This window comes from Triticum urartu, chromosome 7A, assembly GCF_056163025.1.
Source record: "Triticum urartu cultivar PI428250 chromosome 7A, HENAU_Tu73, whole genome shotgun sequence".
NCBI classification, from domain to species: Eukaryota; Viridiplantae; Streptophyta; class Magnoliopsida; order Poales; family Poaceae; genus Triticum; species Triticum urartu.
In genome coordinates this window covers 181,460,649-181,519,273 of record NC_141879.1, presented here as the reverse complement: position 1 = coordinate 181,519,273, position 58,625 = coordinate 181,460,649, and the positions used below count along the sequence as shown (strand labels likewise).

Below are 58,625 nucleotides of genomic sequence, written 5' to 3'. Positions count from 1 at the left end.
ATAGTTTAAAAACAACAAAAATAAAGAGGGGAACCCAAAAATTTTTCTAAAAGAAAAGTGAAAGTGAGAGAGACGAGCATTGTGAAAGTGGGGGACGTCCTTGAACTTTGTTCATGCCCATGGGAACTTTGTGAATCTTAATTACATAAACCTTTCAACAAAAATAATTATCCCCTTGTACAATTCCATTGTATTATAAAAATAATGTGCCAAGGTTTGCCTTTAGGATGTTTACATTTGCTTGATGATCTGTATGGTGCAGGACAGAAACTTTGGCTGTAGTGCGCGATTTTTCATTTTTAGCTGGAACGTCAAATGGTTCTGATTCTTTTTGCAATGTCTTCCTATACAAATTTTTTATTTTTCATAATTTTTGTATAATTTTTCAAGTATCAGAAGTATGGTGAATGTTCAAATTATTACAGACTGTTCTGTTTTAGACAGATTCTGTTTTTGATGCATAGTTTGCTTGTTTTGATGAAACTATCGATTCATATTAGTGGATTAAGCCATGAAAAAGTTATATTACAGTATACAAAATGCAAAAACAAAATATGAATTGGTTTGCAATAGTACTTAGAGTAGTGATTTGCTTTATTATACTAACGGATCTTACCGAGTTTTCTGTTGAAGTTTTGTGTTGATGAAGTGTTCGGTGATTGAGAAGGTTTCGATGTGAGAAGAAGGAAGAGAGGAAAGAGCTCAAGCTTGGGGATGCCTGAGGCACCCCAAGTAAATATTCAAGGAAACTCAAGCGTCTAAGCTTGGGGATGCTGAGAAGGCATCCCCTCTTTCTTCAACAAATATCGGTATGTTTTCGGATTCGTTTCATTCATGCGATATGTGCAATCTTGGAGCGTCTTTTGCTTTATTTTTCACTTTTCTTTTATGCACCATGCTGGTATGAGATAGTCCTTGGTTGATTTATAGAATGATCTATGCACTTCACTTATATTCTTTGAGTATGGCTTTATAGAATGCTTCATGTGCTTCACTTATATCATTTGAAGTTTGGATTGCATGTTTCTCTTTACATAGACAACCGCCATTTGTAGAATGCTCTTTTGCTTCACTTATATTTGTTAGAGCGTGGGCATATCTTTTATAGAAAGAATTAAACTCTCTTGCTTCACTTATATCTATTTAGAGAGATGACAGGAACTGGTCATTCACATGGTTAGTCATAAAATCCTACATAAACTTATAGATCACTGAATATGATATGTTTAATTCCTTGCAATAGTTTTGCGATATAAAGATGGTGATATTAGAGTCATGCTAGTGGGTAGTTGTGGATTGTAAAAATACTTGTGTTGAAGTTTGTGATTCCCGTAGCATGCACGTATGGTGAACCGTTATGTGATGAAGTCGGAGCATGATTTATTTATTGATTGTCTTCCTTATGAGTGGCAGTCGGGGACGAGCGATGGTCTTTTCCTACCAATCTATCCCCCTAGGAGCATGCGCTTAGTACTTTGTTTCGATAACTAATAGATTTTTGCAATAAGTATGTGAGTTCTTTATGACTAATGTTGAGTCCATGGATTATACGCACTCTCACCCTTCCACCATTGCTAGCCTCTCTAGTACCATGCAACTTTCGCCGGTACCATAAACCCACCATATACCTTCCTCAAAACAGCCACCATACCTACCTATCATGGCATTTCCATAGCCATTCCGAGATATATTGCCATGCAACTTCCATCATCATCATATACATGACTTGAGCATTCATTGTCATATTGCTTTGCATGACCATAAGATAGCTAGCATGATGTTTTCATGGCTTGTCCGTTTTTTGATGTCATTGCTACGCTAGATCATTGCACATCCCGGTACACCGCCGGAGGCATTCATATAGAGTCATATCTTTGTTCTAGTATCGAGTTGTAATATTGAGTTGTAAGTAAATAAAAGTGTGATGATCATCATTATTAGAGCATTGCCCTAGTGAGGAAGGATGATGGAGACTATGATTCCCCCACAAGTCGGGATAAGACTCCGGACTTTAAAAATAAATAAAAGAGGCCAAAGAAGCCCAAATAAAAAAAGGCCAAAGAAGCTCACCAAAAAAACAAAAAAATGAGAGAAAAAGAGAGAAGGGGCAATGTTACTATCCTTTTACCACACTTGTGCTTCAAAGTAGCACCATGTTCTTCATATAGAAAGTCTCTTGAGTTATCACTTTCATATACTAGTGGGAATTTTTATTATAGAACTTGGCTTGTATATTCCGATGATGGGCTTCCTCAAATGCCCAAGGTCTTCATGAGCAAGCAAGTTGGATGCACACCCACTTAGTTTCAGTTTGAGCTTTCATACACTTATATCTCTAGTGAATTCGTTGCATGGCAATCCCTACTCACTCACATTGATATCTATTGATGGGCATCTCCATAGCCCGTTGATACGCCTAGTTGATGTGAGACTATCTTCTCCTTTTGTCTTCTCCACAACCACCATTCTATTCCACCTATAGTGCTATGTCCATGGCTCACGCTCATGTATTGCGTGAAAGTTGAAAAGGTTTGAGAACGTCAAAAGTATGAAACAATTGCTTGGCTTGTCATCGGGGTTGTGCATGATGTGAGTATTTTGTGTGGTGAAGATGGAGCATAGCCAGACTATATGATTTTGTAGGGATAACTTTCTTTGGCCTTGTTATTTTGAAAAGACATGATTGCTTTATTAGTGGGCTTGAAGTATTATTGTTTTTATGTCAAATGATAGACTATTGCTTTGAATCACTCGTGTCTTAATATTCATACCATGATTAGATATGTGATCAAGATTATGCTACGTAGCATTCCACATAAAAAAAATATCTTTTTTATCATTTACCTGCTCGAGGACGAGCAGGAATTAAGCTTGGGGATGCTGATACATCTCCATCGTATCTATAATTTTTGATTGTTCCATGCCAATATTATTCAACTTTAATATACTTTTGGCAACTTTTTATACTATTTTTGGGACTAACATATTGATTCAGTGCCCAGTGCCAGTTCCTGTTTGTTGCATGTTTTTTGTTTCGCAGAATATCCATATCAAATGGAGTCCAAACGGAATAAAAACTGATGGAGATTTTTTTGGAATATATATGATTTTTGGGAAGAAGAATCCACGCGAGACGATGCTCGAGGGGCCCACGAGGTAGGGGGGCACGCCCTGGGGAGGCAGGCGCGCCCCTGACCCTCGTGGCCACCCCGTAAGGCGGTTGATGCCCTTCTTTCGCCGCAAGAAAGCTAATTTCCGGATAGAGACTGTGTCAAAATTTCAGCCCAATCGGAGTTACGGATCTCCGGGAATATAAGAAACGGTGAAAGGGAAGAATCTGAGAACGCAGAAACAGAGAGAGACAGAGAGACAGATCCAATCTCGGAGGGGATCTCACCCCTCCCATGCCATGGAGGCCAAGGACCAGAGGGGAAACCCTTCTCCCATCTAGGGAGGAGGTCAAGGAAGAAGAAGAAGAAGGTGGGGGGGCTCTCCCCCTTGCTTCCGGTGGCGCCGGAGTGCCACCGGGGGCCATCATCATCACCGTCAGCTTCACCAACAACTTCATCGCCTTCACCACCAACTCTTCCCCCCTCTATGCAGCGGTGTAACCTCTCTCTTACCCATTGTAATCTCTACTTAAACATGGTGCTCAACGGTATATATTATTTCCCTATGATGTATGGCTATCCTAGGATGTTTGAGTAGATCCGTTTTGTCCTAGTGGCTATTTGATGATCAAGATTGGTTTGAGTTGCATGTTTTATTATTGGTGTTGTCCTATGATGGTTTCCGTGTCGCGCAAGCATGAGGGATCCCCGATGTAGGGTGTTGCAATACGTTCATGATTCACTTATAGTGGGTTGCGTGAGTGACTGAAACACAAACCCGAGTAAGTAGGTTGTTTGCGTATGGGATAAAGGGGACTTGATGCTTTAATGCTATGGTTGGGTTTTACCTTAATGAATCTTTAGTAGTTGCGGATGCTTGCTAGAGTTCCAATCATAAGTGCATATGATCCAAGTAGAGAAAGTATGTTAGCTTATGCCTCTCCCTTAAATAAAATTGCAATAGTGATTACCGGTCTGGTTATCGATTGCCTAGGGACAAATAACTTTCTCGTAATAACAAACTCTCTACTAAACCTAACTTAATTGTGTCTTTATCTAAACAGCCCCTACTTTTTATTTACTTGCTCTTTATTATCTTGCATACCTATCCAACAACACCTATAAAGTACTTCTAGTTTCATACTTATTCTAGGTAAAGCGAATATCAAGTGTGTGTAGAGTTGTATCGGTGGTCGATAAAACTTGAGGGAATATTTGTTCTACCTTTAGCTCCTCGTTGGGTTCGACACTCTTACTTATCGAAAGAGGCTACAATTGATCCCCTATACTTGTAGGTTATCACTCATCTGTTACACGGGCACTTCAATGTTTTTTAAACTTATTTGAAATCCCGACTTCTTTTGCGTTCAGTACGCAGCACTCAAAGCGGCGTCATCAATTTCCAACACGTTCTAACATCATTTGTTGTTTTTCAGTCATTTACCGAATTGTTTAGAGAGCTAAATGACTGTGAAATTTAAAATCACTACAAAATGAACTATGAAAATGTTAAAACTTGCCATGATATCATCATTTCACCCTCATAGCATGTGCGAAAGAGTAGAGAGGGTCACGGCAAAAACTGGACGCATTTCGTGTACAAACTGGACAATGTCTTTCGGAGTATCAGGGTTTCGGACGAGAACTCATCTGTTACACGGGCACTTCAGTGTCTTTTAAACTTATTTGAAATCCCGACTTCTTTTGCGTTCAGTATGCAGCATTCAAAGCGGCATCATCAATTTCCAACACGTTCTGACATCATTTGCTGTTTTTCAGTCATTTACCGAATTGTTTAGAGAGCTAAATGACCGTAAAATTGAAAATCACTACAAAATGAACTCTGTAAATGTTGAAACTTGCCATGGTATCATCATTTCACCCGCATAGCATGTGCGAGAGAGTGGAGAGGGTCATGGCAAAAACTGGACGCACTTCGTGTACAAACTGGACAATGTTTTTCGGAGTATCAGGGTTTCTGACAAGAACTCATCCGTTACACGGGCACTTCAATGTTGTTTATACTTATTTGAAATCCTGATTTCTTTTGCGTTCAGTATGCAGCATTCAAAGCGGCGTCATCAATTTCCAACATGTTCTGACATCATTTGTTGTTTTTCAGTCATTTACCGAATTGTTTAGAGAGCTAAATGATCGTGAAGTTGAAAATCACTACAAAATGAACTATGAAAATGTTGAAACTTGCCATGGTATCATCATTTCACCCGCATAGCATGTGCGAAAGAGTAGAGAGGGTCACGGCAAAAATTGGACGCACTTCGTGTACAAACGGGACAATGTCTTTCGGAGTATCAGGGTTTCAGACGAGAACTAATCTGTTACACGGACACTTCAATGTTGTTTATACTTATTTGAAATCCCGACTTCTTTTGCGTTTACTACGCAGCATTCAAAGCGGTGTCATCAATTTCCAACACGCTCTGACATCATTTGCTGTTTTTCAGTCATTTACCGATTTGTTTAGAGAGCTAAATGACCATGAAATTGAAAATCACTACAAAATTGAACTCTGAAAATGTTAAAACTTGGCATGGTATCATCATTTCAGCCGCATAGCATGTGCAAAAGAGTAGAGAGGGTCACGGCAAAAACTGGACGCACTTCGTGTACAAACTGGACAATGTCTTTCGGAGTATTAGGGTTTCGGACGAGAACTCATCTGTTACATGGGCACTTCAATGTTTTTTAAACTTATTTGAAATCCCGACTTCTTTTGCGTTCAGTACGCAGCATTCAAAGCGGCGTCATCAATTTCCAACACGTTCTGACATCATTTGCTGTTTTTCAGTCATTTACCGATTTGTTTAGAGAGCTAAATGACCGTGAAATTGAAAATCACTACAAAATTAACTCTGAAAATGTTGAAACTCGCCATGGTATCATCATTTCACCCGCATAGCATGTGCGAAAGAGTAGAGAGGGTCACAAAGAAACTAAATACAGAAAAAACTTACTCAGAAATAAATAGAATAAAATAAATAAAGCAGAAAAGAAAAAAACTATATAAAAATTACACAAAAAATAGAAGAAAATAAATAATGCAGAAAAGAAAAAAAACTATATAAAAAATTACTCAAAAATAAATAGAAAAAAATAAATAATGCAGAAAAGAAAAAAACTATAAAAAAATTGTTGGGGCGCTGCCCAATGGGCCTGCCAGACCTAGGGTGTGCAAATTCAAGCCTAGAAGGTCCGGCAGACTCACAGGGCAGCGCGCCATAGTTAGGCCTAGAAGCCTGCTATATAGAGGAGTTCGAAGGAGCAGCCACGGCTGGGTTTATAAACCAGTGTGGCTGCCCTTTGCTCGGCGAGGTGGGACTAAACATTGTGCACCGCGGGTGGCAGCGCAACGCCTTTAGTACCGGTTCATGGCTCCAACCGGTACTAATGGGGGGGCTTTAGTACCGGTTGGAGCCACAAACCGGTACTAAAGACGCCCGCTTCCCGCCTCTTGACCTGGCCAAAATTGGCTTTTAGTACCGGTTGGAGCCACCAACCGGTACTAAAGGTCCCTCCTATATATATGGCACTTACGAAAAATCCAGTTTTCATCCGTGCGCCGCCCGTCTTCTATCCAACTAGCTTCATTGCCCGATATCGTCGTCGCCACCGCCGCCGCGCCGCCGCCCATCGCGCCCGCCCTCGCCGCCCGTCGTCGTCATCCCCGCCGCGCGCCATACGTCATCGTCGCCACCCCCGCCGCCCGTCGTCGTCGTCTCGCGCCGTCCCCGCCGCACGCCATACGTCGTCGTCGCCCTCGCCACCCGTCGTCGCCGTCTCGCGCCGCCCCCGTTGTTGTCGTATCGCCCCCGCCGCCCGTACGCCGCCGCCATCGATCGTACACACACACACACACAACACAAGCACGTACACGCACACACGCGCGCGCACACACACACACACATTTTTTTACTTATTTTTTGTTTTTGTTTTTTAGATTAATGCATGTCAAATTGTTAATTAGATGATCGAATTAGATGAATTATCTAGATAAGAATGTTAGAATGTTAATGTTAGATGAATTAGATAGAGAAGTTAAATATTAATGTCAATTGTTAGATGAATTAGCTAGATATTAATTAATTAGGTATATGAGATTATTTGAACTAGTTGAATTAATATAACTAGTTTATTTTTAGTAAATGCTTAGTTGAACTAGCTAGTTGAATTAGTACTAGTTTTTTTAGTAAGAAATTTTAGGTATATGAGATTTGATGATCTAATTAAAATATTACTATATATAGCTACTTTATATATTTTAGTAAGAAAATTAATAGACTAGTTTATTTTTAGTAAATTCTTAGTTGAATTAGTTGAATTAATAGAACTAGTTATTTTTAGTAAGAAAATTTAGGTATATGAGATTTGATGATCTAATCAAAATATTACTATATAGAACTACCTACTTTATTTTAGTAAGAAATGATAAAACTAGTTTATTTTTAGTAAATGCTTAGTTGAATTAATAGAACTAGTTTATTTAGTTGAATTAATAGAACTAGTAAGTGTTTAATGTTTCATCTATATATGAACATATGTTAGATATTAATGTCAAATGTTAGATGAATTAGATATAAATTATATGTTAGATATATATTTAATTTAGTTATATGAGATTTGATTACCTAATTAACATTTTACTATATAGAACTAGCTACCTTATTTTTAGTAAGAAAATTAATAGAACTAATTTAGTTGAATTAATTAGTTGAACTAGTTAGTTGAATTAGTTGAGCTACTTTATTTAGGTATATTTTTTGTAAGTGCTTAGTTGAATTAGTTGAATTAATTAGTTGAACTAGTTGAATTAACAGAACAAGTTGAATTAGTTGAATTAATAGAACTAATAAGTGTTTAATGTTTCACCTATGAACATAGGAATGTCGTCTGACGACGAACACGATTTCATTATGTTCGAATACTGCGAAGACCGACGCGGCCTGTGCGGCAGAAATTTTCTAATTGATGATAGGCGCTTCAGTATCAAGCTGGATGAGAACTTCGAAGTGGATACAGTAAGAATGACAAGTCTTTTTTCATAATTAAGCATGACTTATGCTTCATTTGCTTCAACTTTTAATTTTAATTTTTTCACTAATCTACTAGCGTATCCCCTGGCATGCAAGAATTTTTATCTTGGATAAGATAGGTTTCAGTCCTAACAAAACTATGGAGGTAACAAAAGTTTACTTGAAGACCGAGCATGGTTAAGCTTCAACGTCAAATTATACAATGCAGCCACATACACCTATTTTGAATGCAAAACTTGGCAAGCACTATGCAAGGCTTATGCATTTGAGCCTGATATGGTTATCACCTTTGATATTCGTCCGGAAGATGATATTGAAGGTAATAGAGACATCTGGGTCGATGTGCAGACGCCTCCAGTTCTATCATTATGTGAGTTTCTCAACCATGTTTATGTCTTCGATGTTGTTTATTCAAAAAGAGTTGACAAGTAATTTATATTGACAGCTTATTTCCAATCAAGCAAACATGTCCGACGCTTGGTAGACAGGACCGTCCACTGTCCCGAGGCTGAACTAAACTGCGAGGAGACAAGTCATTATGTTTCATGGCTTGAGGATCTTGATGCTGTCAAGACAATTTTTTTTCCTGCACTTAGAAATGTTAGTACTCAAAACGTGCAACCAATAGTGTTCGTAGTGAACTACGGTCACATATATTTAGGAAAGATGGTAAGATTTCTACTATTTCTCCTCAGTGCATCTTTTTCATACATTATTTTTTAAGCTAAACTTCATTGCTAAATATGTTACTATACGATGTTCTTCAACAGGGACTCCCGATGAATGTTGTGCCTGATTGGATCGAGACTAAAGGTACCATGAATATTGTTAGCTTACGGCCAAGATATCCTACAATGCACTTTAGTGCATTCAGGATTTCTAATAGCGAGGAATGCTTAATAGTAAAAGACTGGAGCAAAATTGTGAACGATCGCAGAGAAGTACTAGGGGGCAGCAATCAGAAGCGCAAACCCACGATTAGGAGACATGTTCATCTGCATGCTCCAATATGATGAATCAGGAAAGCTATACATGTTCTATGCTATTTTACCTGAGAGAGAGCAGCGGGAGTGATTAGCTAGTTCATGCTCTTAGTACTTGTCCTCTCATGTCCGTGTTCTTCGTCCTGAACTTAATCTCAAAGAGTGATTTGTTTTTGTGGTGTTATGAACACTTATAATATCATTACCATGTTGAACTCGATGATATCTTTGCTTCTGGTACAAGTGAATGTTTCTTCTTTAAGTTAGTGTTGGTGGTGATTAGATAGCGGTAATGACTATATGATGATTAAGTAGTGGTAATGAGACGACTATTATATGATGATTTTTAGCTAGCTATGAAAACTGTTGTTGGTGATGATATATATGATGCAAAAGTTTTTATATTAATATGATGATGATGATGAGTTATTATATCATTTATGAAAGAAACCGCAGATTAGTTTTAACTGGATGAATTCTAGCTAAGTGATCAAGTATATGCCAATATGGCATATACTTGATCACTTAGCTAGGATCCACATGCATCCAGTCAAACTAATCTGCAGTACTTTCACCTAATGATTTAACAACTCATTATAATGTAAAACAATCACTAAATTAAATTGAAAACACAAAATTAAAGTAAAAATAAAAAATAAAATCAAAACACACCCAAACATTAGGTACTAATGTCCTACGCGCCCCCGGAGCTGACTCGTGCCACGTGGTTGCCCTTTAACATCGGTTCGTGCTGAACCGGTACTAAAGGGGGGGGGGCTTTACTGCCCACACTTTAGTGCCGGTTACCGAACCGGCACTAAAGGGCCTTACGAACCGATGCTATTGCCCAGTTCTGCACTAGTGAATTGCTTTTGGCTACTATGCTAATCTACTATTATCGATGTTTGGCATAGCCTCACACACCTATGTGCCCTTAACCTATCTTTGCTTGATCTTGGGTACATTGGGTACCTACAAACCCTATGATCGAGGTTGTGACAAAACATAACCGTTGTGGAACACGTAAAAATGTTATCATCAAAGTATACCAACAACCCCTTAACGCGCATACATGGGGCTGTGAGGCTATGCATCAGCCCTTAGCCCATGGGGACTAACCGCACATCACGATAAATCACAGGCAATAGATAGTTTAGTTATTGATACTTGAAGATGAATGATTATAACTTATAAGTCTTACAATGCCGCTAATCGTGCCGACCGCCAATTCTAGGCCGCAAGCACCAAAATGGTGACACCAATGCAAGCTCAACATCAAGAGCTCCTCGATATATGTCGATGCTGGTTGTTGCTTGCGCCGCCACAGCCTCACAACCGCCCTTGGCCCTGACGACCGGCAATCAGGAGCACTGGCATTGGCCAAGGCGGCGAACAAGTCGGAGGCACCAAGGAAGAAGACCCAGGCCCACGGCCTCGCGCAACACTGACGCTTTCCACTCATCATAAGGCAAACCGTGGTTTATACAATAAAAAGGCAGAAAAATGCATCACACATTTTGATAAATCTTGTCTTAAAAAGAAAATGTGTCAACAACGTTCTTATACTATGGGATGGAGGGAGTAGTTTTGTGTTTGACACATGCATTCCTATGTTTTTCGTGTTTCCTCTTGGGGTCCTGCAAACCAAAGAGCCCTAAAGCCGCGAAAAAAGGGAATCGGCGATAATATCAGCGATTCGGACTGATCCATGCGACAAGACATCCGATGTTCACAGAAACTGGCCAGCCGGCGGCGCGGGGGCTCGATCGGTCGAGCTCATCACTCACTGGCATTCGGAGATGTGTTCATGCCGTGCAAATGGGGAGGTGGCTGGGGCCCAATCGGAGGGTGGGGGAGGAGGAAGAGGAGGCGGAGAAGGAGTACCAGGTGGACGTGCTGCCCGACCGGCTGAAGTCGTCGCGGAGCAGCCGCGCTCCCCCGCCCCGCTCCCTCAGCCGCCTCGCCGACGACGGAGAGGGCGGGTTCCTCCGCAGCCACATCGTCCACCCCAACAACGAGTACGTACCACTTCCCTGCCACGCCACCGATCCTCCGCCCGTCCCTTCCTCTTCCGCAAATTTCACCGCCATGGCTCTTTCTCTTCAGTCCATGTGTGGTTCGCACTGGAGTATTTGGAAAACAAATTATGTGGCTGCAAATCAGAACATTAAAAGTTGAATGTTGCAGGCTTCAAGCCTTGGAGAATCTTGGTTCACATTTCTCTCATGCATGTTTAAACCAGTTCTAGAAAAGGACGAACAACTCAAATTGTTTCAGTTTAAGCTGTATATATCGACGGGAATGCAGCTAATTTACTGGTTCGTGGTTTTGTTTTGGGTGGCGTCTCTGCAGGTGGTATCGGATATGGACAAGGTTCATAGTGTTTTGGGCAGCATTTAGTTCCTTCCTTACACCCTTGGAATTTGGGTTCTTCAGGGGGCTGCCTTGGAACCTCTTCCTCTTGGACATGGTTGGCCAGATTGCCTTCCTTATTGATATTGTTCTGAGGTTTCTTGTGGCCTACCGTGACTCAGACACATTCTGCATCATATACAATCCGACCTCTATCGCCATCCGGTAACATTCCTGTCTTACATGTTCGAATAATACCTATAATAATTGGAACTTGAACTGCAGCACTGCATTATTGCCTAATATTCGCACCCTACGTTCCTAGTACTGCAGATATTTGCTTCTCGTCCTTAGATGAACACCACTCACTAAAACGAATGGAAAACACCAGTCATTAAAACAGATGGATTCTAAAAGAAATGTGTTGTGGCTCTCAGTTATTTTAATGTTGCTCCATGAAAACTCTTTCCCAGAGGGGCATTTGCAAGCTGTATTTTCAGAATTTATCCTTGCAATGATACGAGAGTTTTTCATTCGCACAAAAAATATATATATGAGAGTTTCATCTAACACACAATGACGCACATTTAGATAATTGTTCGAGAGAGGAAAAATGTAAGAGGGTCTCTGCTCAGGCATCTGTGTTGGCTTTTTGCTCAAGCACATGAATACAAAGACGAGAACAATATTCCTCCAATTTTGCAGTGCTTAACCCATGCTCTTCCTTTTCTCCTTATTATTTGAAGACCATGCAACCTTTGTTTATGCATATGCACAGCTCATGAACTGTTTTATTATTATCCAACTCAGACATATAGGAACATGTACTTGTATATGATTCAGACTCGGTGATTTTCTAGCTCAAACCCAATATGCTCAAGAACTCTTTCTCAGACTATACACCACAAGCTACTCAGACACAACACAAGCAAGAAAAAACTCTCTACTACAGGATTACATCCAACAGTTTGTACTTTACGATATATGTTCTCTGACTACACATGTAACCATGATTTCTCTGCTTTATGAATCCAGATATTGCAAATCAAGCTTCATCTTCGATTTACTTGGTTGCTTCCCTTGGGATGTTATCTATAAGGTCATTCTTTTGCTCCCGGGTTATTTTCACTGATTTCACATACAGTGTGGAGCTTATGATATACTCCCTCCGTAAACTAATATAAGAGCGTTTAGATCACCACTTTAGTTATCTAAACACTCTTATATTAGTTTACAGAGGAAGTAGTTATATTTACCTTATCTGATCTCGTTTTCATATAATGAACTCTGACAGGCTTGTGGACGTAAAGAAGAAGTACGATACTTATTGTGGATTCGCATGACAAGAACTCAGAAAGTTACACAGTTTTTTAGGGATTTGGAAAAGGACATTCGTGTTAATTACCTGTTCACAAGAATAGTGAAACTCATAGTTGTGGAGCTCTATTTTACACACACGGCAGCTTGCATCTTCTATTACCTGGCAACAACACTTCCTGAATCAATGGAAGGATATACATGGATAGGGAGTTTGCAGTTAGGAGACTATAGCTATTCTCATTTCAGGGATATTGATCTAACCACACGTTATATTACATCAATGTACTTTGCCATCGTCACCATGACAACTGTTGGTAAGTTTTGGTCTCATGCTTAAACAAATAATTTCCACTTTCTGCAACTATCTTTGTAGAAACATAGTCTGGTATTTTAAATTTATATGATATTCTTTTTCCTTTGCAGGCTATGGTGACATTCATGCTGTAAATCTAAGGGAAATGATATTTGTCATGATATATGTTTCCTTTGGTATGGTTCTTGGAGCTTATCTCATCGGTAACATGACTGCAATTGTTGTGAAAGGCTCGGCAACCGAGCGATTCAGGGATAAAATGAAAGAAGCTATCATGTATATGAACAGACATAAACTTGGAAAGGACATCAGAGAACAGATCAAGGGTCATTTGAGGTTGCAGTATGAAAGCAGCCGCACTGAAGCCTCTGTTCTTCGGGATATCCCAATTTCTATTCGTGCAAAGGTGATGATTTATATTTTAGATATCTTGCCATTATTCCAAATACAGTTTGAAAACTTCTTCTATTGTGAGTCTTTGAAGATGTATCATACATTGTGTTGCGTTTGCAGATTTCACAAACACTGTACATGCCATATATTGAAAGGACACCACTGTTCAAAGGATGTTCAGCAGAATTCCTTCAACAGATTGTGAGTATTCTTTTTGTTTGAACAAATTATACATGTTGATCTATTTTATAATTGTATGAACTTTTCCAATAATTCTCTCTTGTGCTCTTTACTCCTTGCAGGTTGCCAGGCTGCAAGAAGAGTTCTACTTACCAGAAGAAGTTGTTTTGGAGCAAGGAAGTGTAGTTGATCAGTTATACTTTGTCTGTCAGGGTGCACTAGTGAGTTTGAGATTCACATATTTCCATCGGATTCACTGTAACACATCCCCAGTTTACACACTAAATAGTAAAGCATAATCTACAGTGACCCATTGCCTGGAATTTGGTCAGTGGGTCCTGGATTCAACTATCGCTTAATCATCAAGTCAATTTCAATGCTTAATATGCATAGGGATAAATTAGTACAAGCGAAGTATGCATCGGTTCATCAGAGAGAGTACATAGTGTAGAAACATAAAGTATGTGAATGTCAGAGCAAGAACTCATGGAGAATAGTAGTGGGATATATCTAAGGAGCGTAGGAAATCCACACATATATGATTACCCACAAAATTGCATGGTCATATGTGTCTTGAGAAATAAAGCGCAAAAAAAGGATACCAGCTTGTTATATATCACATGTATTTGGCACCACCATACGAAGATCTTCGTATTTCAATACACTGTTGATTTTTACTACAGTATCTTGTGTAACATTGTGTCATACTGACTACGCACTACAGCTACATTAATTTGGACTTCTTCTTTTTGTTGGTACATTTCTAGTGCCAGAGAATGGTTTCCAAGTTAATGGGTGCAGGTGTACCCACTTGCCTGAAACATGGTCTTATGCTCTTGTTGTTCAGGAAGGAGTTGGCATTGGCAAAGATGGTCAAGAGGAGGCCAGTTTAATGTTTGAGCAAGGGAACTCTTTTGGAGAAATTGCTATTCTTTGCAACGTTCCACAGCCCTACAATATTCGTGTTTGTGAACTTTGCAGGCTCTTACGGTTGGATAAAGAGTCATTGACATACATATTGGGGATTTATTTCGCTGATGGAAGAAAACTTTTGAGCAATCTTACTGAGGTAAACAGTACAAATAACCACCATGTCAGTAATTATTTTATTTAATTCCAGTATTCATGGATAGTGCATTCTTTTCTTGATGATGTCGGACTGCAGAGCAATGAATACGGCCTACGAGTCAAACAAATAGGACCAGATATCAAATTCCATATAGGGAAACAAGAGGAAGAGCTGACCTTAAGAGTGAACACAGCCGCTTTCCACGGTGAGCTTAATCAGCTGACAGACTTAATCCGAGCTGGAGTCGATCCAAAGAACACTGATTATGATGGGCGGTCTCCTTTGGTATGAATTGCTAAGGATTTGCTATCTGGTTAAACCCTAAATAATAAAATATTGCATGCCTGATATAACCATAACCATCATCATCGTCACAGCATCTTGCAGCTTCCAAAGGTTATGAAGAAGTTGCGCAGTTCCTTATCCATGAGGGCGTTGATATCAACTGTACCGGTATGCTCACTCAGTGAAATGCATCCCTGTGGCCATTTCCAAATTCTTGCATATACACTTGTATAGTTAGTTATATGATAACACATTTTTATGCACTCGATCTTTGCTGAATAACAGATAATTTTGGGAACACACCCTTACTAGAGGCAGTGAAGCGGGGGCATGATAGAGTGGCCTCATTGCTCTTTTCCAAAGGAGCCAAGCTGAACCTCGAGAATGCTGGTATCCATCTCTGCATGGCTGTATCAAAGAGAGAGACTGATTTCATTCGGGGGGCTCTAGCTTATGGTGCCGACCCAAACTCGAAAGACTACGACCACCGGCATCCTCTCCACATAGCCGCTGCAGAGGGCTTGTATATAATGGCGAAGTTGTTGGTAGACGCTGGTGCAAGTGTGCTTGTAACAGACAGGTACCACCAAACAATACTTCATCCTTTATCTATGCTATCAAGCTTCAAACCACCAAGAGTATAATAATTTCATTGAACGGCCATGTATGCAGACGCGGTACTACTCCGCTGGACGAAGGGCGCAAGTCTGGGAGTAAGCCTCTTATAGTGCTTCTGGAAGAGGCAAAAACCGAGGAGCTCTCCAAGTTCCCCACACGAGGCGAAAAAGTGAGAGGCAAGTTGAGAAGCCTTGAAACCTCTGTGAAATCACCTGCGCATTGTTCGTTTATGACAAAATAAATCTTTTGCTGGCAGATAAAATACATCAACGACTGTGCTCCGTGTTCCCTTGCCATCCGTTGAATACTGATGCCAAGCGAAAAGAGGGGGTGATGCTGTGGATTCCTCACACTATGAATGAACTCATCAGGTCAGCCCAGGAGAAGCTGGGTTTGTCCGGCTCACGCCTGCGCTTGCTCTGTGAGGATGGCGCAGCGGTTCAGGAAGTGGACATGGTAATTGATGGGCAGAAGCTCTATCTTGTTGGAGACGAGGACATGTGAGAGCGAGTAGAAGGCCAAGTGAAATAAGAAGAAGAAAGTTGTAACTTTTCTGTCAGGTAATCATGAAGACTAGTAACCTGTTTTTCACCGACTTTCTGCTATACTGGTGTTGTGGCAATGTACATAGATACATAAGCAAGAAAACGACCGAACTATAATTATCGACGTTGTACATATTATAGTTCAATGGAAATAAGATGCGGCGCTGAAATGGAATGTGAACGAAGTTGTCCACAAATTGATTCCACTCTGAAGTTGAGCTAGTGTTTTGATCCCTCTTGGACCACGCTTTGCAGGAGAGGCTTGGAACAACATCATGCTATTGCCATGGATGCAAAGCGTGGCACCGGCAGGCCGTGTAGCAAAGAGGAGGTCCATCAGTTACAATGGAGCGTCTGCTCAGACATCCCGGTTTGCTACAGCACACTGCACACAGATGGTAACTGTCTTGGTTAGGCGCGAGTGCGCATCTGGTTGTGGCTTGTTCTTCAGGCTGCAGAGGTCGACATGGTTGGATGATAGTCTTGGGCCTAGGCATCCTTGTATTCGGCTCGTATGATTTCTTGAGTGCTAGTTGTGCGGTCTTTGCCACCTTAATTAACTGTGCCTTGTATGGTTTCATCATTAAATCTGTCTCGACGAGATCTTCAAAACTAAATCCCATATTGATTTGACGACTTTGTTTTGGACAAAAAGTTGCCATGATGTTTACACTAAAGTTGCCATAGCGTTTACACTAATGTTGCCATGACATGTTTCGTCTAGTTTTTTCTTCTAGATTTAAAGCTACCATTATATTTCAACTACTTTTTATGGCAATTTTTATTAATTGACCATGGAAATTTTTAGTAATTAACCACGGAAAATTTAATTCATGGATCATGGCAATTTTTAGTAATTCATCATGGCAATTTAGTTTATAGATCATCAATTTTTGTTTGTAGATCATGGCAATTTTAATATTTTGACCATGGCAAATCTAGTTTTTGTCAGTGAACATTATTTTTTATATAGACCATGGCAAATTTTAGTGCATATATCATGATAAATTTAAGCAATTCACCATGCCAAACTTATTTTATGGTTCATGGCAAATTTGAGTCATTGATTAGGCATTTTTAAAGTAATTGATGACATATTTCTTTTTAATTATGAACCATGTCAAAATTATTTCATGGATCATGACAAATTTTAATAATTCATCATGCCAAGTTTTGTTTCTTAATTTTTTGTTCTATAATATGTCAAAATTTACTTTAAACATAAAAGAAAAGATAGTTGAAACATATTATGACAACTTCAGCGTAAACACCATGATAATTTATGTGTAATAGACATGACAACTTTTAATAAAAAAATTGTCATCAAAACATACCGATATGAGATCTAGTTTCGAAGATCTTGTCGCGACGGATTTAATGGTGAAAACAGATTTTCATTTGCATTTTTCATTTAAAAGATAGAACATTTTAAACACTGAAAACTCAAAAAGATTCCCGCATACATACACGCGGTGATGTGGTAATCTTTTACTATAGGGACGTTCGGTCCCCCTCCTTTCTTGCCACACATGTGGCAGATATCAGCGTCCATGATTTTTTGTCCGATTTTTCTAGTTGACATTTTTAAGTATATATGTTTCCCCTAATTAACTGGAGCAACTATCTTTTTCTTAATGCATTGCAGGAGCCCACCACCCTCTGACGAGGTAGAAAAAAAACTGTCCAACCGAGGTGTCCTTGTTCAGGGAGCAACTAGTTAACGAGCGCTTCTTTGGGAGCCTCGCAATGATCAGCGTCACTTGGCGCGCTCTCAGCCATTCGTCACGTGTCGCGCTTTGGACGTTCTCTCTGGATTTTTTTTTTATTTTTCCGCACGCATTTTCGGCTTTTTAAACGGTTTTTTCCGGATTTTTTCGACGTTTTGGTTTTCCCCTAGTCTTCCTTAGCTTTTCGATTAGAAAAAAATTCAAAAAAAAATTTGCGCGAAAAAAAACGCATTTTCTTTTTTCTTTCTTCGCGAAAGTCACGGTTTTTTCCCACGCGAGGCACGGTTGTGCTTTAGCGAGAGTGACGACCGTGCCTTTCAGAAACGAAAAAAACGTGTTTTCTGTTTTTTTTCTTTCGCGAGAGTTACGGCCGTGCCTCTCGAAAAGGGAAAAACAAAACGCGTTTTCTGTTTTTTTCCCTTTCGCAAGAGTCACAGTTTTGCTTCCGCGAGAAGCACGGTTGTGCTTTCGTAAGAGTCACGGTCGTGCCACTCAGAAAGGGAAAAAATACGCGTTTTCTGGCTTCTTTCTTTCGCGAGAGTCACGATTTTGCTTCCGTGAGAGGTACGGGTGTGCTTTCGCGAGAGTCACGGACGTGCCTCTCAGAAACGGAAGAAAAAACACGTTTTCTGTTTTTTTTTCTTCCACGAGAGTCACGGTTTTGCTTTCAGGAGAGGCACGGGCGTGATTTCGCGAGAGGCACGGACGTGCCTCTTTCGAAAAGGGAAAAACCGTGCTCCCGGTTTCGGTTTTTTCACCCGGTTTTTTTCATGAAAAAAAGTTCGTCAAAACCTATCAATATGTGATCTAGTTTTGAAGATCTCGACGTGAGGAATCCAATAGTGAATACAGTTCGAGATTTGGACGCACGGTTTAAAAGATAAAACGTTTTGAATAAACGGATCTACGAAAAAAAGGAAAACTCCCAGGTTGCGACAAGTGGCGCGCTGCATGTGCGCCATTTGTCGTGACCTGGAAAAATGAAGTGTTCTTTGCAACAAGTACTCCTTAATTAGTGATTTTGCCTTGTTCAATTCAGTATAGCTTTCCCCTTCTTTGGTGGAGATGTTTTCCTTGGTTGGGGAGAGGAGGCATGCCATAGGGAGACTTGTAAGGCGTGGAGAACAGGTAGGGGATCTCCGGTCGAATAGCGGCCGGCGGGGAAGAACAGGTCTTTTTTTCTTTGAGCAAATTGTTTTTTTGAGCAAATGGGGAAGAAGAGGTCGATTCTCTCTGGAGATTGGAGATTGGAAGGAAATGAGGTACCGGGCTTGATCCATTTTGGGCCGGATTGCATGAAAGCCTTTCGCCTTATCTAAATAGCCCAACAGTCCAGCCCATTCTGAGTAACCATCGCCGCCGGTCGACACGTCGTCCCTTTCCCTTCTCCACCCCCGGGCGAGCTCACCGGCAGTTCACCGCCCCGCCGCCTCCTCCCCTTCCGTCCCGGCGCTTCCGCCTCCAACAATGTGCGCAGCCAGGCGTCTCGCGGCGGCGCTCCCTCGTCCGCGAGCACAGCACCGCCTCTCCTCCTCCGCCGCCTTCCCACCCGCTCCCACCCCGACCGCCGCCTCCGTCCTCGACGATCTCCTCTCCGCGCCCACCCCTTCCGCCTCCGCCCTCTCCCTCCTCCGCGACACGCCCTCCCTCTCCGCCGAGCTCTACTCCACCCTCGCCGCGCCCTCCCACGCCCTCACGCCCGCCTCATTCGCGCTCCTCCTCTCCCTCCCCTCATGCCACCGCCTCCCGCCCCCCTCCGCGCCCGTCCTCTCCGCCCTCTTATCCAAGATCCTCGCGCGTCGTCCCTCCTCTCCCGTCCAAGCCGCCGGCTTCCTCTGTGCCTCCCTGGCCGCTGGCGCCCCGCCGCCAGACACTTCTGTTTTCAACAAACTCTTGGCCCCGCTCGCTCGAGCCCGAGACCTGCCGAGAATGACCCAGCTCTTCTACTCCATGCGGGCCGCCGCTGTCAGGCCTGACGCCGTCACCTACGGCATACTTGTCAATGGCCTCTGCAAATCTGGCCGCGTGGAGGACGCCCTCAGGATGCTCGATGGAATGTCTGGTTCAGACTCGGACGTGCGCCCGGATGTCGTCACTGTGAACACGGTGGTGAACGGGTTGTGCAAGAGTGGGAGGGTCCAAGAGGCCGTGACATTTGTGGAGGAGCGGATGAGGAGTGTGCATGGACATGCACCCGACACATTTACTTACAATTGCTTGGCCGATGCATTTTGCCGTGCGGGGAATGTTGCCATGGCGTGCGAGGTGGTTGGGAGGATGGAGAGGGAGGGCCTGTCACCGGATGTCTTCACTCTGAACATGATTGTGGCCGCCTTGTGCCGGGCAGGGAGGGTTTGGGCTGCGCTGGAGTTCTTCAGGGAGAAAAGAACAATTTGGCCTGAAGCCAGGGGCAATGCGGTGACCTACAGCACTCTGGTTCAGGCTTTGCTCCGCACTAAAAATGTGGACGTAGCCATGAAGTTGTTCCATGAGATGACAGAAGAAGGGCAACCACCAAAGAAAACCATGTATTTCATCATGATATTGGGATTGGCACAAGCAGGGCGGTTGCAGGATGCTTGCTCAATGGCGTCGTCGATGAAGAAGGCAGGCTTTCAGCTGGATGCAAAAGCATACAATATTTTGATTGGTGGGTTTTGTAAGGAGGACAGACTGTGTGAGGCTCATGAGTGGCTTGGGAAGATGAAGGAAGCTGGTCTCCGGCCAGATGTGTACACCTACACTACCTTGTTGTCTGGTTCGTGCAAAGCAGGAGATTTCTTGGCTGTGGATGAATTGATGGGGAAAATGATCGATGATGGTTGCCGGCCTTCTGTGGTCACCTTTGGTACACTTATACATGGATATTGCAAAGCTGGTAAAATAGATGAGGCGTTGCAGATTTTCTGGTCTATGGATGAATCTGGTGTTCAGCCCAACACTGTGATATACAATATTCTGATCGACTTTCTCTGCAAGAGCAGAAATGCTAGTTTAGCAATTAAACTGTTTGATTGGATGAGCGAGAAGCATGTGCCCGCAGACGTAACAACCTTCAATGCATTGCTGAAGGGACTTCGCGTTAAGAATATGCCCGAGAAGGCCTTTGAACTGATGGACAGGATGAGGGAAGAGAGGTGCACTCCTGATTCCTTGACCATTGAAGTTCTCCTTGAATGGCTGCCTGGCATTGGTGAAACAAATAGATTAAATAATTTTATGCAGCAAGTGGGGTGTACGGCACCGAAAAGGACAACTACATAAGAATATGCTAGTTGGCACAATGAATTAGTCTTTCTCAAATTATGTAGGCATGAATTTTGCTTCAGCTTAATCAGCAGTTACAATACCTAGGTGGAATTTGTGATGGGAAGGTCAGAGCTGATGAGAATTGTCTGCACTCTGCAATCTCAGTCGTGGCTTACGGTGACAACTGGTTATGTTTTTCAGTCATTACTAGTCATGACACTGTTGGTTGGGTACTCATCAGTTCCTTTTTCTGGTGTTTGCATCCATGAGCGCCATTATTGAGGAGTGCAGAAAGCAGTTATATCAGTGCTCAGCTGGTCAGTAGATAGTTGTGTAACAGGCAGCAACACATTCTTGACATGAAGCCATCTACATCAAATGAGTCTCTTATTCTCATCAGATAATTATTGTTGAAGAGACTTCGTGATATAGAATATGCCTGAAAAGGCCTTTGAATCGATGGATCGTATGATGGAAGAGAGGTGGACTCCAGATTACGTGGCCATTGATATTCTTATGGAATGGCTGACCCGTCATTGCTGAAACAGAAAGATGAAAGGATTTTATGCAGCAATGGGACAATGTGGCACCCAAGAGGATAAATTGATAAGAATATGCTTAGTCGACACCAAGGGTTTTGCTCAAAGGAGGGAGCCATGAGTTTTGCTTCAGATTAATCAAGAATAGCAATACCAAGGTGTAATTTGTGATGGGAAGAGCTGCATTGGCTAGAAAACCAGCTCCTGAAGTCTGGCTGACCTAATATAACGGTTGCCCCTGTGATCAGAATTGTTTGCACCCTGCAATCATAGACAGCCAGCAGTACATTCAGTTATAAGCCATACTGAATTCTGTAGGGTCTCATTCATCACATATGTGATTTGTGACAGCTGCCCAAGTTTTTCTGTGGTAATCAGGGCACTGTTTGGTCAGGGGCTCATCAGTTCCTTTCTCTGGTGTTTGCCGGCACCTGCGTTACAACTGAAGAACGCAGAAGTCGATACATTGCACATTTACAACCTAATCACTTCAGCACTCAACTGCTTAATAGATAGTAGGGGGCATACAGCAGCACATGGTTGTCATGCAACCATCTGTATGTATATATATCAAGTAATCACCTTCTTCTTCAGCAGATAAAGGTGATCGTTGCACTTGGGAAAGATAAAAAACGTGAGCGTGTAAGGGTGAGATTCTGTAAAGAAGAAAGCCTCTTTGCATTGGCTATATTACCATCTTATATTTATTATGAGTGAAGAGATTATCTGCAACATGACTTATTCTACGTTTGCACTATCATTGAGTTCTAATGGTAAAAACATGTATGCGCAGATTTCTTGACAACTGTATAAATCTTGATTTGAAGAATCTAAGTGCGTTTGAAATTATTCGGAATTGCATATTCACCATTTTACAGCACAACTTATCTTGGAACACTGCAATTAATCAGCGTAATTTTATATGTGATGGTACTCTAGTGAATTCTGACAGATTATCAAACCCATGACAGTTAGTTTACCTCATTTTCACTGTGGTAGAAATTGTATGTGTATTAAATCTGCCTGATGGTGGAGGAGGGACTGTCTACTTGTTACAGCAACATATGTATGGTCATGTGGTAAGACAATCCATATTTAACATCCTCATCTTTCCAGAAATAATATGCCTGTTAGTTCACTGATTGTGGCTTTGCATTTGAAATCTTAGATATTCGATCAAGCTCTAAATTTTCGGTTTGTTGCCATTATGTTCATGTAATAGATAGCATCAGCGAGGTTGCGTCTTGCGTCTGATGCATATGGCTAACAATTACTACATGGCCGAGACAAAAAGAAATGCTGCCAGTTCAAAAATGGTACTAGTTGAAAACATCTTAACTTTGATGCCTTGCAGGGTTCAGTTGGAAAAACTTGCTGCTCTTTTCACCATACCTCATCCCTGTACCATCCTTGCTTGTCAATTTCGTATGTTCTTGGGACTTGCAATGAATCTTTGCTGAAAACAGAGGGAGGACATCATAGATGGATACAGCTGCGATGCTGATGGATCGACAATCACTAAATTGCACCCCCCAGGAGGTGCACTGCGCTGTGCTGCATCATCATGATAAAGAGGTAACTGAATTCATGTCCACCTGGTCAGTTCTGATTTTGCTGGCAAATGCACGTAGCAGAGATAGACTTGTTTAACATGATGGTTCATACTTGAGTTCCTAATCATACTACCAAACCTGATATGCAACTGCTACCCAGAGCTTGTGAACATCATTATTACAGTACGATTTGAGCTCCTACTGATGCTAGGCTTACTTTTAAGACATTTGTAGTAGCAAGTGCCGTACAAACATGAAACTGAAGGAGGCTAGCAAGAGAAGTGATCCATTGGTGTTAATTTTTTAAACCTCGAAGCATGACTTTTTCCAGAGCTGTGTTACTTATGGTACAAGTTAACAGACTTCTGCAGCCTTAACAAAGACCCACGTGGACATCTCACTTAAACAATATATTACTGATCTCAACGTCTTAATAACCTTATGCATAATTGCCTCGAGCAAAATGTGAATATCTGCCGATAACACTAGCTTTATAATTACATAGCTATGCTGTCTGCGGTGATAAGTTACTTGCACCTTATGTTCAGATGTTGGAAATTCATGCTAGTGAAGTGCGGTAGATCGCGTAAAAAATGGGGAGAGTTTGTTAACTCCACTGGAAGTAGTAGCAGACGGCGTGCATTCAGACAGGAAGAGAGGTTCAGGTGTAGATTGAAGAGAAGCAGAGGCTGCCGGTGGCACACTCTCTGTCAGTTGATGACAGCCATGTATGCTGACTTGCTCGTGTCTTATTGTTTCCTCTATCTATTACTGGAAGTCATGGGGAAGTCAATAGAAGCCATGTTCTTCAAACCGGCCAGCAGAAACAGAGTTGGCAAGTCCATGTCTAGCCTGATTGGGAACAACTACAATAGAAAACAGGATTCTGGTAGAAAAATAGAAAAAAGCGTCCTGGAGCGTCGGATCGAACATGGACGGCCCATATTCTACGGGAAGATCTGTGCGCTGTTCTTTGCAAAATAGCCCCTCATTTCTAGTTATTTTGCTTTCTATCTCCTCGCCTTTTCTGGAGCGGTCATCCCCTTCTACTTCCTTCCAATGCGAGCAGCGGCGGCTGAGGCTCAAAAAATCTCCAACCCTAGTGGCCCTAATGGCGAGCCCGTCCCCATATAGCTTGCGAACGACGACGGCGGTGTAGATCTTGGCCACTGGAGGCACTGGTCCATCTCCGCCCCGATGAATCCTGGACATCTCGTCGCCGGCGGCCGGTCTGCCCGGGCGAACCTCTCTTCTGCTGCGCCGCGACGCTGCCCGAGAAAATCCCCAGGTATCGTTCTCCGGCGTCTAGAGGACAACCTTGATCTACCATTTGTCTTACCCTGTCCAGCCATTCTCCACAGGTGGCTCCTCGATCTACCATTTGTTGCCCCATCTAACCTCCAACATCTGCTTACGGCAGAGAAGAAACATAGTGTCCCTCGAGTCTTCAGGAATGCAGGTTTACCATGCTCCATATTGGTTCTGTCAATTTAGATGAAATTAGGAAAATAGTACAAGCAGCTATATGACCCTTTTTCTTGTTACATCGTATAGGAATCTTGATCTTTGGTGCTCACCTTATTAAACATGATCCATTATATGAAATTATAGAAAACTTTAATTCTGACCAATTCTAGTTGCTGCAATAAGAAAATCACACTTGATTATTTCCATGACCGCTGGAGACCCCTCGCACATGTGATGGAATGTAGATGAAAAAAACATAAAGAACTAATAGACTGGAGTACCCTTTTTGGGAATAAAAGATCATTCAGTGGGTAAGTATCTTCAAGTTGGATCTATGGGTATTTTTTCTTATTCCCAGTCGGCTTGCTAGATTTTGCTTACACTAGATTTTCAAGCAATTCGGTATGGTGAAACTTTGTTAACTTGCTGTAACTGTACATGAGAATGGAATAATCTCATCTACCTGTTTAAGTACTTGAAAAGTCAAGTGCTTGTCAGTACAAGACTGAAATTTATTACACACTTGCAATATTTAGCACTTCACTGGTTTTTGAAAAGTTTAGTGTCTATTTGTTCACTAATGGCACCAAAACAACTAATCATGAAAAATTTGTGAATAAAAATGCTGCTGCATATTCTTTCTACTATCACCTGTAGCCAAGGATAGTACAATGATTGTATCGCAGCCTCACTCCTCGCCGCCACGCTCGTCCACTCGGTTTCGGTTTGTGGCTAGCCCTGACCTGCTGTGGCTTAACTAGCAGCAGAGCACCTGGCCTGTGTAGCAGCCATTCAAATATTCTGCTATCACTTGCTGCGTGCCTGCTCCAGCGACAGAACAGAAGCAAGTATATACCCTCTTTATTCCTCAACATCTATATATAGCTCAGATCGTTCAATGTATTGTTGTTGTTGTACAGAAGTCAAAACAAATATGTTGTCGATCCATTACTTGTGGAATTTGATGACTAGGCTTTATTTTAAGCAGAGGCAAGAGTTTTTCGTCGGTCAATTTGATGACAGCAAGGAAATCAAAAAGAGGACAAGGATTCTTTCTGCCAAATTAACCACCACGTGCATAGCATAGCTAGCTAATGACCCAAAGGAAAGCCTGCTAAGCAGCGAGGCCATGAGCACCACTACGTGCATAGCTAACCTCTACCTAATGGGCCATTAGCAAAAAAGCGAGCCATTTAACTAGCTAACAAACATCAACCATTGGAAGATTAGCAGCAACCGGTGCGAGGAGATTAGCAGGTGAGTGAGCAGAGGGAGAGGGAGGTGCAGCACAAAGAAGATGAAATACATTTGAGCCTTTTAATTATAGTTTAATGCAAGGAACGAAAAGAGGAACAACTAATTAGACAAATGTAAACCGAATTACTATTGGTAATCATAGTCAAAATTTATCACCATAGAAAATATTAATACCCTGTGATGCTATGAAGCATGGTTAGTGTCAGAAACAGAACATGGAATCTGGTAAAGAAATGGCCAAATGTACAAGTTGTTTTGAATATTTGTGCAACTAATTATATTACACAATTTTATTATGCAAACCGATGAATCAAATTCAAATGGTCACACCTTGTACTCTCTTTAACCTTCTCTACTGATTTGGTAATTGGTACTAACATTTTCTTTCCCGATTAATGCACCAGATGCTCCTAACGGAAGAGGTCCTAACTCAGAAGGACTCATTGTTTCATCTGGAACGGCCATTTCCTGGAACAAAAAGCAGGACATGGCTGGATGAATATGTTAAACAAACATATCTTCTGTTTTTCTTGCATCTTCTGGATTCTTTTGCACTCTCGTTATCTTTGGTCTTCGCAATGCCAACTTGTTTACCTCGATTATTATGATGCAGCAATTATTTTCTATGCCTAAACTACATTAGAACTCTTGCCATAAGTTGTGCCCTTGTTCTGGTCCATGTGCTCGACATCTCACATGCGAAAGATGATCTCCTTTCTGACTTTGCAATTCTCATCCCAGGATCTAGTAATGGAAGAGATTAGTAGTGCAACATCACCATTAGGAGAGCCCATGGTTCCAATGATCGCAAACTGTGCACCAACACTATCAGGTGAGAACAAACTGTGTATGAAAGGCAAGAATATCTTGATGTGCCTAATATTCTGTAATCCTTGTTTTGATGTTGTTTTGCTAAAAAAAGGTTTGCAGCCGTCGAATCGGTCAATAGTGTTTAAAATCAAGATTTCAATGATGCTACCTCATTTTGCAGAGATTAATTCCCCAATGCTTCTCGTTGCTGATTTCAGTACACTGAAAAAGAAACAGTCAATATCTCAAGAGTCAAGAGGTACCCACGTTGTGGAAATAGTTTGCATGGTTGATGAAACTGCCGGTTCTGAAAGCTCAATGTCATGGTTTGGTTACCCTATGAGAATCCTGTGTGAAATTGAGGAGCTAAGCCAAGCCTTTTGTACTTTTACTCTTTCTTTTATTCGTAGAGGCTACTATATGTGTCTACTTGTGTGCTAAGCTACCCATTCGTGACTGGAGGTTGTGGGGTAATGCTTCTCTGAATCAACTTGCTATTTGTATCCAAACTGAGAGTAAACTTGAGCTCCTTTGATTGTGGAAAAAATGGTATGCTTCAGATTATGGCAGTGCACACATCTTTAAAATGTATATGGCTGAGGAAGGTGAACTTAAGTTCGAGGGTATTGGTAATTTCACAAGCATAAATTTTGCTGAGTAAAGACGAGACACAAAAGCTTTTAACACTGAAGTTCGAAATTGGTTGTACTAACAAGGGCACAACGACTCAATATGAGAAACTTTGAGGTGGTTACTGTGAAAGCTCATGTTTTACATCTAACTGTACCAGGGGTTTTTTCATAAAATGTATAATAAGTGGCCTTAGATCCCTCAAACTTGATCTGTACCAACCATGTTTGATCTGACGGCCCAGAGTCAGTTTTTCTATTCTTCTACCACAAGCCCAGATTCTATTCTAGTTGCTCCCAGCCTGATTTTGGTAATCTGTTGTTTTTAGTCGGTGGTAAAGAAAAGTTGTTTTCACGCCTTCAGTAAATAAATAGAAATGCCTGTAATTTTTTGCATTACCTCCAAACCTGTATTGTTCACGTGATATCATTGCTGAAATGCAGGAGCAGTGTTAGAGCAACTCTAGCAGACCCCATAAAAATACGACCCGCAAAACGCGTTTGCGGGTTCACGAAAATCGCTTTTGCGGGTCAAAAACATACGCGTCCAAGCAAAACCCGTATCTAAACCTGCATAATTTGAAAAACTTCTTTCGCGGAAGAAATTGCGCAAACACAGTTCATCACACATACTACATTGTTCATCGCATACTACATAGTTCATCAAACTATAAGCATAGTTATACTACATACTACATTAAACTAGTACTAGGGGGTAACGGCGGTGAGGTCGCGGCAACCGAACGACGCCGCTCGTCCTCGCCGGAGCTGCAGAGATCGATGAATTTCTCCGCCTGCTCCGCACGGATGCGGCGCCACTCCTCGGCCTTCTCCTTGGCGGCGAGGTTGGCGGCGACCGCCTGCCGCCACTCGAGGGCTTCGAGCTCCTCGGCGTGGCGCCGGCGCTCCTCCTCCTCGCGCACTGTAAGTGCATCTAGTGCCACCCCTAGTTGGTTTTGGAGTATTGACGACAAATCTGGTTGAGGGACTAACGTGTTTGTGAGAATTGCAGGAAAACACAGGTAGAAGTCCCTCATTGATTCGGTTTTATTACCAGAGATGACCCCTAAAAATGTACGAAGACATTAAAGACAATGGTGGTTTATGAAGATATTCATATTGAAGACAATAACATGAGAAGACTCCCTATGAAGCTTATGGAACTCGAAGACTTAGATCCTTCGTAGTTTTATTTCATTTATGTTGTGTCATAGGAATCACCGTACTGTTAAGTGGGGTCCAAAAGAACCAGTCAGAATGACTGTAGTGATACCTAATTCAAATCCTATGTCTTCGAGCGAAGACTTTGAGAGAAAATCTTGTCCAGAGTCAGACAAGTCAGCTTTACTTGTAGCCCAAGTAAAGTTGTCGTGTGAGTTCAAAATTCGACCGTTGGTACACGCGTCAGTTCCTTAGTGACCCAGGGTCATTTCGGACAGATCAGGTCGGGTTGCCAAGTGGCTATAAATAGTCCACCCCCACAACCATAAACGGTTGGCTGCTCAGATTTCAGTGCACGGCTTTTGTCGTTTGAGAGCAACCCACCTCGAAGCCTTTGAGAGAAAAATTCCTAGTGAGGAGAAAAGCCCTAACCACCCAGAGCCAGAGTAAATTGGGCATCACTTAAGTCTTCATGTCTGTGTGATTTGAAGACTTATTACACTTGAGGACTGTGCATCCTCCAGACGGTTAGGCGTCGCGTTCTGAGCATCCAAGAGAAATTGTGGATTGCCAGTGAACGAAGTCTGTGAAGGTTTGGGAGTCTACCTTGAAGACTTACCTGAGTGATTGAGCGAGGTCTGTGTGACCTTAGCTCAAGGAGAAAACGGTGAGGACTGGGTGTCTTGGACTAAGTGTCCTTGACTGGGTGTCCGGGACTGTGTGTCCTTTGGTTTAAATACCTAGCCGCTCCAACCAGACGTACAGTTGTCACAGCAACTGGAACTGGTCCAACAAATCATTGTCTTCAACGTGTCACTGGTTTCATCTTCACTTCCTTTCCCTTATAGTTATTCATTGTGAAGCCATTGCATGCTTGCTTTATCTTTTGTCTTCACAACATGAATGTATGATCTGTTCGGCTTCATAACTTCTTCCTACCTGATCCTTATTACACTGAAGCTGTTTGTCATTGCGCTTTCACTCTATTGAATACATGACCATGGCTGGCCTAGTGTAATCTAACTTCCGCTGCATAGTAATAGGCATAATCTTCACTGTTTGTCTTCATAACTCTCACGTTTTGAAGACTTTCATAAAAATCGCCTATTCACCCCCCCTCTAGTCAATATAACGCACTTTCAATTGGTATCAGAGCTTGGTGCTCCCTTGTTCTGTGTGATTCGGTTTAACCACCTGGAGTTTTAGCTATGTCGACTGCAGGGATAATCAAAGTCTCCGCTGCTTGCCCCGTCTTCGATGGAACTGAATATCCCTACTGGAAGAATAAGATGCGCATGCATCTTGAAGCCATTGACGTCGACCTATGGTATGTCGTCGAAAACGGCGTTCCCAAGGCTGGAGAAGGTGTCACTGCTGCTGATGTCAAGAAGTTCGTTCAACTGGACTCTACTGCCAAGAATATCATCTGTGGTCATCTGATCAAAGGACAGTATGGCCGTGTGAGTGCCTTGAAGACATCCAAACTTGTCTGGGACTGGCTCTCCAAAGTTAATGAAGGCATATCAACCCAGAGAGATCAAAGAATCAGTGTCCTTCGCAATCTCTTCAACCGCTTCAAACGAAATGACAATGAGAATGTCCAGCACACCTTTGATCGGCTCACTGACATCACAAATGAGCTACAAGCCCTCGGCGCTACTGAGATCACCAAACATGAAATCGTCAAGACGCTGCTGAGATCACTTGATAGTTCGTTTGACATTCTGGCCCTGATGATTAAAGAACGTCCTGATTTCAAGACACTCGATCCGTCTGACATACTTGAGAGGCTCAACACACATGAGTTTCAGCTTTCTGAGAAAAGAGATATCTACGGTCCAAACTATGGGCGAACTCGTGCCTTGAAGGCAAAAACTGTCTCCTCATCTGAAGAAGAATCTGACTGTAGTTCTGATGATCCTGAAGACATTGGAAGAGAACTTGCAATGCTAGTGAAGAAGTTTCAAAAATTCACCAAGAAGAAAGGCTTCAGAAAATCTTCACGATCAAGCTCAAGGAATGATGAAGCTTCTGCTCATGACTACAAGAAGAAAACATGTCACAAGTGCAAGAAAACTGGGCACTTCATCTCTGAGTGTCCACAGTGGGACAATGAGAACAGAAGGAAGAAGAAGAGCAAGGAATATGATTCTGACGACAAGAAGAAGAAGAAACACTCAAAGTCTTCTTCCAAGTCTTCATCAAAGTCTTCATCACACAAGAAGAGCTCATCTGGCAAGGCACGTGCGTTTGTTGGAAAGAAGATGGATTCAGAAGAGGAGTCCGCATCTGAGGAGGCAGAGGTGGAGTCTGAGGAGGAGTCTGATTCTGGCATTGCGAGTCTGGCTACAGCATACGTCGCCAAGTCCATCTTCAACACTGAAGACAATAACTGCATCACCGACACCGACGCAAATGACAAGAACGACTCCACTCCTACCTACTGCTTCATGGCACGCAGTGCCAAGGTAAACACACACACCACTCGCTATGAAACATCCAGTGACGATGACTCTGAATGTGATTCAAAACCTAGCTACAAAACACTTGCTAAAATTGTAACTGAACAACAGAAAGCTATGGAACATATTCAAAAACTGTTAGACAGAAGCGATGATCTGTTGGGTGCTGAAATGACTCGATCTGAATCCTTAATTGAAGACATAAAAAACCTTCACGTTAAGTATCAGGAACTTGAAGATCGTCATGATACTCTCTCAACAACTTATGAAAAGCTTTCCTATGACTATCTTCAAAGGAAGCAAGAACTTGAGAAATTGAGAATGGCTCATGAAGATCTTCAAAAGGAAAACGAGTCACTTCGCGCCGAACAGATCAGTCCCGCTCAGGAAGGATTTGAACCACCATGTCTTAAATGCATTGAGCGTAATAATGCTAATTCTGTTGCTGAATGTTCCACTGCTACTACTGTTCCAATATCTTCAACTGTTGATGTGGCAACTAACCCCTCTGCTGAGGATACCACTGCTATTGCTGATGAGAATGCTAGGTTGAAGACATTGCTTGAAACAGGGATGTACAAAAGTCTGAAAGGGCATCAAACATTATGTGATGTCCTTAAGAAGCAGATTCTGAACCGAAACCCTAGGAAAGAGGGTGTTGGGTTCGTGAGGAAAATCAATGCAGATGGCTCTTACTGGAAACCTGAGCAGTACCCCAAAACTACATGGGTTGCTGCAAAGGAACTTTCAGCAGATCCATCCAATTTATCTGGCTTCACTTGTGCTAACCCAATTATAATTGATGAATCCTTTGATGCAAACTATAAACTGTTTAAGAATCAGAATGGTGAAGTGTTTGTCAGGTACATTGGTACTAACTGCAGGAATGGACCGCCTATGAAGAAAATCTGGGTTCCGAAAACATGTCTGGAAAATCTTCCTATGAATGTCTTCATGACACCTCACTTGAAGAAGACAAACCTCGGTCCAAAGGCTTCATACAGACAGAGGACTCACCTGAGTCACACTAAAGCAAATGTTTTGCAGGGAAACCATACTCAGGCATATGAATATGAGAGCGGTTCATCGAACCGTCATGTTCATATGACCAAAAATTATTCTGCTTATGCCTATGAGTATTATTGTCCCCCTACTAGACTGTTTGCCAAGGCTTCAAAGCCAAAATTCTCAGATGCTGCACTTAGACTCATAGCTTCTAAGCCACCCTTGAAGATGTGGGTGGTTAAGAAAGCTTAACTCTCTTTTACAGGGAAAGGTCTCCAGCACAAAAACAAAATCTTCTGATGCTATTGCTGGGACCATAAAAATCTTGTGGGGCGCAAGATAAACTGCCCAAATGGCATCATTATGTACTTCGTTCCTGAATCGCATGCTACTCTCCCCATTAGTCCTAATCTGGATCTAAGTTTTCATAACCCACTGGTTCGTCAAATGTTTATGCTTCACAACACTCTTCGTGAAGCCTATCCCCCTAACTGCACTGTAGGGTACGACACCAGCGACTTCAAAGTCTTCAGAATGGATTATTGACAGTGGGTGTACAAATCACATGACTGGCAGAAGAAGCCTTCTTATGGACTCAACTTTACGTCCATCCGACAAAAGCCACATTACATTCGCTGACACTGGTAAAAGTAAGGTATTGGGTCTAGGTAGAGTTGCAATCTCAAAGGATCAACACATGGATAAAGTCATGCTTGTTGAATCCCTTGGCTTCAACTTAATGTCTGTCTCAATGCTTTGCGATTTGAATATGATTGTAATGTTTGGCAAATATCGCTGCCTGGTGCTAATGGAATCTGACAAATCTCTAGTGTTTGAAGGGTATAGGAAAGGTGATTTGTATGTGGTAGATTTCTCAGCAGGACCACAACTTGCAGTATGTATTCTTGCAAAAGCTTCAGAATGCTGGCTTTGGCATCGAAGGCTTGGGCATGCTGGCATGAGGAACCTCCACACCCTTGCGAAGAAAAAGCACGTCATAGGCATCGAGGGCGTCAAGTCCAAGAAAGATCACTTATGCGGTGCCTGTGAAGCAGGGAAGATGACAAGGGCAAAACATCCTTCGAAGACAATCATGACCACTACTCAACCCTTCGAACTGCTTCACATGGATCTTTTCGGTCCCACTCACTACTCAACTTTTACTACTTCTGCATGCCTCTATGGCTTCATAATTGTTGATGATTATTCTGGACACCTTGGGCATCACACATGAATTCTCAGCTCCATACACGCCACAGCAGAATGGCGTCGTCGAACGCAAGAACAAAACACTCATTGAGATGGCCAGAACAATGCTAGATGAATACAAGACTCTAAGAAAATTCTAGACCGAAGCCATTGATACTGCATGCCATACAATCAATCGTGTTTATCTTCACAAGCTTCTGAACAAGACATCTTATGAACTCCTAACTGGCAAGAAGCCAAATGTCAGTTACTTCAGAGTATTTGGCGCAAAATGCTGGATCAAGGACCCACACCACACCTCAAAGTTTGCACCAAAAGCACATGAAGGCTTCATGCTTGGATATGGAAAGGATTCACACTCCTACAGAGTCTTTAATCTCTTCCACTACAAAGTGGTTGAAACAGTGAATGTGCGATTTGATGAAACCAATGGATCACAAAGAGAGCAATTGCCAAATGTGCTAGATGAAGTTCCAGCAAATGAATCAATCAAGCTTATGGGAACTGGAGAAATTGTACCTTCTGAAGCTCATCCTGAAGAAGAACTTATCATCTCAGCACCTGATCCACATGAAGACAATGCTCAGCCTGAAGATATACCTTCAAATGACCACATAGATCAGCAAGAGCAAAGTCTTCGCCCCACACACCCTCGTGTTGCAAATGAAGTACAAATTGACAAAATACTTGACAGCATCAATGCACCTGGTCCACTCACTCATTCAAGGGCAACTCAGCTAACAAACTTCTGTGGGCATTTCGCATTCGTCTCAATATCAGAACCCAAGAAAGTTGAAGAAGCCTTCATGGAACCTGAATGGATTCAAGCTATGCAAGAAGAGCTTCAACAGTTTGAGCTGAATAATGTATGGGAACTGGTTAAGCGTCCTGATCCACGGAAGCACAACATAATAGGCACCAAATGGATATACCGCAACAAGCAAGATGAGCATGGTCAAGTTGTCAGAAACAAAGCTCGTCTCGTTTCTCAAGGATATACTCAAGTGGAGGGCATTGACTTCGATGAAACATTTGCTCCTGTGGCTAGGCTTGAAACCATACGCATACTGCTGGCCTATGCAAATCATCATAACATACTTCTCTATCAGATGGATGTGAAAAGTGCCTTTCTCAATGGCAAGATTGAAGAAGAAGTGTATGTTGCACAACCACCTGGCTTTGAAAATCCAAAACATCCTGATATGGTATACAAGCTCAATAAGGCACTGTATGGCCTCAAACAAGCCCCTAGGGCCTGGTATGATACACTCAAGTACTTTCTGAAAAGTAAAGGCTTCATACCTGGTTCCCTGGATCCCACTCTTTTCACGAAGACATATGATGGTGAACTGTTTGTGTGCCAAATATATGTGGATGACATTATCTTCGGCTGCACCAATCAGAAGTATAGTGAAGAGTTTGGATATATGATGCAAGAGCAATATCAGATGTCCATGATGGGGGAGCTGAAGTTCTTCCTCGGTCTTCAAATACGGCAACAACGCAACGGCATCTTCATATCTCAAGAGAAATATCTTAAAGAGTGCCTGAAGAAGTTCGGTATGCAAGACTGCAAAGGCTTCACAACACCAATGCCAGCCAAGCATCATCTGGGTCCCGACGACAATGGTAAAGAGTTCGATCAAAAGGTATACCGCTCCATGATTGGGTCTTTGCTTTATTTATGTGCATCTAGGCCAGATATCATGCTTAGTGTTTGCATGTGTGCTCGATTTCAAGCGACACCAAAGGAGTCGCATCACTTAGCTGTGAAGCGAATTCTTCAATATTTGGCTCACACCCCAACTCTAGGATTATGGTATCCAAAGGGCTCAGAGTTTGATTTGGTTGGATTTTCGGATGCTGATTATGCTGGTGACAAAGTTGATCGCAAGTCTACATCAGGCACATGTCACTTTCTGGGACGATCACTTGTATGTTGGTCTTCAAAGAAGCAGAACTGTGTATCACTCTCCACTGCTGAATCTGAATACATTGCTGCTGGATCTTGCTGCGCTCAGCTTCTGTGGATGAAGCAAACACTCAAGGATTATGGCATTCATCTGAAGCAAGTGCCACTTTACTGCGACAACGAAAGCGCCATCAAGATTGCCAACAACCCAGTTCAGCACTCGAAGACAAAGCACATTGAAATTCGTCATCACTTTCTCAGAGATCATGTTGTGAAGGAAGACATTGATATCATACACGTCAACACTGAAGAGCAATTGGCAGATATCTTCACCAAGCCCTTGGATGAGAAGAGATTTTGCAAGTTACGGTGTGAGCTAAATATCTTGGAATCCTCAAATGTCCTGTGATCAGGCACACATCCTAACACTTAAGCATATTGATGACTTAGATGTGCAACACACGAAGTAGCGTATATCTTCAAACAATGAAGACATACATTCTAAGTGTGAATACATTAATGTGGAATTTGACTTCGGAGCGCCACGATAATTGTGCGCCGTGTCTGGGTCTAATACTTCCTATACGGTGGGTAACGCCACCACCAAACGTTCCATTTTGAAGTGTTTCTCTCATGGCGTTACCTCTCAATGTCTTCACAATTGGTTTGGCTTCATTCTCAGTATGTCTTCATGATTATCTTCACTGCGTTGATTATATGGATATATATGTACTGATGTTCTGTCCTCTACAACATTCACTTATAGCTATGTATTCTTGGTTGAATCTTTTGAACTAAGCGAATGTGATCGGACCCTAACCTCTCTATGCTTTCTATCTCAAACTCTATCTCTCCAAGTCATATGCATTCTGTTGAAACTGTCAAATGTCTTCACTGTGTCCTTGTCAGCTGAAGACATAGTGACAACCATAAAAGTCCGTTTTTAATGCTCATTCCTCCACATAAGATCCGGAGAAGCAGGAACGACCGCCCGACAATTTAGGCGTGCGTGGGACGTGGAACAAATTCCAATCTTCCTCTAACTGGCCACGCGTGCCTCAAATGCGAACCGCCAGGGGTACCTGCGTAATAGCGCAGTGCCGCCTCTATCCTTATAAATACACGATTCATTGCGGTCATTATCTCCTTCTTCCACCCTCGCACGAACCCTAGCGCCACCGCTAGCACTCGACGACGCCGGCGACGAAGCGCTTCACTGCCGCAACCTCTCCGACGCCGTTTTCACGCCGACAGCGGACATCGCTCTCTCCGCCGTCGCCGTAGGTGTCTTCCGTCGCCAAGTTAGGGCACGGAGGATCGAACTGCTCGGCCTCAACTCTCACTTCGTCTAGCAGTTCCAAGTGTGGTAAATAAAACCTCTTTTTACAGCCTCTTTTGATCCCATAGTTCAGTCACTTTCTGCCATAAGGAGTTTCTCTTCACATCAGTTAGTTATCTTGCTACATCTCATGACATGCCTAGTATATTCACTTGTGCTTCATAAGGTAGTTAGATTCCTCACTTGTACTGATCTGTGGGTTCATACAAATCTGGAACCAACTTCTTATCTGTGAGTGAATGTCTTCGCACAATGAGGTCTATGTCTTCTAAACCGATTTATCTTCAAAATCTTCTGAGAATGCATATGACCTCTTCCCCTTCCCTCGCACCTTAATGCTGTCACAGGTACATGTCCGTGGGAGAATCCTTTAGTTCTCATAGTCTGCATTCATTTGCAGAGTACTTGCAGCATCACATCAACTCTCCTGAAGCCAGTTCTTGCAAAAGGAAGTCTTTGAAGCCTTTGAATATCGTGAAGCCTTCCAAGTTATTCATGGCTTCAGAAACAGCAGCAAGGAAGGGAGGCAGACAGCGACGTGGTGAAACGTCCAAAGATCTGCCTGATGAATTGGCAGAGATGTACAAAACTGATCCTGAAGAAAGCTATGGTCAGCACAAGACACGAATCCAATGGATTCGAAGATATTGGGCAGAGCAATGGTTCCACTACCACTTCGTCACTCAGGAATATGCGAAGAAGTGCGCCATCAAGAGACCGTGGGGAGACGTACTATACAAAAATCTCGTACCCAGGTCCAGAGTCGAAGCCATTGCTCAAGGCTTCTATCCATGCATGGTGAGAGGACCACAGCCAGCTGAGGCACATCCGTCATCACTTCTCTGGTGCCGCAATGATAATCTCTTCAAGCGCAACTTTCAGTTTGCACAACAGTCAGCAAAGATAAACAAGAAGAAATTTGGGCTTGACTTCAACCCTGGTCCCTCCTCACCAAGGGCAAATGGCACACGCAACGCCGATCCCAATATCATCGGGCCGTATGCCAATCTTGCAGGCCTCATCACTCGCATCCTAGTCCAAGGGACTGCTGTGAATGACCCTCCAGCAGATACTGAGTCAGATGACGCCCCTGCTGCGCCGAAGCCGAAGCAGAAGAAGCCAAAAGCTTCAAAGCCAGCCGCTTCTCCCAAGATCGCAAGAGTGAAGCCTTTAGCAACTGCACCTCCTGAAGCCAGTGTGCAGTCAGAAGGCTTATCACGAGTGTCCAAGCCCCAAGAAGCCAAGAAGCCTCAGCCACACACAAGCAAAGAGCTCACAGCTGCTGACATTCTGCGCTGCGAAGCCATTGATCTCTCAAGCGATGAAGATCTTAGAGATGATGCTCTTGAGCAGCTCATCAAGAGCAAGGAGGAGGCTGAAATCTTCAACAATTTGCCTCTGTTTGATGTCGCCATCATCCACAACTTCATCGATGAATGGTTTGCCTCACCGGACATCAGCTTCAACGATCTGCAGCTGCCCATAGGCCTCAGCGTTGCTTTTCAAGGCGCAATTGCTTCAGAACTTGCAATAGCCCAGCGCATTGTAGAACTGAAGCAGAAAATTGATTATGAAAAGGATCAGTTCAAGAAGCACGTGGCCAAGCTCAGTGTGCAAGAAGTAAGAAACTTCAAGATCATGTTGCACGAGCTAAAAGAGAACTTCCTGAAAACGCGTGCCGAAGCTCAAGGCTCGCGAGAACGCATGAAGACTTTGGCTGATCGCTGCGTGCAGGCCTACAATGAGGCAGAGAAACGCAAGGCACTTGGGCGTCCCGGCATTGACCCCAGGATGGCCGCGAAGAAGAAAAAGAAGGCTGCTGTGCCTGAACCTGAAGCGCCAAGGTGAGAAACTGCTCCGATTGTCTTCCCCGCTGCAACGACTGGCTCGAAGCCAAAGAGTCGATCAACCGCCTCACAACACAAGAAGACATGGACTGCAGAGGCTGAAGCTAAGAAGAGAAAACATTCTGAAGCCTCTCCTTCTGAACCCATCATCAAGAAGCGCAAGACCAAGAAATCTCGGGCTGCTCCCACAGAGCCCTTGACAGTTGAACCCCTCTCCGTCCGCTATCCTGACGCAGATCGTCAGTTGACTGTGCATGAACCCAACACTGAAGACATTCCAGCAGACGAACCCTACGCTGCTGAAGACATTGGTCTCCAAGACAATGTGCAAGGTGATGCAGCCCTTCCTCAGCTTGAGACAAGCGAACTGATCAGTATTGGTCCTCCGTTGACGCCAATCACACAAGATGCATCGTGGGCAGATCGCCCACAGGAGGAAGATGAGCCACAGCCCACTACAACTCCACAAGCGTCGCCCAAATTCCGTAGGCTTCGCAAAGGGCCAAGGGCTCAGGCTGCTGACGACATTCCGGCTGCATCAGCCGAAGAGCATGCAGAGACACCACAAGCTCCAACTCCCCCACACCAACAAGAAGCAGTTCTCCAGGAGAACGTGCCTGAGTCTGCAAATGTTGAGGCTGCCACAAACAACGCCGAAGCAAATGTGGAGCCCAACCCAACAATAGCTTCAGAAGACAATGAAGCTACTGCTCCTGAACATTCTGTGCCTGAGTCTGCTGCAGGACCACAATTCAACTATCATATTGCGTACAGACCCCAGGTCCAGAAGCCGATCCCACGACTGCCAAGGTTCCCAGGTCCTGCATCAGCTCCTGGTTCCTTCAACATCAACGGCTTCAGGGCAGATAACACGTTTTTCGACCGCTCCAAGAACCCTTATTCAAGGGAACGGATTGTATCAGATAGGTTCTGGAGCCATCAACAGCGCAGCTATTATTTATGCATCCTCTACAACCAAGGCCGCATCTTTCCTCACAAGCGCCTTGAGGTTGAAGCTGTTACTGGTCTGCCTGGTCTGAAAGAAGCACTGGATTGCTTCAAGCAAGTGGGTTTGCTGCCATTTATCACTGATGAAGAGCACTGGAACGAAGAGCTTCTGCTCCAGTTCTATGCCACTTTGCATATCAAAGGCTATAACAGAGATCCGAAGACATGGATTCTGGAGTGGATGACAGGCAATATCCATCATGAAGCCAATGCTTTCGACCTAATTGAGCTTACCGGTCTTCCCACTCCCGGCGAATTCTTTGAAGAAGGGTGCCAACTCCATGCTGAAGCAATTGAGAGCATATTTCAGCGTCCTGAGCCAGATATGAGTCAGATGCTCTCAATGATGAAGCCACTGCCTCCTAATGCACCCTATCCAACTAGGTTCTTCGTTGAAGACTTAGAGTACTTGCCCAGAACAATATATCATATCATAAGGCGGACTCTATGGCCTGTAAAGGGACACTCTCGATATGCGACAATTGATGGTGCAATGAAGACTCTCATCTTCTGCATTCTACATGGCAAATGCTTCAATGCACAGGATCTCTTCATCCGTCACTTTGCAGCGTCTGCCTCAGAACTGTTTGGATTAAAGTTCTATGCTCCTTGGGTTATGAGGCTGATCAAGCTTCACTCTGCAATCTCCTATCAACCCTCAGCCCGCAACCATAGGATATTTTTGCCAGATGTGGACACATCTGCTGAAGCAATATATCCAGAGCCTGGCAAGCAACCATTAAGTCTTCAAAATGCAGAACACCAGAGCTTCACTCAAAATATTGAAGGTGTTGAAGCTCTCTCCCGAGTGTATCCAATGGCTGGCACCACACGTGCCCCTGCATCAACTGAAGCCACTGACAGCACAGCTGTCAAGAGACCCAAGAAGCGCGCTCGAGCACTCAATGACCGAGAGCTTCTTGTGGCTCTTCACCAAAAGCAAGATAGGCGTCACGACTGGCTCAAACGGCAGATGAGAAGCATCATGCAAGACGTCAATCGCATCAGAAATCTGGCAACCAAGAATGCGTTTGTCGCACACGAGACCTGTCGCCGCACTTGGAAAGGCCTCACCATGATGAGCAATGAAGCTGAACTGCAAGAGGATGGCTTCAGAGAGAGATTCCAATTTGACTCCACGCCTCCAAGAAGAGCTGTGATGCGAAGCACACCATCACTTGAAGAGTCAGAATTCTCTTCTTCTGCTGCCACCGTGTCTGCCCGGATTATTGAAGAAGACGACGACGCGACATCATCTCCACCTGCTTCAACACACGTCGAATCTGCACCAAGCTCATCTGCACTGCCACCAAACAACTCCACCGACCCTGCTGCGCCTGGGAACGCGTAGAAAACTCTATGTCTTCAAACCTTTTTGGTCATCACTGACAAAAGGGGGAGAAGCATGATGTTTATAGTCTTCAAGCGGGTCACTTTGGGCGGGTGCCTCTATATTTTGCTACATTTTGCTTCGTTCTTACAACTCCCGTTTTTGCTACATTTGCTTCTTTGAGTTGTAACACTTAGCCTTGATGGCCGTCTGCTACCTGCTTGTCACTCCGTTATGCGAAGATAAATTCCGCATGTGCGACGATAAATTCCGCACTCATCTCTTACTGCAGACGTCCATTTTCCATTATGCATGTCATTATCTTCATATACTTTCACATGCATAGTGGATTGTCATCATAAGTTGAAGTGGATCTCCACAAGTACAACCTGCCATGTGCATTTGCATTCAAAAGGCAAAATTACTTATATGCACATCTTCAGGGGGAGCCCTTGCAACTTATGAAGACAAATTCCTTTACTATTTCACAAATTATGTTCCCCGTTGAAAACTTCAACTAGTTTGTCATCAATCACCAAAAAGGGGGAGATTGTAAGTGCATCTAGTGCCACCCCTAGTTGGTTTTGGAGTATTGACGACAAATCTGGTTGAGGGACTAACGTGTTTGTGAGAATTGCAGGAAAACACAGGTAGAAGTCCCTCATTGATTCGGTTTTATTACCAGAGATGACCCCTAAAAATGTATGAAGACATTGAAGACAATGGTGGTTTATGAAGATATTCATATTGAAGACAATAACATGAGAAGACTCCCTATGAAGCTTATGGAACTCGAAGACTTAGATCCTTTGTAGTTTTATTTCATTTATGTTGTGTCATAGGAATCACCGTACTGTTAAGTGGGGTCCAAAAGAACCAGTCAGAATGACTGTAGTGATGCCTAATTCAAATCCTATGTCTTCGAGCGAAGACTTTGAGAGAAAATCTTGTCCAGAGTCAGACAAGTCAGCTTTACTTGTAGCCCAAGTAAAGTTGCCGTGTGAGTTCAAAATTCGACCGTTGGTACACGTGTCAGTTCCTTAGTGACCCAGGGTCATTTCGGACAGATCAGGTCGGGTTGCCAAGTGGCTATAAATAGTCCACCCCCACAACCATAAACGGTTGGCTGCTCAAATTTCAGTGCACGGCTTTTGTCGTTTGAGAGCAACCCACCTCGAAGCCTTTGAGAGAAAAATTCCTAGTGAGGAGAAAATCCCTAACCACCCAGAGCCAGAGTAAATTGGGCATCACTTAAGTCTTCATGTCTGTGTGATTTGAAGACTTATTACACTTGAGGACTGTGCATCCTCCAGACGGTTAGGCGTCGCGTTCTGAGCATCCAAAAGAAATTGTGGATTGCCAGTGAACGAAGTCTGTGATGGTTTGGGAGTCTACCTTGAAGACTTACTTGAGTGATTGAGCGAGGTCTGTGTGACCCTAGCTCAAGGAGAAAACGGTGAGGATTGGGTGTCTTGGACTAAGTGTCCTTGACTGGGTGTCCGGGACTGTGTGTCCTTTGGTTTAAATACCTAGCCGCTCCAACCAGACGTACAGTTGTCACAGCAACTGGAACTGGTCCAACAAATCATTGTCTTCAACGTGTCACTGGTTTCATCTTCACTTCCTTTCACTTATAGTTATTCATTGTGAAGCCATTGCATGCTTGCTTTATCTTTTGTCTTCACAACATGAATGTATGATCTGTTTGGCTTCATAACTTCTTCCTACCTGATCCTTATTACACTGAAGCTGTTTGTCATTGCGCTTTCACTCTATTGAATACATGACCATGGCTGGCCTAGTGTAATCTAACTTCCGCTGCATAGTAATAGGCATAATCTTCACTGTTTGTCTTCATAACTCTCACGTTTTGAAGACTTTCATAAAAATCGCCTATTCACCCCCCTCTAGTCGATATAATGCACTTTCACGCATGCTCCACTCGGCGATGGCGGCGGCGACGATGTCGAACTCCGCGACGAAGTCCTCGGGCCCGACGACTCTGTGGCGGCCGAGCGGAGCGGGGTCCTCGGGCTCCTCCTTCACTGGCACGAAGGGGAACGGCGCCTGCAGCTCCGGCTCCTCCTCCTCGTCCGACCACTCCCTCTTCACGGGGAGGAAGCCCGCGGCGGCGGAGGAGGAGGATCCGGCGTACGAAAACCGCGCGGAGGAGAACGGCGCGCCCCGACGGTCGTACTCCACCGTCTCGCGGCGGTCGAAGCTCGCCGGCGGCGAAAGCCCGCGGTTCGTCCACCTCCGCGCGCCGCGCTTCCTCGCACCGTCGGACCGGACGCGCCGCTCGCGCTCCGGGTCCCTCTCACGGCCGGATCGGCTGCCGGAGCCGCGTCCGGAGCTCCACATTCGCCCCCACATGGCGGCTGGAGGCGGGGCAGAGGGTCGCCGGCGGCGAGAAATTGGGAGAGGAGAAAGAGGAATTGGGTGGCTCGCGGCGACAGGGGGATAGGGTTTGGACCCGCAAAAGGGTCGCGGAACCGCACTTATAGTGCTCGGGGTGTGCGGTTTGCGGGCTGCGGCAAAAGTTTTTGCGGGCCGGGCGAGTATGCGGGCTCTGTTCTGGCCGCAAAATTGGCCCGAGCCCTCATACTCGCCGGAATTTTTGCGAGCTGAGCGTTATGCGGGGTCTGCTAGAGATGCTCTTAGAGCATGTCTTGTAGAACTCTCAAACCCTTAAAGCAGTTTTAAGGGTTAAGAAGTGCCAGTTTTTGGCACTTTTAAGGGTTGAAAAACAGGGGCAAAGATTAGAGCCTTCAAACCCAACCCTTAAACTGCTTTAAGGGTTGGGTTTGAGGGTTCTAGTCTTTGCCTCAACCCCAACCTTTAAATCTATCATTTCACATATCACACATTTCATCACATTTCATCATATGATATATCACAAATTCCATCACATTTTACATAAAACAATAATCATTCTAGTTATTATTACACCACCGGATAAAACAATAATCATTCAAATTATTACAACAATGTTTGAGCAAATTACAATAATTGTTCGAATCAAATAGGACATAGAAAAGAAAAACAAAGATACATCATGGGCCAATGCGCCGCCCATCCAACTGCCAGTGGTGCTCTACTAGATCATCCCGGAGCCGACCATGAGTGGTTGCATCCTCAATCTCACGATGTGCTTGAAGAAAAGCGTGTATGCGAGAAGGGTTTCTTTCCGGTTGCACACGGGTACCAACATTGTCATAGAAATAAGGGAGGTTTAACCCTCTCTCATCCTTTAGGATCATGTTGTGTAGAATCACACAACATTTCATGATGTTCACCAAGGTTTTTTTGTCCCAAAACCGAGCTGGACCCGAACTATGGCAAACCTTGCTTGCAAAACACCGAAAGCTCTCTCAATATCCTTGTGGTCTGCCTCTTGTGCCTTGGTGAAATGAGCCTCTTTTCTTGTTAAGGGCACCCCATTTTTCTCCTTGATGGACTTCACAAGAGTTGCCCATTCGCGATAAATGCCATCGGTGAGATGGTATCCCATTGAGTACTCATTGTCCATGATTTTGTAGTTGCAAGTTGGAGCATCCCCAGAAATTAATCTTTTGAACAAAGGAGATCTATTGAGGACATTGATATCATTGAGTGTTCCCGGCAACCCAAAGAATGCATGCCAAATCCATGTGTCCTCCGATGCTACGGCCTCAAGCACAATGGTAGCATCATGGCTTTTACTGCAATACATTCCGTGCCATGCCTTTGGGCAATTTTTCCACCTCCAATGCATGCAATCAAGACTACCAAGCATCCCCGGCCATCCCTTTTTTTCATTCATTTCCATTAATCTCTTTGTATCTTCCTCGTTTGGTGCCCGAAGATACTGCTCACCATACAACCGGATGACCAACTTGGCAAACCTACGGACGGACTCGTCGGTATAATCCGTGGGTATGCCATAAGCGAGTACCCACATTGCCGCCGATATCTTTTGATATGCACTAAACCCCATGATACCGGTGGCGGATCTACGGCGTTTAAAGTAATCGGAGGCGGCCTCACAATCGGTGACAATCTTCACAAACAAACTACGACGCATTCGGTACCTTCTGCGGAAGAGATGAGGAGGGTATGTAGGTACCTCCGCAAAGTAGTCTTGCATCAAATGCTCGTGTCCGAGAGCGCGGTTCCGGTAGATGGTGAGTCGCCCCATCTTCGGCCCTCTCCTTTGATCCATAAGCTTCGCGCGGTTGGCTAGACTGTAAAAAAACAGTTATTTTTAGGGGTTTGAGGGTTTGAGGGCTCTACTAGACTTCCTCTTAAGCGTGTGGCTACTACTGAGTCGTGATTGTGACGAAGAATTCAACTAGTAGTAAGCAAGACTAGTACTGAGTCCATGGCTAACCTGCATTGTTCACATGCTATCATCACTGCTTAAATATTGCTGCCCGTCCTTGAAGCCGGAACTTGGTCCGGTCACCAGTAACAGTGACACAGTCACAGTGCCGTCTCATCCAGGGCAATTGACTCCAGGTCGCTTGATTGATTGCTGCTGTACACTCTAGTGTTTTCTCGGAAGAAAAATGCTTCAAGTTGCAGTAGAATTCTACATCTCGCCAAGGCCAAGTTGGTTGAGGCCAACTTGGTCCGTGTTCCTGCCTGCGACCTACTGCATCGGCAACGGCGAGTCAAGATGATCAGCGGAGCAGCATTCTCTCGGAGCGTTGAAATCCATGGCATGGCATGGCATATCACGCGCTTCCGACCGAGAGTTTTACAAGTCACGATCTCCTCTCCCAGGAAATGGTCGTAGGTTGTTCTTGTGCTGCCAACATGCAACTGCAAGCATAACAATTCTTTAAATATGGTTATGCTAGCAGAACGGCACCGAAAATTCTCATGAATCTCAGCCACCTGAGCTTGCACATCATCAAACCCAAATTTACATTTAGCATGGAAAATAAATTGCAGTTGTAGCACATTCTTGGCCTTAGCTATGGGGTCAAATATTGAGCTATGGTGGTGAAGACAAAAGTTTAGACCAGAGTCAGCTGGCAAACAGTAGCTAATGCCACTTACTACCAGATATCGTGTCGCCCTTGAACTCCGGCGCATTCCAAATAAGAAACACCACGTCTAAGTGGAGTTTTGCTCGTGCAAGCCATGTGGAGTAGTGACGGAGCGGCTTATCACACGTAAGACACTGCGAAAAATGTGACCCCATAACCAACTTTTTGCCAAGTTTTGAGCATTTTCTTGGAAGTTAGCTAGGGTTTTGACTTTGGACGAGCACGCCGCTCGTGTGGTCGATCGTGAAAATTCAGGCCAAGTTCGTGGTACTACAAGGACGGAGCTGAATGCATGCGTGCGTGCGTGCATGCTTGAAAATTCCATGCAACGCGACGCGCGCGCGCGCAGGGAAAGGGAATTCCTGAGCTTTGATTTTGACCGTAACAGTGGAGCTGTACGTGTCACGGACGACCGGAGCACGCATAACCGATGGCGAAGCAAAGCTTTCCGGCCTAATTAAGTACGTCTCCATCGATCTCCATGGAGTTAGTAGCTAGCTAGCTAGACCCCAAATCTGCCTTGGCTCTCAAGGCGTTTTCCTGGTCAAACCCCATTTCCTCTCTCTTGTGATAATAATAATAATAATAATAATAATAATAATAATAATAATAATAATAATAATAATAATAATTTTTTCCTCATAGCTGGAGTGCTTTCGTTACCCCTTTGGCCTCGCATTTGATGCGATCGATGATGAGCGAATGCAAGGTGCATTTGTTTCTGAAGACCCTTGCGTTTTTTCTCATTTCAGATCTCTCAACAACCAACATCAGCAGTGTGGTCATCGCACGTCTTCTGTGGCCTTCCCTGAGAGTCGTGGCCTCTAACCAGGCCCGGACCGAGGGAAACGCCTGCAACCCAACGGTGTCAATCTCCGGCGCCCCTATCCAAGATTTGACCGTGTTCATGTGAGTGGAGAACCTACATTTGAACAGCATGTGCGTTGCTGACTCCGGCTCGCGTTTGCAGAGCTGACTTAAGCCGCAGTTTGTCCAACCTCGCTTCTTCAGGCGGTCAGCCGCTCTGGACGAACTATTGAAATATGTAGTATGGAGCTATACCCTTTATAGATATTTTGAAATTTTGAATGAGAAAATTAACAGAAATGAATCTTTTTAGGGATGAAAAAAAGAAAGATTTTGTTTCTTAAGGAAAAATAGTACGTGCTCTTTTTTTTGAGGGGGATATAGTACGTGCTCCTACATTGTCATCACTCGTCGGAACTCACGAGCTCGCACGGGCACCGCGCGTGCCGGCGAGCTTGGTCCAACTAATCGGTCTGCCGGCTGACCGAAACGGCCGGCCGCTGCGCGAGCTCACCGGCACTTTGCCATGGATGTATATAGCGCTTGCTCTGGTCAACACGGCACGCTTCTGCCTTCGACCTTTGTTCGTCCGTGCGAGGCGGCGCATGCAGCTTGTTAGGGTACCGCGCGCCATGGCACACAAAATTGTCCCATGGCATTCATTACCTGGCCGTCAAGGGGACGACGGATGCATGCATGGTTCGTTTTGATGGAATTCTACGACGCCATATCGACCGATCGATGGATCGCGCAATGAGTTTTCAAACTCGTTCGCGAGAGGTCAAAGGAAATAGAGCGCTTGTGTTGATCGACCACTTCAGGTCCATGCTAGTGCGGCACCTGCTGTTCCAAAGTCTTGAAAGCAGACCTAACAAGTACTAGGAGCAGTTGTGTGTCAGGTTTGGCAGCATGGTAATGATCCAACTCAAATATTTTAATGGCAATAGGCATATATAATTGCCTCGTTTATGATGTGAATGCATCCGTTGATGACACTTGCCTTGTACTAGTTATACAGTGCAAGAAGATTTGCGCATACATATCCCAGGAAACGGTCTTGAACTTGGAGGATGAATGGTGTGATGAACCATGGTCCCGAGCAACATTCTCAGAAAATGCTGGAACTGATGTCGCTCATGTGTTGATTGAACAGGAAGCGGAGGGTGCCGGTGGTGTCAGTCAGTTGACGACAGCCATGAATTTGATGTATCCATGCTGACCTGCTCCTGCCTACTGTTTTCTTCTAGTAGTACGACCGAAAGTCAATGTGAAGTCAGCGGAAACCATACATGTAGTCATGGAAAAGTCTAGGGCTATTCTAATTTTGAAAAAAAAATTCTGTGGTTGGCGATAGGGAAATCACATTCTCACGCCTCGGGTAAAAGCGATCTCGCAATTTCTACCACAGAGAGAGGGACAAGGGAGCAACACAACACAAACCGAGATGAGATTGAGTTAAACCATGCCATGTTCTGGCTGGGTCGTCGCCGGCCGTGTTCAGCAGCTGAGTCGAGGCAGTGCCGCTGTTGCATTCAACCAGCAAGTAATTACGCGACCAGTAGCATGTTACCTGTCGCGCAGGGCGGTGATGAAGAATTGACGGTCGAAAGCACCCTTCCTTCAAAGCTGGAAGCCTGGAGTCGAGCCCGGCCGGGCCAACCGTACGTAGTCTTGTCTCATCCAGGATTGTACAATTATTTGATTGATTGCTACAGTTACCTCGGGAGAAGAGAAAATTCTCCCGGCCGCGGTAGAGTTCCTCTGATGATCCCCGAAGGTGAGACAGCTTGGTCGTGTTTTTCGTGCCTCCGACCTACTCCACCGCAGGTCAAAGACGGCCAGCCGTGCAGCACTCGGAAAGTTGAAATTCATGGCGCATGCTCACGCGCGTCGGACACAGAGTTTTACAAGTCACAATCTCTTCCTCTCAACTGGTCGTGGGTCTTGACAAAGTTGGATTGACACCATCACATGTGTTAATGATGAGAAAAGAGCATAAAATAGTTTTTATGTACCGCATTAGGCAACTACAACTACAAAATACTTCCTCCGTAAAGAAATGTAAGAGTGTTTTGATTACTAGAGGGAGTACTCACGACCACACGTACGTCAGCGATTGCACTGGATGCTGTTTTCCAACTAGGAGATCTCTGGCGGCCGGTTTCAGCTTTCAATCAACTAACAAATGCGAGTTTTGCTCCTACAAGCTAGGTAGCTCGAGCAGCTTAATAGTACCAGTTACCACACGCACGTACGTAAGATGCTACGAAAAAGGCGCGAGCCTGGTAACAGACCGCGGCAAAGTTTTGAGCAGTTTCTTGGAAATTAGCTAGGGTGGGATCGACTCCGGATAAACACTGAAAATTCAGGCCAAGTTTAGGAAAGAGCGTGCCTGCTTGAATTCCACGCAATGCAATGCAAACACAGAGAATTCAAATGTTTTGACCGTATCAGTTGACAGGTACGTATCGGAGACGACCCCAGTACTACACAGTGTCGACGACAAACTAAATTAAGCTTCTCCCTAAATTAAGTACGCACAGTCCCTGTTGAACGCTAGGTCAAACTAGACCCCTCCCTAGTGCCTTGGCCCCCAAGGCGTTTCCCTGGTCAAAGTAAACCACATTTCCACGTATGTTAACATATATCGAGCTCCTTATACATACATATGAATTTGCACAAAAAAGAAAAGGCCTGTTACAAGAAGAATTGAGATGTATTTTTGTTTGCAAGCAAGGCAACGGCTGCATTTGTACAACTCAAAATATGTATTTGTTCCCATGCATGCATGCTCTGGTCAAGACGTGCGGCACGCTCGTGCCTTCGACGTGTTTTCGTGCGCGCGCAGTTTGCTACCTCTCCATGCGCGCGCGCACGCACGAACGCACCGCCGGGGCAGGAAGAAGAAGAATGGATCGCTTTCGTTTCGACGATGGAATTCTACGAGGGAATGCCCGATACCGACCGCGCGCGCTCGCCGGCCCTGCGTGCCGCGCGCACATTGACTTTTCATCAAACGGGACGGACGCGCGAAAGCCAGGTCGCCGCACGTAACCGGCATGCAACTTCCTGCCTAGTCTCCACGCCTCGCTAGCTCCATCGACCGCCTCCTCGCTCCTGCCCGCGTTATATATAGGCGCCGCCCGTTCATTCCAAGCTACTACCACCTCGTCGAAGAATTACATCTCGACGACATTGCCAAAACCCAGCGTCGTGCAGCCCCCTACAAGCTTGTTCTAAAGGGAGAAGAAGGAAGCCAAGGTTGACGGGATCGATGGCCGTCGCGAGGAGGACGATGAGGCTCGCCGTGCCGGTGCTCGTGGCGGCGCTGCTGCTTCTGGCGGTCCTCGGCGAGGCGGCGCGGCCGCTGGGCGGCGCCGACTGGGCGGCCGCCGGAGGGACCCCGCTGCCGGGCGCGTCGGCGACCATGGCCCAGGCGCTCCGGCGGCTGTACACGCAGCGGCTGGGCGGGCCAGGCGCCTCCTGCACCACCAACAGCCCCAACGTCCCCTGCCCGCCGTAGAGGCCGAGGCCGGGCGGCGAGACCCGGCCGTCCTCCACGACCACCCCCTCCCTCCCTCCTCTCTCGGGTTCAAGCTTGTTTTTGACGGACCAGCCCGGGCGGCGATGGCGGGCTCACAGTGTGCGCATGTTCTTTTTCCCTAGCTAGCTAGGCCGGCCGACTAGCCGCCGGCGGTCGACATGGTTTGATTGGTTGAATTCGTTGGTTGGTTTCTTGGAGATTTTTTCGTTGCCCGCGCGTGGTTTTCGCTTTCGCCGGGTGTTGATTTGTACAGAAGAAAACATACTCGTATACTTGGTAGGATCTTTTTGTTTTTGAATAAAACATAGGCAAGCTGCGAAAGTGTACCAGCAACACATGTATATACCTTTCTCTATAAAGTGATACATATTATATATGCTTTGTGATAATTTGTCAAATCTTAACAAAGCACAGTTATGTACTCTAACTCAAACAAAAAAAGAAAGTTATGTGCTCTGATTTGGGTTCGTGGATCAACAAAAACGTGTCACCTGTTCACCGTTCACGCATGCCTGGAAGTGTTTTTCTTCTTACAGAGACCTTCATTGCACTTGCGTGGAAGTGGAAGCTGACATTCGCGTGCGTCAGTCGTGGCCTCATGAGGCCAAAAGGCAGAACTTTTCACGACGCCACGTGTATGCCTACGGTGGCGTCAACCGTTTCTCGGAAGTAATTGGGCACCTCGGCTCCATTTTGTCCTTCTCTCTCGGCTTGTTTGGCTGGCGGCGAATACAAGTCGTAGGCGGTGCTCACCCGGGCCAGTTCGATCTCCCGCTGGACGCCAGCATGGCCTCAGTTCCACGATAGCAGCTGCCGGCCTCACCGCAGCCATCAATTCTCATCTTTCTGTCGGCGGCCGGTGTTTCAACTTAGAGCGTCTACAGCCGGACTCTTCAAACTCCCTCTATACGTCTAGACGGATGGCGCGGGTAAAAAATCCGACTCAAACGAATTTCTGAGAATTCAATTAGAGATGCCTCGATGTGAGATCGGTTTTATGTATCTAGCAAGATTGTTTTTTTTTCCCTGTGTGTGCGCACATGCAGTTTGCTACTGCGCCATGACACACGGAGCGCCCTCGTCTCGCGTATAGCGAGACATAAGGAAGCCTCGCTACAAGCAGCCGCCCGGAATGGGTCGGCCCAGCCCGGGCCACAGGCCTCTAGCTTTTCTTTCCTCACTTTTTTTCTTTTCTTGTTTTACTATTTTGTTTTCATTTTGCTTATATTTTTAGATATATCCATTTAAAAATCACTTCACATATAGAATTGAAAACAAATGCTAATCATGTATCTTCAAAATGTTACATGTGTATACAAAAATGTTTCTGATGTATATAAAAATGTACAATCTGTATGGAAATAACGTATTTAAAAAATATTCCCGATGATACAAAAAGTGTACAATTGTTTATACAAAACATTAGACATAAAAACTGTGTAAAAAATGTTAATCATGTATTAAAAATATATTAAACATGTATATAAATAATATTCATGATGTATAAAAAAATGTACAATGTGTATGCAAGAAATAGACTTAAAAATATGTATTAAAAATGTTAATATTGTAATACAAAATTGTTAAATGTATGTATTAGAAATATTCCTGATATATACAAAAATGTAGAATGTGTATGAAAAACAGTTCACATAACAAATATTTCTTTGAAAAAAATGTTAGTCATGTGTTTAAAAAATGTTCAACGTGTATAAAAAATGTTTCTTATTTAGGGAAAATTTTAAGTGGGTATAATAATGTTCCTATTCTATACGAAAAGGGACAGGATCAACCGATGGAAACCAATAAGAGAAAGAAATAAAAATGAAGAAAACCAAAAAGAAACAAGGGGAACGAAAGAAAAAAATAAAACCAAAGAAAACCAATACAAAAGAATGAAAAAAAGAGAAAGAAACAAAGGAAAATGGCGAAAGCCAAGGAAAAAACAAAGAAAAAAACAGAAAGAAAAGCTAGTGAAAGCCCAAAAAGAATCAAAGAAAAACGAAAAGAAAAAACCCAAAGAAAACCAGTACAAAAAATGAAAATAGAGAAAGAAACAAAGAAAAACGGCGAAAACCAAGGAAAAACAAAGAAAAGCTAGTGAAAGCCCAAAAAGAATTGAAGAAAAACGAAAAGAAAAAACGCAATGAAAACCATGTACGAAACAAAGAAGCCCGATGAAAAAAATAAAGAAAACCGATGAACAAATAGAGAAAACCAAAAATAGAAAATAAAGGAAAGGAAAAAAGAAAAAATCCAAAAGAAACGAGTGGTGTTTCGGTCGATCAAATTGCTAAGAAACGACAACAATTGGCTGCCCTAGTAGGTACAGACGGAGGAAATTAGTTAAGCTTGTGAGGCGTGAACAAAATACTGTTAGTCATTTTTTAGCGAACTTTGGTCGAATAAAGAAGCGCACTGCGGTGTGGCTTCATTCTGGGCCGGACGAGGTTCCGGATCTATGTAATGCAGACATGGCTGCCACTTAATTAATGAATTTCTTTTTTCCCCGCAAAAAAAGGCTAATCACTGTTGATTTTAGAATATGTTAGCAAGATATTTATCTTGATATAGGCGAGATATAGCGCTCGCGATGCCCACCGTTCTAATATTGCCAAGTCACTAAAGAAGAGGGCGTGGCTACAGGTAAGTCGATAGAAAAATGAAACTAGGGTGAGTCGATTCGTTTGGGACGTTAAATGCAAATCTAAAAGCATCTCCAACAGACACGTTAAACTAGCGCCGCGCCGTAAAATTCTCTATTTTAGCGCGCCGTAAAATCCTCTATTTTAGCGCGCGCGCAATCGGAATAGTTGCTTCAGCGGGCGCGCGAAAACAGCGCGCGCGGCATATGTAGTCCAGCGCGCGGACCAAAACGCAATCGCGCGCCGCATATTTGCTGCCACCGCTTCCGCGCGCTGGACTCTCGCGCGCTCGCTCGCACCTCCCACCCTCACATCCATACGTGTCGCGCGCGCTGCATTTTTACGCGCTGCTGGAATGACGCGCGCGCTGCATTTTAGCGCGTCAAATCAGGCGATGGGCGCGCGCTATAACTGTTTTTTACGCGCGGCGCGTTCGGCGTCTGTTGGAGATGCTTTAATGGTACACAACCCTTCTTTCTTCAGCTCTTCTTTCCCCAGCCGAACGTACCACCAGACGAACCGCCGGCCATCACGCCCACGACCGGCGGCGCTTGCACGCCAGGCTCGCCTCCCCGCCCTCCCCTCAACTGCCTCCCACCGCCGTTGCCGTCGTCTCCGACCATCCTTCTAGCCCGATAATGGCCAATTTTTTCCGATGAACTTATATTACCCCCACACCCCTAAGATAAATAATGAGGTAGCATTTTCCGGCGAGCTCCTTCCTTCCGTCTAACTCTTCCTTCCTTCACGCGAAATCAATTGACCTAAATTCTAAATTCAGGGGACTTACATCTAGCTATTGTGCGAAGAAGAAGAGTATACACGGACCGTTTTGATGGAATTCTACGACGCCATATCGATCGATCGATCGACGGGTCGCGCGCCTACGCGTCCACTGACTTTTCAAACTTGCGCGCGAACGCGAAACACCAAGTCGCCGCACGCAACTGGCATGCAACTTCGTCGATCGCCTCTCCTGCGCGCATTATATATAGGCTCCCGCGACCCATTCCATAGGCCATATAGCTACCTCGTAGCATACAAAGTTGCCTGCACACATTGCCTAGACCCAGCGTCCAAGTCGTACACACTTGTTGCAAAGAGGAGGAGGGTTAGAAGAAAGCTAAGGTTGACGACATGGCCGCCGTGCGGAGGATGAGGCTCGCTCTGCCGGTGATCGTGGCGGCGCTCGTGCTGCTGGCGGTGCTCGGCGAGGCGCGGCCGCTGGGGGGCGCGGACTGGGCGGCCGCCGGAGGGACCCCGCTGCCGGCCGTGGTCCAGGCGCTCCGCCGGCTGTACATGCAGCAGCTGGGCGGGCCGGGCCCGTCGTGCGGCACCAACAGCCCAAACGTCCACTGCCCGCCGTAGATGGCCGAGGCCGAGCGCCGCAGCTCGGCCGGCGTGCGTACGTCCTCTCGTGTTTGAAGTTCCAACGTGTTTTTGGCGACCCCGGTGGTAGATTCTGGTGATCGACTGTAGGATTGGATTCGTTGCTTGGTTTGTTGGTGATTTTTGCCCACGCGTACGTCTACGCTAGTTGGCACTTTGTACATACTACATACAAAAGGAAATACACACATATATTACGTAGGATTCTGTCTGAATAAAACTGTAAAACATAGGCAAGCTGCAGAAGCATCAGCAATACATTTGTATTTACATTACATATGTAAACCTTTGTTTATGATTTTTCTTTTTGAGAATCAACCTTTGTTTATGAATTGAATTGACACTCTAGTCTACTTCCTCATAAGTTCTCAAATCTTGACCAAGAAAAATTCTGTGTATTTTGCTACGTATGCATGCGTGGAAGTATTTTTTTTTTTTGAGACAAATGGATGCCTGGAAGTGGAAGCTGACATTCGCATGCGTCACCCGTTGCCTCATGCGGCCAAGAGGCAGAACGTGTCATGACCCCACGTGTGAGGCCATGGTAGGCTCAGCCGTTTCTTGGTACGCAGCTGGTTGGGCTTCCGTTTTGTCCTTCTCGGCTTTGTTTGACTGGCGGCGAACGAGAGTCCTCCTAGGCGGTGCTCAACTGGGCCAGTTCGAGCTCTGCTGGACGCCTCACCGGCGTCAACGTGACCTCAGTTCACCGTAGCTGCCTGCCGGCCTCGCTGTGGCCATTAAAGCATCTACAGCCGGACTTTTCAAATTAATTGGACGGACATAGGAATCACTGACTGAACAAAAAAGAAAAGTAAAAAATAGTAAAAAATTGACCTAATTGGACCCCTCATATCATCCCTACACGTTCGGATTATCCGTGAACCCTCATATGCATCTCAAATATAGGGAGGATATAAGGGCTTGCGGACACCCCAGGCGCACCCGGTCAGTCCGTCACGTAGGACACGTCCCCACCCCGAACCATTTTTTTCTATTTCTTTATTCATTCTTTTCTTTCCCTCTCTTTTCATCTCCACCAATCACACGCACGTGACCGGACATATAAAAAAGAAAATGAGTAGCTGTACGCACGAATAAATAGAGGCTTAAAACGGACATGCCCGATCACTGACCGAGCACGTCCGCGAACGTTTGAGAGGTTAAAATAAAGAAACGTGGTTGAAGATGCTCTCACTGCTCATCTTTCTCGTCGGTGGCCGGCAGCACCCCCGGTCTTCCTTTAGCCAGTGATGTACGGAACAACTTTATTTGGCGACATAGCGTGGATTTTCTCAACATTTCAAAAGAGTTTGTTCGCTAAAAACTGATGCCCCAAGTCCTCAACGTGTCCATGCCGCCCGGTTGCCAAAGACTTGGACGAGAGGCTTCACCGGCGTGACGCGTCTCGGGGTAATTAGTCTCACTGAAATATGAAGACAAAGAAAAGTATCGTTGAAACATGATTCATGTTAATGTATGATCCAACTTCTCATGTGAGAGGTTGGCATGGTTCTATCGGGGAGTAGATTCTCTACGACGTGACTATTCTTTGCTCTCATCACTAATGAGCACGGAAACCCATCAGTAATACTGCTAACCACATAGGGGCAGCCGATCACCTGTAAGTGATAAATAAATCAATATAAGAAAAATCCTAGACCTATGGATATAGATCCTTAACCAGTGAATCTATATCCTTAACCAGTGAAAACTAGAGGATAACCCACGCCTTATTGCGGGAATTGGTTGATGAAAATTTGGGTTAATAACATGAGAATAAAAATACAAAATACAAAGGGCTTATTATATTTGATTATGTGTAGTGGTAACAATAGTTGTTGAATATAAGTAGAACAATTCAATGGATTTTTTCGCATGAATGGTGTAGTGGATCTTTTCCCATGCATGGTTGAATGGTGTAGTGAGTCTTTTCCCACGCATGATTGTATGGTGAGGTGGCATGCTTGCATGTTGAGAAAATAAGTTAGTGGGGATGAATCTTTTCGATATATATGATATTTTTTTGGGAGGGGGGGGGGGGGAAGGGGTCATCGGCCAGTTTACCATTTTTGTAAATATAATAACGACAGAGTTTCAATAGAAAAAGTCACCATTGATAGGCGCCAAATATGGCCGATACCATTGACGACCCACTACCTCACCACGCTCTCCTGTCCACAACTAATTAAGAAACCCAAAATCCATCTGTCAATAACTTACGAGGCCACTTGAGCACCCTTCCTGCCATTTCATATAAAATCCCCTACCAAAAACTAACCCTAAGCCATCATGATCCTCCCCCACCAAGTTGCGCAACACCTTAGTCCTCCCCCCCAATCATTTCTCTACTTCCCCACTAATTCCTCAATTCTCCACCATGTGCCACCTTCGTGCTATGACCAACACCAACACCTCGCTCTAGATAGCCATGGTCGATGCTGCCACCTCCATCTATGGTCCTGTGATGGTAGTCGAGATCAACCTCAACAATGCTAACCCCACAATGTCTTCTTGGACATCTCTCTGTGTGCGCTTCCTCCGTGAGCTCGACCCAATGACGACAATGGTGACTCCCTGATCTAGGCATTGGCAAAAAATGGGCCCCGATGGCGGCGGGGCACATGTGTTGTGTAGTTCGGCCTTGAACCACACGAGATGCAACAGTGAGTGCCACAGTCATCGTGCTCTTGTCTCTTCGACAACATGCTGCTACTCAAATGAACTATCACTAGGCAACAATTGTTAGGCCTCAAAGTGTAGAGGTTTACAACAAGTGGTAACCTTCCCTTAATTGAGGAACCAAGTATCAATCCATAGAGATAACACTGCTTGTTTCTCCTTTTTCATCCCTTTCTTGTATGCTTGTTGTACTAGCCTTTGTGGATCTGGTTTCAGTTGTCGTGATGCTACATTTCAGTTTGAGTCTCACTTTTGGAAACATATCTCGCTTTCTAGTATCATTCTTTTGAGGTGGCAGGGCCCTGTGTGGTACCTATTTGGCTCCCTCTGTTTTAATTCTTATCGCCTCTTTCTTATCCTTGTGAAATATTGGCAGTTTCTTTAATGGAAGTCGACGAGGCATGCTCATTGTTTCAAAAAAAAAAAACAGAGACAAGAACTGCAAAACAAATTAAGAACCCACAGTCGCACTAATCTTGCTAGTTGCAACAAGTTATGAGCAGATAATGTGTTTGGAAGTATTTATATATTTTGAACTAAATAATAACTAGAAATAAAAAGGCATCTATAAATGTGTCTGGAAGGCTTCTTATGGAGGAAATTGGACCGGAGCTCATATGTTCACTAGTAGCATATTCCAAAGTAGTAATGACAAACACAAATATTCATGATAAATCATGGATGCTAGCATCATGTTACATTAAAGGCGAGGTTGGGCCGTCCTTTAGGAATGTGTGGGGGTACAACAGGGTGACCTATGGTCGCCCCTTCTATTCAACATAGTTTTTGATGCTTTGGCAGCAATGCTTGATTGCACTAAAGAAGCGGGTCATATTCAGGGAGTTGCGTCCATGGTGGTGCTTGGAACACTCTCGCATCTATAATATGCAGATGATGCACTAATCCTCATCCGAAACTCTTCGACTGGGATTACTGATCTTAAGTTCCTCCTCATGTGCTTTGAGTCCATGTTAGGACTTAATAAATTAAAAGAGTGTGGCTATTATCACTAAGGATGACCTTGAATGGCAACTTAGGGATGCACAGATGATGAACTGCAAGATGGTCCATTCTCATCGCATACCTAGGCATGCCCATTTCTAACTGTGCCTTGAGAATTGTGGATTTGAGCCGGTAGTGGGCTAGGTGGTCGGTAGGGTTGAGCCATGGCAAGGCACGATCCTTGTCTCAGGAGGGAGGCTTGTGCTTATTAACCACCACCTCACCAACATTTCTATGTACGTAATGGGATTTTACCTCTTGGAAGATGGGGTTCATGAAAATTTAGACAAAGTGTCATCCTATTTCTTCTGGGACGAGATGGATAAATAAAAGTACCACATGGTTAAGTGGCCTATGATCCCCTGAAGAGGTTGACGGTCTTGGGTTGATCATTAATAAGATAATGAATTGGTGCTTTATTGTTAAGTGGGCATGGAAAATCCCGTCAGGCCATGGGGACTTTGGCAACAGATCTTTATGAATAAAACTTTCCCAGGGCGGGCTTGAGATTAGCTTGAACATCAAAACAACACAGTATGCGAGGGCAGTGGGGAAATTCAACCTCTCCTTAGGTTGGGGAATAAATTCACGGTGCTTAATGGGCAATTGGCCAAATTTTGGCTTGATCAGTGAATTAGTGATGAGCCACTCCGCGATTAATACACACGCCCGCTTTCCATCATGGGCAACCCTGATGCCTTATTGATGGGTCTTTGGGGTGGATAATTGGCGGATTCTGAGTTTTAGGCATTCACTTGGCCAATCAGAGACATATGAATGACATCATCTTCAAAGTGAGGTAA

The 58,625-nt window shown here is 44.1% G+C and overlaps 5 protein-coding genes across 8 annotated transcripts; 4 read left to right on the top strand and 1 right to left on the bottom strand.

The window, feature by feature from the left end:
• The first annotated feature begins 10,788 nt into the window (after positions 1 to 10,788).
• Positions 10,789 to 16,835, top strand: LOC125530858 (potassium channel KOR1-like). The gene is made up of 14 exons (XM_087534473.1): positions 10,789 to 11,162; positions 11,497 to 11,721; positions 12,532 to 12,595; positions 12,791 to 13,130; positions 13,240 to 13,535; positions 13,643 to 13,723; positions 13,825 to 13,923; positions 14,550 to 14,771; positions 14,868 to 15,056; positions 15,149 to 15,224; positions 15,342 to 15,636; positions 15,729 to 15,850; positions 15,931 to 16,234; positions 16,475 to 16,835. Exons 1-13 carry the CDS (start codon positions 10,870 to 10,872, stop codon positions 16,176 to 16,178), a joined length of 2,550 nt encoding a protein of 849 aa, XP_087390599.1. The 5' UTR covers positions 10,789 to 10,869; the 3' UTR covers positions 16,179 to 16,234; positions 16,475 to 16,835.
• Positions 16,836 to 19,288: 2,453 nt separating this feature from the next.
• LOC125526431 (uncharacterized) lies at positions 19,289 to 27,385 on the top strand. 4 transcript variants are annotated; one of them, XR_015610242.1, is made up of 4 exons: positions 23,385 to 24,575; positions 24,649 to 24,746; positions 26,416 to 26,843; positions 27,003 to 27,385. XR_015610242.1 is itself a non-coding variant. In XM_087534435.1 (3 exons), exon 1 carries the CDS (start codon positions 19,414 to 19,416, stop codon positions 21,208 to 21,210), a length of 1,797 nt encoding a protein of 598 aa, XP_087390561.1. In that variant the 5' UTR covers positions 19,289 to 19,413; the 3' UTR covers positions 21,211 to 23,309; positions 26,416 to 26,843; positions 27,040 to 27,385. The 4 variants fall into 4 exon arrangements, 2 of the variants coding, with proteins under 2 accessions (XP_087390561.1, XP_048547100.2); XM_087534435.1 differs by lacking the exons at positions 23,385 to 24,575; positions 24,649 to 24,746 and adding an exon at positions 19,289 to 23,309 and having other exon boundaries at positions 27,040 to 27,385; XM_048691143.2 differs by lacking the exons at positions 23,385 to 24,575; positions 24,649 to 24,746 and adding an exon at positions 19,289 to 23,309.
• Positions 27,386 to 28,142: 757 nt separating this feature from the next.
• On the bottom strand, positions 28,143 to 43,096 carry LOC147958882 (uncharacterized). The gene is made up of 2 exons (XM_087532347.1): positions 42,649 to 43,096; positions 28,143 to 28,372 (listed from the first exon to the last, which is right to left on the bottom strand). The coding sequence occupies exons 1-2, from the start codon at positions 43,094 to 43,096 to the stop codon at positions 28,143 to 28,145; spliced, it is 678 nt and encodes a 225-aa protein (XP_087388473.1).
• Positions 43,097 to 49,716: 6,620 nt separating this feature from the next.
• LOC125522677 (uncharacterized) lies at positions 49,717 to 50,499 on the top strand. The gene has a single exon (XM_048687719.2). The coding sequence runs from the start codon at positions 49,838 to 49,840 to the stop codon at positions 50,084 to 50,086; it is 249 nt and encodes an 82-aa protein (XP_048543676.1). The 5' UTR covers positions 49,717 to 49,837; the 3' UTR covers positions 50,087 to 50,499.
• A 3,264-nt stretch (positions 50,500 to 53,763) lies between these two features.
• On the top strand, positions 53,764 to 54,478 carry LOC125522925 (uncharacterized). Its single transcript, XM_048687965.2, has one exon. It carries the CDS (start codon positions 53,890 to 53,892, stop codon positions 54,118 to 54,120), a length of 231 nt encoding a protein of 76 aa, XP_048543922.1. The 5' UTR covers positions 53,764 to 53,889; the 3' UTR covers positions 54,121 to 54,478.
• The last annotated feature ends 4,147 nt before the right edge of the window (positions 54,479 to 58,625 follow it).

What these genes read in the sequence shown, in the direction of transcription:
- LOC125530858 (XM_087534473.1), top strand. Translation starts at nt 10,870, where the DNA reads ATGTTCACAGAAACTGGCCAGCCGGCGGCGCGGGGGCTCGATCGGTCG. An exon ending in CTTGGGATGTTATCTATAAG is followed by an intron (nt 12,596 to 12,790) that starts GTCATTCTTTTG and finishes GAACTCTGACAG; the next exon opens with GCTTGTGGACGTAAAGAAGA. An exon ending in CAATTTCTATTCGTGCAAAG is followed by an intron (nt 13,536 to 13,642) that starts GTGATGATTTAT and finishes TTGCGTTTGCAG; the next exon opens with ATTTCACAAACACTGTACAT.
- LOC125526431 (XM_087534435.1), top strand. Translation starts at nt 19,414, where the DNA reads ATGTGCGCAGCCAGGCGTCTCGCGGCGGCGCTCCCTCGTCCGCGAGCA.
- LOC147958882 (XM_087532347.1), bottom strand. Translation starts at nt 43,096, where the DNA reads ATGTGGGGGCGAATGTGGAGCTCCGGACGCGGCTCCGGCAGCCGATCC. An exon ending in CGAGTGGAGCATGCGTGAAA is followed by an intron (nt 28,373 to 42,648) that starts GTGCATTATATC and finishes ATGCACTTACAG; the next exon opens with TGCGCGAGGAGGAGGAGCGC.
- LOC125522677 (XM_048687719.2), top strand. Translation starts at nt 49,838, where the DNA reads ATGGCCGTCGCGAGGAGGACGATGAGGCTCGCCGTGCCGGTGCTCGTG.
- LOC125522925 (XM_048687965.2), top strand. Translation starts at nt 53,890, where the DNA reads ATGGCCGCCGTGCGGAGGATGAGGCTCGCTCTGCCGGTGATCGTGGCG.